Source organism: Canis aureus, chromosome 11, assembly GCF_053574225.1.
Source record: "Canis aureus isolate CA01 chromosome 11, VMU_Caureus_v.1.0, whole genome shotgun sequence".
NCBI lineage: Eukaryota > Metazoa > Chordata > Mammalia > Carnivora > Canidae > Canis > Canis aureus.
Window position 1 is genome coordinate 14,179,900 of NC_135621.1, and position 51,491 is coordinate 14,231,390.

Sequence of the window (51,491 nt, forward strand, 5' to 3'; positions counted from 1 at the left end):
AGCAAAGGTCCTGAAGGAAGATCACAGCATATTTATAAAAAATGGCAAGAAAAACATATGAGCAGAGATCTCTTGGGGAAGAATAGTAGAGAGGAAGTTGGTAAGTAAATAGAATATCATATTAAAAATTTAGATTCTATTCAGTTTATGGGCAGCCTTGGAGACTTCTGTCTACAAAGGAATTCTTCAATGGTAATACGGAAGAGTCGTTTTATCTTTTCAAGGATATGTTCATAGTGATATTTTCCTTTAATTATTTTTTTTCCTTTAAGACACTCATGGTAAGGGATCAGCAGCTTCCTTAAGAGTGACTTTGTTGGGACGCCTGGGTGGCTCACTGGTTGAGGCCTTCACTCAGGGCGTGATCCCAGAGTCCTGGGATAGAGTCCTGCATCAGGCTTTGTGCATAGAGCCTGCTTCTCCCTCTGCCTGTGTCTCTGCCTCTCTCTCTCTCTCTCTCTGTGTCTCTCATGAATAAACAAACAACAAAAAGTCATTAAAAAAAATAGTGACTTTGTTATTCCTTGGGTAGCAAATTTTCTGTGACTACATCAGCTGGTCAGTCCAGTTGTGTGTCTGTTAATGGAAGAAATGGAAAAACTGGATTTGAAATCTTCACATGAAACCCTTAAAAAACACATCTATCCCTCGTAGAGAATGGTCGCTGTTGGCATCGCAGCGGGGGTCATCTGGGATGGACGTGGTGGTGGTTGTGAGGACTTTGACTTCTGGCTTAGGCAACAGAGTAACAAGGACAGAAGCGAGAAGTCATAGCTGAATGGATAACCTATAAAACTTATGTTTTAGACAAAGCTTTACCTTGGCAATATTTTTGACCCATATGGGTTAAATCCAGATGTATAGAGTACCTACTGTAAGACAGATTGCAGTGCCGGGCTACACAGTCAGTCGAGCTGCATGCCTGACAATCAGTCAGGAAAACAACTGGTAGGAGCCTGCAGGCCTCAGCCGTCGGTGTGCTCACTAACAGCCAGCACATGTGGGCCCCGGTGGGATGCCAGCCTATATACTCCCACTGTCTTCATTATATCGGATAATAAACAGAAAATAATGCAATGCTAAATGAAAATACCCTCGCCTAATGAGGGCCCATGCCTGAAAGTCCCCTTCGTGCTGTCCTGAATGTTTGCCATCGGACAATTGCAAGGTCCCCCAATTATACTAGTCCCCATTATCAAGCTGCTGTGTGATAATTGTTGTAACATCAGAGACCAGAGGCAGAGATCAAAGAATAGGAAATACAGCTGTCAGCCTGCCCTTTCAAGCCCATCTCAATTTTCTCTAACCTTCCATCTCTCTTGCACATCCTATGAAAGGAACCTCAGGGATAAATATCTCCAGCATCTAGATACCCAACTGGAGGAAGCTAAGAGTTTGTGTGTGTGTGTGTGTGTAGACTTATTTTGTGAAGAAGGCTGTTATTTGTAGGTTTTATTAATCCTCCTTTATATAAAGCTCTATAGAAGATACAAGGAAAAAGAAAAGGCACTATCTTGCCTAAAGAGGTCTTGACCCCCACCCCCCGACATTTCTGTCCATCATTTGCTCTGGATTCTGCAACCACAAAGGACCCTGCCATAGCCAATAGTCCAGCCTATTTGACCAGGTTGCTCTTCTCTAAGCATTTGTTTGCAGATGAAAATGCTTCCTCGCCACAACCCTCACTCCTCAGCCCAGAGCCCCACCTAGCAAACTCCCTGTGGCTGACCCAGAGCCAACATAAATGTCTCCTTCTCTGCGACAACTTCAGAGGAGACTTCTGCCTTTGTAGGCACACCGTGTCTACCTCGGTCAGTTTGGGCTACTTTAGCACAATACCATAAACTTGATGGCTTATAGATAATAGCAATTTATTTCTCACACTCCTGGAGGCTGGTTAAGTACAAAAATCAAAGCACTAACAGATTTGGTGTCTTGGGAGAGCCCATTTCCTGGTTCATAGACAGCAGTCTTCTGTGTTTCTCATGGTGGAAGAGGTGGAGAGTTTCCCGGGGTCTCTTTTATAAGGGTACTAAGCACATTCACCAGGGCTCCCCCTTCATGACCTGATCACCTCGCCCACCTCCCAACACCATCGCATTGGCAATTAGACTTCAACATATGATTTGGTTGTAAGATACAAACATTCAGTCCATAATATGTCATAACAATTCTAAAAAATATTTGCCTCCCTTACTTGGCCATGAACATTTATTCATCTTTATAATCTGAATACCTAGTAAAATGTATGGTGTAAGATGGGTACTTAATAAATGCTTTTCTGTTTATGCCTTGCCTCCTTTCAAAGAGAATTGAATATGGCTTACATGGGACAAAAGAGAAAAGTAAAGGGAAAAAAAATGTTTGCTGACTACAGAGCTGAAAAAAATAATTTAAGAATATAAGAATGGCACATTATCCCAGTTTTAGAATCAATCCAAAAAAACCTAAAATTCAAAAAAATACCTTCCTGGCAACTTTAACCGTGTATTTTATGTGGAATATAAAAAGTCTATTTAAACTGTGAATCACTGGAAGAAATAACGGAAATTCTTTGATTGTTATAAAAGATTATTCTGTACTTGAGCCACCAATCTTCATTTTTGCTATTTGCCTCTAAGCTTTGACATTTTAATTAAATGGCTGTGCCATTGAATCCTATGTATTACCACCAAAAAGTTATCTCTACATTCATGAAAGAAACCATTGGTCAATACAGGGACAGCGCTGGCCAGGCTAGGGAAGTAGACAGGTTTGTTCTGATGCTCCCTTCTCTTCAATATCAGGGACTTTTCCAGGCCATCAATAAATAGGCACAAATAATTTTTTAGAGACAAATCAAAAAGAGAAAAAAAAAACAATTAAAAGCAAGTAACTGAAAAGGGAATAAAGAAAAAAACAGATAAGCATAATTATATAAGGAAAACAAGTCTCCGAGAGGCTACCACAATTAAATACAATATTAAGTATTAAGCTTACTGGTTGCCATGGCAAAAAAGAAAAATGTGAGGGGAAGGTTGAATAATTAAACAAAATACAAGATCATTAAAATAAACACTTTCAGAACTCTTGAGAATTTACCTCGAGTCTTCAAAATATTGGTATTTTCTAATAAGAACTTCAGAGATGCTCTTGGGCCAGTCCAATTCCTCGTTCAGTGTCACACACCTATACTCTCTGAACTTTCATATCGTTCTATATGCTATTTCCTCTGAGTTTAATGTCCTCCTCTCTTGATCTTTGCCTAGATTACTCCTCACTGATCCTAAGGTGTCAGTCACTGCAGAAAACTTTCCCCACCCATGTCCCTCACTGGTTGTTCACAGGGGTGTTGAGGTCTCTCTCCGTCTGTCTCTGTCTCTGTCTCTGTCTCACACATACACACACACACACACACACATCTTTGGTAAGTATCCCTCCTCACACTTATCATTGCACCTCGCGCATACTTCTGTCCTAACACAGATGCTAAATAGAGAAGTAGTTTATGAACGAACAGGAAAAAGTTAACTATTGCTTGTGGTATTTGGTCCTTGCAATGCTCCTTTTATCCTTAGATTCTTGATCTCTACAATGAAGAACGGATTGGGCCTGAGGATCCTTAAAGATCCCGTCCAGTTCAATCATTAGATGATAGCTTATTGTTTTGTTTAAAGGTTTCAAGCTCATTGAAGTAGCAGCAAGAAAACTAACAGAAATAATAACATCAGGACAAAAGCAGACACAAACAAAACAAGTCATGACCCATCTCCTCTCTGGCCAAAAAAGAAACAGACATCTGGCTTATCTAACAACAAGATTTCTCACTTTAAGATTAAATGAACTCTTTAAAGTGCCTAACAGCACGCTTATCAGTTCCTTATCTCTTATTCTCTGCCTGATAGGACTGGCCAATAGGTGGACTAGGATCACAGGGAAGATTTAAAGAAGCCCTGCTGGCCAGTCTATGTCTTCCTCTGTGAGATTTCTGTTGGTGTCTTTTGCCCATTTCCTGATTGGATTGTTTGTTTCTTTGGTGTTGAGTTTAATAAGTTCTTTATAGATCTTGGAAACTAGCCCTTTATCTGATATGTCATTTGCAAATCTCTTCTCCCATTCTGTAGGTTGTCTTTTAGTTTTGTTGATTGTTTCCTTTGCTGTGCAAAAGCTTCTTATCTTGATGAAGTCCCAATAGTTCATTTTTGCTTTTGTTTCTTTTGCCTTCGTGGATGTATCTTGCAAGAAGTTACTGTGGCCGAGTTCAAAAAGGGTGTTGCCTGTGTTCTCCTCTAGGATTTTGATGGAATCTTGTCTCACATTTAGATCTTTCATCCATTTTGAGTTTATCTTTGTGTCTGGTGTAAGAGAGTGGTCTAGTTTCATTCTTCTGCATGTGGATGTCCAATGTTCCCAGCACCATTTATTAAACTGCTGGTGGGAATGTGAACTGGTGCAGCCCCTCTGGAAAACCGTGTGGAGGTTCCTCAAAGAGTTAAAAATAGATCTGCCCTACGACCCAGCGATTGCACTGCTGGGGATTTACCCCAAAGATACAGATACAGTGAAACGTGGGGACACCTGCCCCCCGATGTTTATAGCAGCAATGTCCACAATAGCCACACTGTGGAAGGAGCCTCGGTGTCCATCGAAAGATGAATGGATAAAGAAGATGTGGTCTATGTATACAATGGAATATTCCTCAGCCATTAGAAACGGCGAATACCCACCATTTGCTTCTGACATGGATGGACCTGGAGGGTATTATGCTGAGTGAAGTAAGTCAATCGGAGAAGGATAAACATTATATGTTCTCATTCATTTGGGGAATATAAATAATAGTGAAAGGGAATAAAGGGGAAAGGAGACAAAATGAGTGGGAAGTATCAGAAAGGGAGACAGAACATGAGAGACTCCTAACTCTGGGAAACGAACTGGGGGTGGTGGAAGGGGAGGAGGGCGGGGGGTGGGGGTGACGGGGTGACCGGCACTGAGGGGGGCACTTGATGGGATGAGCACTGGGTGTTATGCTATATGTTGGCAAATTGAACTCCAATTTAAAAAAAAAAAATGTAAATTAAAAAAAAAAAAAAGCCCTCCTAACTTGGAGAGACACCAGAAAAGCAAGACTTAAATTTTTTTTAATTACTATTTTACATTTGCATAGCACTCTCTATCTTTCAAAGTACTTTGATAGAAATTCTGTGGTTTTAACTGTGAAATATGTGAAATATGGATATCTTTTATTAATTATTTAATTTCTGCATTGCCTAAAGAATATTAGGACATTGACTTATTGTCAAAAGATTAGTATATAGATCATATTTTATGAGGATAGTTTATATTATAGATCTGGGAGTTAATTAACATACCATGCTATGCAACCTTCTAGATGAGAGTTAGCAATGGAAAGCCAAAGAAAGAGCAGTACACCATTATTTTCTACTTTGCTAAAAACATAAAAATAGTTGGACAGTTACCAAACTTTAATTTAATCTGTTAATTGTAGAGTAAACATAGAGCAATTACAAAAACAATGATATTTATTTTCATAGTAGCAAACTTTCTCATTTATCTATCTTCTTTTCCTAAAATAAGCTTTCAGATAAAACATGTTACAGTATCTTTTCAGCTTTTGAGTTTTTTGGGTTTTTTTTTTTTTTTTACAAATACATATTTATAGCAAGCTTGAATTTTTACGTACCCAAAAATGGCAGAAATAAACTCATTTATCAAATCTATTCCAGTTGATAAAAATAGGTGGCAAAAAAAAAACAGGGGAAATATAAAGTCTTTCAAAATATAATTTTAAAAAACTAAAATAAGATATTGCATATTGGTTTTAGATAAATTTTGGTAGTAATCATAGAAGAGGGCTTGGTTCTTATCTCACAGAGTCGATGAATGAATCTTGCAGACACAGGACAAGGGGGTAAAGGGATAGAAGTTAATTAAGTAAAGATACAGAGAAGGTTCTCAGGAGTGAGATGGGTCCCGACAGGTAAAGGGATAGAAGTTAATTAAGTAAAGATACAGAGAAGGTTCTCAGGAGTGAGATGGGTCCCGACAGGGTAGTGGCTGAGAGCTTGTAGGGTTGGTCTTTTACTGAGACCCTAATCAGGGAACCTAAATCCTTTTAACAGTTCATTGACATCACCATTGAGTAAGGACTAGTGATAACATCTTTAGTGGCTTTCTTCCTTTTTAGAGTCTGATGATTTTTTTTGTTTGGTTACAGGTAGCTGTAATAACAAGACATCATCCCCGCCCACACCTCAGGGCAGGGTGCTCTGGCTTGTTCCCTTCTCTCTGGTTTCCTTACACCTCAGCCTTCTGGGGATTTTTGTGAGCCTGCCTCCGTGGTTCCCTACCTAGCTCTGCCTATCCCCATTTGTCCCTAACTCAGTAAAACTAGAGGCATATTTGCTTAGACTTAAATTGTTCTCTCTTCCATTGAGATTTATTTAAAGATACAACAATGATTAAATCTTTTGCCATTTTTAGTCTTGAAACACGTAATTTTTTATAAATTTCATTAAAGTACATGCACATCATATTAGAGGAAACAAAAAGCTAATTGTAGTACTAGATGCAATTTACTTATTAGCAAAAGACACTCAATGAGAACATCTGTCTAAACCCAGCAGAGGTTAAACAGAATATAAATATGTTTACTTTTAATGTTGAACAATATAATCTGATTTAAACTATAAAAATATAGTGTAATAAGCTTGAAAAATCTTATTTCACTTTCTTTGTTTAGCCTCCAAATTCCCTAAATCATAGCAATAATTTTATCCAAATAAAATAACATTTTGCAAATTGCACACATTTATCCTCTCCTTATGTTCTCACCTCAGGACATAGGGAAGATAGAATTCTGCTCAAGGTTGAGATGGGAGCACTGTGAGTCTTGAGAACACACTTGAGTACTTCCGGTCTTACACTGACCCTGGGATGAGGAGTTATTCATTTTATCAATCAGAACCTTTTTTGAGGATAGAGCTGAATTTTACTGTAGGTAGGGACACCATGTGAAAGGTCAATGTTCATGCTCAGTATGCTCTCCTGGGCTTCCTTCCACTTGCTGGCTTCATATGGCCAATGTGGTAAGAAAGCTAAGGCCTCATCCTTTCACCCACATATGAAAGGAGACTGGCCTTTCTTCTCTGTTCTTTCGATTACACCTGTGCGATATATTTAAAAATCTTGTTTTGATCTAAGATTAAAACTTTTCTTATTAAAAAAATTTAAAAAATAAAAAAGAATAAAATTTTATTTCTTAATTTTATTTCCTAAAATGGAATAGTCATTGTTGTGCCCAAGATTGCAAATCTGAGAAACCACCAAGGAGCCGACACCGATGCAAGTGCACGAGCGTTTATTAGCAAGCTCGAGCTTGGGTCCAAGTATACCCGACACAGTGGAGCAGGGACTTGGACTTCGAAGTGGGTTACAGCTGGTTTTTTTATAGGCTGGTCTAGAGGATTTTCAAAAGGGGTGGAGGAATTTCACAAGTTCTGTTTACATTTTGATATGGGGCTTTCAAGGGCATTGAACTCTGTTCTCATTCTAATATGGGACTTTCTACCACGGGTGTGGGCTCTGTTGTCTTTCTGATATGGGATTCTCTGCCGAGGGCAATTCTGAGCTCTGTTGTCTTTCTGATATGGGATTACCTGCCGAGGACATTGAGGACATTCTGCAGTTTTTCCCAGAAAGTTCAGTTCTTATTCACAGGGGCCTAAGATGGCTGTACTTGTGCTAATGCTAAACTTTAGGTGGGATGGCCTTAATTTTTCTCGGCCTCCACAGTCATCTATTTCTGGCTGAAAAAATATTTTAAAAACCATAAACATTAAAATATGTGCATACAAGCACTGGGGATTATATGACTGATGAATCACTGAACTCATCCTCTGAAACAAATGATACATTATATGTTAATTAATTGAATTTAAAATTTTAAAAATTAATAAATAAATAATATATGCTCATGCATTTTGCCTTATCATTTACACAAAGTGAATCTTTATGTAATAATTGAGATTAAAAAATCATAAAAACCATTGTATCAGAGACACCTGGGTGGCTCAGCAGTTTAGCTCCTGCCTTTGGCCTGGGGCATGATCCTGGAGTCCCGGGATTAAGTCCCAAATTGGGCTCCCTGCATGGAGCCTGCTTCTCCCTCTGCCTGTGTCTCTGCCTCTCTCTCTCTCATGAATAAATAAATAAAATCTTTTTTTAAAAAAACATTGTACCAGAAGACACCACATTATCTACTATTGCTTTAAAAGTCTACTGCACTATGGAAAAAGCAGATCTATATTTTTTCCAGAACATTAATATTATCTCTTATGCCATAAAATTGCTCAATTCAAGGAAAAAAGTAAATCCCACTTCACTTGTAAACAAGTATTTATTGTATTTTTGGAAAATAAAAATTTGCAGTTAACAAAGAATAATGCCATTATTACTTTAACTTCTTACTTTAACCACTACAAAAAATAGAAAAGTGATTTATTTTTTAGCTTGTTCCGTTTCCCCCTTTATGAATCCCTTAAAACCAGAAGATATATATTTCTCATTTTTTATCCCTAGTGCCAATCACAGTGTTAAAAATCACATATTAAGTGTTTTCTGGATATATGGATGGATGAATGGGACAGATGGAGTGGATGGATAGGCTAATGGAGTGGATAACAGATGGCTAAAACTGATGGATAGATGGGATGGAGGGGATAGATGGATGGAATGAGTGGCTGGGATAGATAAATAAATGTATGAAATAAATGGATAGCTGAATAGTTCAGATGTTTAGGGGTTAGATAAGTCAAAGTCCATGACAGTGCAATGTATGTGTCCGTTAATTGAACACACATTTATAACTCACTTTTAGATGCCAAATATGCGATGGGTGGTCCAGGCTCACAGTAATGTAAGGGACAGAGACAGACCAAAGTAATAATATAATAATATAACACAGTAAGTATAAGAACAGAGGTAAGTAATAAGTTCCTAGAAGAGACAGGGCTTTACTAAAAAGCATAGTAATTTATCTGGATCTGACGAAAGTGATCTTTACCAGTATGATCTGCATGAGGAAAGCACACATGCACTGTATTAGATCCTGGGAAGAGTCCACTAGATAGACAAAAGTGGTAGAGAAAAGGGAATTCTAGTAAGATGAAAACAGGATGTGCTAAGATACAGAGATATAAAACTTCATGGTATGGCCAAGAAACTGCAAGTAATGGAGTATGGCCTGAAATTATAGCAAAATAATACTTTGAGTCATTTATTTTGATGCTATAAATTCATGTATGTCTTAAGGCATAAATCAATATATTTCCAACTTATGCCTCACACAGCCTGACTTATTATTTATCTTTTATTTTTCAACTCTGTATTTTGAAAGGAATATTCTCTTGTGACCCATGCCATTGAAAAAAATAAAAATAACCTGACTTCTTAATGTGTAAACTCCAACTGATATCAATAGTCATATCTTTTCTATAGTTAAGGGTAAAAAGCCTTAATAAAAAGGCTTGGAACCATTGAGATTCTGATTAGAATTTTATTTATTTATTTTATTTAAGATTTTTATTTTATCTATTCATGAAAGACACAGAGAGAGAGAGGCAGAGACACAGGCAGAGGCAGAAGCAGTCCCCATGCAGGGAGCCCGACGTGGGACTCGATCCCAGGTCCCCAGGATCACACCCTGGGCCTAAGGCAGCGCTAAACTGCCAAGCCACCGGGGCTGCCCTGATTAGAATTTTAGAAGGAAGTAGTAGATAGTGTTATAGAATCAATATCAGAGTTCACTGTTTTCCTAAGATTTTATATTTTAATGAATCCACTCAAATTAAAATATTGAACATAAACAATAGGGTATCAAATAATGCCTAGGAAAATAAGAACTGTGGCAATAGAAATAATAATTTGCACTAACCATTAAGAGCTCCTTCCTTAATCTTGACAACTCCATTAGGTAGATGTTATTAGTAGTGTTTTATAAGGAGAAAACTAAACCTCAAAGATTGAATAATTTTCATACAGTCACACATCTAATAATTGGTAGAGTCAGGACTCAAATCCAGATCTGTCTGGTTTCAAACCTCTTGATGACAATGCCTCATTACTACTTACATTCAGAAACTCAGATTACCAGGATGCCTGGGTGGTTTAGCAGTTGTGCTCCTGCCTTTGCCCCAGGGCCTGATCCTGGGGTCCCAGGATTGAATGCCATGTCGGGTTCCCCACATGGAGCCTGCTTCTCTCTCTGCCTATGTCTCTGCCTCTCTTTTTCTGTGTGTCTCTCATGAATAAATAAGTAAAATCTTAAAAAAAAAAAAAAAAAAAACTCAGATTATCGTGTAAAGATTTATTTGAAATTTGGTTTTGATTAGGGCAAAGAATAAAGAAAAAGTCACATTATTAGGAAAAATTTATATTTGGATTTTTCAAGAGCATACTAAAGTATGTATAGGATAGTAATATATCAATAGCAAGGACACAGGGCTCAAGCCTTGTCATTTTTTTCACTCTTTGCCCCCCCCCCCATTAAAACACCTATTGTGATATGGTGCTTTATAATAAGAAATATATATTTGGTATTCATACCTATTCCTAGCACAAAGTCCTAAATCCTTGGACCTTCCTAAGGAGAAGCTAAGGGAGATAAAGGTGTCATTTATTATTCATAACAGGCCCCTTTTAACCTCACTTGAGTTTATGTTAATTAGGTGATTTTTGGAAAGCTCCTAAATGACCACAGGATAGGGGTAGTTAGTTTCCAGAGGAGCCAACCATATGGCCAGAAGATTAGCACTTTCGGTCTCACCTTTCAACCTCTGGGGAGAAGCCAGGGGCTGGAAGTTGAATTAATAACCAATAGCATATGATTTAATCAATTGTGCATATATAATGAAGCTTCCATGAAATCCCTAGGGGACCAGCTTCAGAGAGCTTCTGGGTTGGTAAACACATGGAAATGCTGGGACGGTCGTATGTCTTGTAAGGGCATGGAAGCTCCACACCCTTTCCCCAGCACCTTGCCCCATGCAGCTCTTCCATCTGCTTGCTCCTGAGTTGTATCCTTCGTAATGAACTGGTAATGTAGTAAATACGCTGTTTTCTTGAGTCCTGTCAGCGATGCTAGTAGATGATCAAATCTGATGAGGGGATTGTGGGAATCTCTGATTTATACCCAGTCAGTCAGAAGCCCAGGTGACAACCTGAACTTGTGATTGACATCTGAAATGTCGCAGCAGTCTTTTAAGATCGAGCCCTCAACTTGTGGGATCTGATGCGGTCTCCAAGTAGTGTCAGAATTGAATTGAATTGTAGGATACCCATCTTGTGTCCACAGAGAACTGGAGACTTGCTTAGCATGGGAAAACCACACGCACACTTGGAGTACAAACATATTCAGTGAGCAGTGAGTAGAGGAGGAAAACAGGAGTTTTCACATTATACCAAACTCAAGTCGTTTTCTCGGAGTTGGTTTTTGGAGGAACTCAAATAAAGATGCAAGATGCTTAAGTTCTTATTCCACATATTTTTGCATAATATTAATTTTTCACAGTGACAATATACTCATGCAGGACTTATGTCATTCAAAAAATATAAGAAAAAATATTAACTTGGCCAAATCACATCTATGAATTTGGAATGTCGTCTTAGGATTTTACATTTTGTTTTACTAAGGGAAGACCTCGTAAATGGTAACCAGTGTCTTCATGCCCATCTGAGTCTCTCAAAATTTAGAGCTAGCATCCTACAAATAGTTCCAGCTCATTCTACTCTTAACTTTTCACATTTAGATACTGATAATATAGAATCACAGGAAAAGATTTCTGAGATGCAGTTTTGTAGATTTATACATCCATAAAATTTTGCTGATTTTAAATCTGCTACCCCTTTGGGAAAAAAGCATGAATGGAATTTATTTGTGTTTCACCTTAAAATGTTTATTTTATTTTATTTTTTTTTACCTTAAAATGTTTAAAGTCCCATGTACTATACTACTATAATTAAAGAACATAGAAAACCATTAACTCTGGAGAAGATGTGAGTGTTAATCACTAAGAAGAATATTGGGTAAGTGTGCAGAGCTGGATATGTAATGCAGTGAATGACCAGGACGTAATTTCAACAACCGGTTGAGTTCAAGAAATATCATTTGTTTCTACTCTACACTGAGAACTGTTTTTCAAACAAGAAGCAGGAAGTTGAGTGCCTTGTCTAAAAGGGAACATATGTGGGCAGCCCAGGTAGCTCGGCAGTTTAAATGCCGCCTTCAGCCCAGGGTATGATCCTGGAGACCCGGGTTCAAGTCCCATGTCGGGCTCCCTGCATAGAGCCTGCTTCTCCCTCTGCCTGTCTCTCTCTCTCTCTCTCTCTCTCTCTCTCTCTTAAAATAAAATAAAAAAAAAAGAAAATAAGAAAATAAATAAAAAAATAAAAGGGAACATATGCTTAGGAACAGAAAGAGGGTGGTCTAAAAGGGATATGACACCCTGCAGAAAAGCTAGAGTTAAAAATGGAACTGGCTGAGGTATTTACATGATAAGTCTATTATTTGAGAGACTAGTATACTCCAGATAAACCAGAGAAACAAACCCCAGTGGGTCAGCAAATGGATAATGTTCACCACAGTTGATGCTGATGGGAAAGTAGAAAAGGGATATCGATTAGATGATACACAAAGTAACTGTAGAACGGTGGAATTATGAGTAGCAGAGGAAGGGTTTTCAGTAAACACTCATGTCAGAAACTGACTACTCATCAAACTTCATAGATTCTTATAAAACTACCATGGTAACAACGACAGAAAAGAAGGTGCCTAAATGCGGGTGGGGGTGGGCAGCAGGCATCCTTCTATAATTGAAGAATTATTCAGCCTGCATCTGTTCAGGAGCAAAAAGGAATAAATGCAGCCATAACCCTGGAAAAGCATAAAGACATGTCATAACCAGTGTTTTCATATCCGTCCAAATCTTAGTGGGGTGGAAGCAGTAATTAAGGCCAGAGCTGCATAGTATGTAGGACTATGCTCGATTCCTTCATTAATGTGAGCTCCATTGTTCTCAATTATATCTTTATAACATCCCAAATCAAAATTGCTCCCTTGATTAGTAATAGTAGGTACTTGACACACCAGGAATCAACAGACGATTAGTAGTCAAGATGCTAGTGCTCAGGACACTACATACCTATACTTGGTGAGTGGCACAATTTATAAAAATTTCCTAGACGGGGAATTGAGAGCATGTGCTCTCAAAGAAAGAAAGAAAAACAAAAGTTTGGAACAGTGAGGAAGGACTCTGAATCCATCTGTTCAGGTTTAGCAGTGTCATATGTCTGTTAGTTCAGAATAATAAGTGAAGAGTACCAAAAAAGTAGAATTCATCTTTCTGCTGGTAAACATACTTAAAATAATTTGAATTATTTTGAATTGATGTAACTTAAAAAAGGCCTGAAAGCTTAGTACAATGTGTTCTGGCACCTTTCAAGAGATCTCTTGAAGGAACATTCAGCCAACAACTCAGGTCAGAGCAAGATGACATGAAGCCCAGAAGAAAAATCTGGAGCCTCGCTAGTTTCCTAATGATCTATTGCTGCACAACAAACTCAATGGCTCAAAATGACGACCATTTTATTTGCTCATAATTCTGTGGCTCAGAAATTTGAGGTGGGTTCAGTGGGGTGGTTCTTCTGCTAATCGCACTCATTCTGTTGATGGTCAGTCGCTGGCGTGGTGAGGCCATTGGAGACGCGTGATCAAAGCTGGCCTTGCTCAAAAGTCTGGTAGTTGGTGATGCTTTGGATGGGCCACTTTCTCCGTGTGGTGTCTTATGCTTGAGGAGCAAGCTTGCTGGGATGTTTTTACATGGATGGCCATGTACCAAGAGGATGAGACCAGAAGATCTTGAAGGCTACGACTCACAAGCCCAACAATATCACTTCAACTGCATTCTATTGGCAAAGCACATCACAAGGCCAGCCAGATTCAAGGTTACGGAGAAAGACTTTTATCTCTTGAGAGGAGTAAGTCAGTCACTGCTGTAAAGAAACATTCGTACACAGATGGGAGGAATCAGTGCAGATGTCTTTATAAACAATTACTACAGCTAGAAAAATGCCTTTCTCCTTTAGATGCTGGGACAGAAGCCGAAAAGGCCACAAGAGGCCTCCATACAAGAGGCCACCAACCGTATATATAGTGGGATCTTAGAAGCAGAGGGGACCACTGAGTATCTAAATGGTAAAAGAGCTCAGGGAAACATTAAGACAAACTGAAGCTCTTTTTATTTAACAAAATACTGGCAATTTTAAATAGTCTAAGACATCCATATTTAACAATCAGATCATTTCCCAAATATTTACTTTGTTTATCTGGAATGCTTTCCTGCCAGTTTTGGATGGCTGACCTATTCACATTATTTGAGAATAAGCTCAAATTTGCCTCCACAGGCAAACCACCCTAATTAAATTTCATCTTCACATTTTCTCCATAGCAATATCACTATCTGAAATTACTTTAATCTTTACTTATTTATGGTCTGTCTCCCACACTCCAATGTACGCTCCATGAGATTTGAGATTCTTTTCATTTGTTTAGCATAGTAATATCAGCAACTGGTGAGTAGTGCTTGAAAAGGTAGCAAGGTGAGGACAAGATTCTGATAATTATTTCTCCACCAATATCCCAAGTCTGGCCCGAGTATGAATCACTGCTGTAAAGCACAAAGTAGATATCACCATCTCGTCATCCCTGGTCTCAGAGTTTACTAAGTTTTTCCTTACACGTATGCCTGCTTGGGGCTCCCCATTTATGTCACAGATTCTAGTCTTTAGAATGCATCTAACTGACCTCCATTTCCTTCATTCGTAAACATGAGAAACCAGTCATGTTGCTTATTATGTAAATTAAAAGAGGTTCTATTTGTAAAGTACATAATACAGTACTTGGTATAGAACAAGTACTCAATAAATGGTGGTTACAGTTATTACTATCCATGGTTCAATTGTGAATAATGGCTTGCACACGTCTCCAGCCCAATCAATATTCTGTCCATTTTGTTGTTGTTGCTTTAAGTTCCCAATTCCAGTGTTCTATTTCTGAAGGTTTCTCTAACTCTTCAGAAGTTCCTAGAAAAAAATCTGATTATTGATTTTACAATTTTTTAATGTCCAAAAAGAAATACAACACCAGAGTCAGAATAACACACAGAGTGTCAGCTAAGATGTTCTTTTACATGTGACCACTGGGGTCTAGCCTGCCTAGCCAGCAGTCTTTCCTGTTTTCTTCATCTTCTGGTATTCTCGCCAATCTCCTCCCCTTTCTCCACGAAACCCAGGAACTCCTCCATCTAGGTTTCTGTTGCTCAGCTAACTGGTGACCTCCCTATGTTCCCTCTTCCTTACAATGCCATATTACAGCAGTGAGTTACTGCTGTTAGTAATGACTTTTTTAAAGACTATCCATGCCCTGGACATTTTATTATCTTACTGTTATTAATGCTATTATAATGATTTCCAGTCACATTTTGTAGTCACAGCATGAAATCCTTCTCATTAAGCTACAATTGCATTAATGTAACAGCTGAACCATTCTGAATCTGAAAAGCCTGCTGTGTTTATCCTGGGAGGGTGTTTTCCTTAGAAATAAGGACATTGGTTTGCTCAAATAACAGGCTCCTTCTCATCCTCCTGTTAAATTCCTCTTTATTCTTCTTGGTATGTTAGGTACCATCTCGCTGGTGAGGACAGCATGTGATTATATTCTTGTCACCTTCCTTAGCACTGATTGGTCCCTTCAAAACCCCTCAAGAAAGAAAAAAAAAACCTCAAGATAGAGCATTATCTTGAACTCATTGGGCCATTTCACTGCTTGCATGTCTAATAAGGAAGATTTTTCTTTACATTTCTCAACTGTTCTCAAACAGTCCCTTTTTCTTCTTTATTCTCTCTGTAAGGGAGCAATTAATGAACAATTAGGCTCAGTCATTGCACTTGGCTGACATAAACAGCTACTGGTGGTTCTAATGACATAAACCCTGTCTTCGTGATTCTCCACACAGAGCTCAACAAACCACCCTCAGGAAGAGAGATGGGACCTTGTTGGCTATTTCAGAGGAAAGCTCTGCTAAACTAAGAAAAATGAGGTCTAGCTGTTAACAAAGTAAATTTTTATTTTTTTTCTCTTGGTAAAAAACCTGACATAGGAATTTTTATATATGATGATTGTACCGTGATGGTCGATAGGAGACCTCATCAATGATATCACAGTTTAAATTAAAATACTGAAGAAAGTATGTGACTTTGGTGCCTTAATGAAAAACATGGTCTGTTTTGAACGCTTGGAATGTTTTATACACAGTAAGAGCTATACAAAAATGGGGCGCCCGGGTGGCTCAGTTGATTAGGTGCCTGATTCTTGATTTTGACTTAGGTCATCTCAGGGTTGTGAGATCCAGCCCCAGGTGGTGCCCCATATCATGGCCAGGCAAAGAGCCCCAAGGAGTCCTGCAGAGAGCCCCTCACTGGGGCTAGAGCCTGCTTAAGATTCTCTCTTCCTATATGCTCCCCCTCCCCCAAAAAAAGAGTTATACTGAAGAGTTTTTAAAACTTAGGAGTATAAAAAACTATGTGACCTGCTTCTCACTGGAATTCTTTTTGGTACAAGAGTGAGGGGCAGCATCTAAGTTTCTCTTTAGTTCAGATAAGAATTATTTTGCCTAGTGGCCTTATCTTTTACAAGGAAAACAACATTTTTAATGATGAATTCTGAAAAAAGAAGAATAAAAAAATGACATTGGCCAGAGACTTATGTAAGCGATGCAAAAAGATTTCTAAAAAAGGCCCATTTGTTTAGTTGAGCGTTTTATTGGCTTTGCATAGGCCAAGATGTATCTCAATCTGACTTTGGCAGTAGGAGAGATACTGAGCTAAATGACTCTCCATTTAGGAGTGGGAGGAACTGAGGTTTCTTCCCTAGAATAGAGGACAGAAAAGTAAGAAGAGTAAGAAAAGTACAGGAGGCTGACATCAAGTTGAGTTGTTTTTTGTTACTGTGATATAAGAATCTCTGCATATTACCACCTTTAGCAAAGGCAGCTCTGCCTATGTGAGTATCTCGGCCTCTGTGAGTGTTTTCAGTGGCCATTGGGATGAAGACCAAAATTCACAACTGGGTTAACGTGACAGAAAAAGGCAACATGAGCAGAAAGGTGCATGAACTATAAACTAGACTAAGTAAATGGAAGTAGGAGCTCCAAACCAGAAAAGATTATGAGATCACAAGACTTCAGGGAATACATATACATCTTAATTTTGAACAGCTACCATCCAGAGGATAATGATGGAAAGTCAGGCTCATCCATGTCTTAGGTGGCACAAGAGGACAAAGATGATATCTGAGTTAACACAAGTTATGTTTCACAATTTCATTAAAGAAAAAAAAATACGGGACACCTGGGTGGCTCAGCGGTTGAGCGTCTGCCTTTGGCTCAGGGCCTGATCCTGCAGTCCCAGGATCGAGTCCCACATCGGGCTCCCTGCATGGAGCCTATGTCTCCCTCTGCCTACATCTCTGCCTCTCTCTCTCTGTCTGTCTCTCATGAATAAATAAATAACATCTGAAAGAAAGAAAGAAAGAAAGAAAGAAAGAAAGAAAGAAAGAAAGAAAGAAAGAAGGAAGGAAGGAAGGAAGGAAGGGAGAAAGAAAGAAAGAAAGAAAGAAAGAAAGAAAGAAAGAAAGAAAGAAAGAAAGAAAGAAAGAAAGAAAGAAAAAAATACTGGTTGAGCATCTGCCTTTGGCTCGGGGTTTGATTCCCCGGGGTCCTGAGATGGAGTCCTGCAGCTGGCTCCCCATGGGGAGCCTGCTTCTCCCTCTGCCTGTGTCTCTGCCTATCTCTCTGTGTCCCACATGAATAAATAAATAAAATCTTTTAAAAAAAAGAAAAAGAAAAAGAAAAAATATTAAGTATTACTTATAATCTGAATTATTCTTAAATTGAGTTCTAATATGCCCTGGCAATCCTTCTACTTGTGCTTGGCAAATTTATATTTCCATTCTTTTCGTCTGTTTCCAAATCTTCGCTGCTCTTTTCAAGCCCCCTTTTTGGTTCCCTACTATTCACCCTTACTTTTTGCAGACGATTTCACTTCCTGATTAATAAACTTGAAGCCATCGGATATTATTTCCCTAAACTCTTACCCTTCTCTGCACATATACCTGTATCTACAAAACCCTAATTTAATCTGAGAGGAAGCCTCTCACCTATTCCAGACTTATTACCTTTTCTCTTTTACTACATACCAACTTCTGTTCTCTACTAACAACGTGTTCTCAGACTAAATCAATTTCTCTTGTACTAGAAATAAACTCCTTTAACTCATATTCCCTCAAATTCTACCCCTTATCCGTTTTCCCTTCTCATGAGGACTTTAGGTAAGCACAGTCTTTTTTTTCTCACAACACACTTATTCTCAATCGAACAAATATTACCTTTAGCAACTACTATATATCAGGCACTGTGCTATGTGCAACAATTACAAAATGCCTCTCTTCTCACTATTCCACTGAAACTGTACTAGAGATCTCCATAGACCTCCTAAATGCCAAATCCAAGGGATATGTTTCTTGACCTTTCTGAAACATCTGGTAACTTTGTTCATTCTTACCTTCTCGCAATTCTTGTAGACTGTGACAGTTCATTCTCCTCTTTTACTTCCTTGACAGTTTCTTTTTTATATATTCTTGGTGGAAAAAGATACAGACAAGGGTAAAGTGAAAATTACTATGGGGGGTGATATTATTCTGCCAAATTTTTCCATTGCAAAAAGTGGTAGGACCACAACCTATGTGCTGTCTGTTAGGGGCACAAACTTAGACTCAGCAGATACACGTATTTTGAGAGCAGGGTTTTTGATGTCTTCACTACATTATTCCTAGCACTCAGAAGAGTTTCCGGCACAAAAAATACCTTTTATAACAGCACTATTGAGAAATAATTCACATAACATAAAATTCGCCCTTTTAAGGTATACAATTTGTTTTTACTATATTCACAGAGTTGTGTAACCATCTCCACTATATAATTTTATAACATTTTTATCATCTCAAAAACTTCTTCACCTATTAGCAATCCTCCCCAGGACCTCTAGAAGCTACTAATCTATTTTACATATCTATAGATCTGCCTATTCTGGACATTTATATAAAGAGAATCATATATAATGTGTAGTCATTTCTCACCTTTTTTTTTTTTTTTAACTTGGCGTAGTATTTTCAAGCTTCATCCATGTTGTAGCCCATTATCAGCACTTCATTCCTTTTTATGGCTGAATAGTGTTCCATTATATGAATACATTGTATTTTGTTTATCCATTCATCAGGTGATGAACATTTGGATTGCTTCCACTTTTTGGCTATTATAAAAATGCTGCTGTGAACAATAATATGTAAGGCTTTATGTGGACATACATACTCTCATGGGTTATGCCAAGGGGTGGAATTTCTGGGTCATATGGTAACTCTCTGTAACATATTGAAGAACTGTCAAACTATTTTTGCAAAGTGGTTGAACCATTTTACAATCCCACTAATGAATAAAAGTTCTAATTCCTCCATATCCTCACTAATGCTTATTATTACTTATTTTATGTTAGCCATGCTAGTAGGCATGAAGTAGGGTTAATCTGCATTTCTCAAGCAGTTAACGATGCTGAGCTTCTTCTCAAGTGCTTATTGACCATTTGTATAGTCACTAAATATTTTATACATGAATGTAGATAATCATAGACATCCTTGAGGCAGTCTCTCAAGGATGCCATCCAGATTCAATCTTCTATCATTACTTAATGCCCTTCCTTGTGTCTTATTACAGTCTTTGTTTTAAAGTCTATCTTGTCTAATATAAATGGAGCTACTCAGCTTTCTTTTGATTTTCATTTGCATGGAATATTTTTTTCCATCCCTTTACTTTTAGTATGTTTGCGTCCTTATATCTGAAGTGTGTCCTGATAGGCTGCATATAAACGGGTATTATTTTTTTAATCCACTCAGCCACTCTATGTCTTTTGATTGGACAATTTAGTCCATTTACATTTAAAGTTATGATCAACAGATATGTGCTTATTGCCATTCTGTCAATTGTTTTTGTAGCTGCTTTTGTAGTTCTTCTCTGTTCCTTTTTTCTCTCACTCTCTTCCTTTGTAAATTGATAACCTTCTTTAGTGGTAGGCCTGTATTCCTTTCTCTTTATCTTTTTGTGTATTTGCTATAGGTTTTTGCCTTGTGGTTACTATGAGGTTACTATAACAACTAATAAGAGTTTATTCTGAGTTGATAACTTAATTTGACTCTATTCTAGAGCTCAACATTTTTACACTCCATACATACATGCATGTTTTATGTTTATGATTTCACATTTTACATCTTGTTGTGTATCTCTTAATTAATTTGATCATAGTTATTTTGATTACTTTTGTCTTGTAATCTTTATACTATCTTTATACTATATTAGTAACTTATGTAACTAATCCACTACTTTTACTAAATGTTTACTTTTCCAGTGATATTTCTTCTTTCATATGAGCTCTTGTTACTAATTAGCACCCTTTCTTTTCAGCTGAAAGAAGTCACTTTAACATTTCTTCTAAGACTAATTTAATGGTGAACTCCTTTAGCTTTTGTTTACCTGGAAAACTCTTTATTCTCCTTTAATTCTGAATGATAACTTCTCTGAGTAGAGTTTTACTGACTGTAGGTTTTCTTTTTTTCTTTTAGCACTTTGAATATATCGTGTCACTCACCTCTGGCCTGTAAAGTTTATGCTGAAAAATCTGCTGGCACTCTTAGGGAGGTACCCTTATACATGGAAAGTTGTTTTTCTCTTACTACCTTTAGTATTCTTTCCTTGTCTTTAAATTTAGACACTTTAATTATATAGATGGTCTTGACTTACAATGGTTCAATATACAATGGTGTGAAAGTAATACACATTTCTACTGAACACACAATATGTATTTACAATGTTGTGAATCTGTACTTTAAATTTTGAATTTTGATCTTTTATCAGGCTAGTGGGAAATATGTAATACAATACTCTCTCATGATGCTGTGCAATGACAGTGAATTGTAACTCCCAGACAGCCATGCGATTGCAAGGATAAAGAACTGATACACTTATAACCATTCTATACCCAAGCAACCATTCAGTTTTTCATTTTCATTACAGTATTAAATAAATTACATGAGATATTCAACATTTTATTATAAAATAGGTTTGTTTTAGATGATTTTCCCCAACTGTAGACTAATGCAAGTGTTCTGAGCACATTTAAGGTAGGCTAAGTTAAACTATGATGTTTGGTAGGTTGGGTGTATTATATGCATTTTTGACTTACAATATTTTCCTTTTATTAAAAGACATTATTTATTTATTTATGTATTTATTTATTTATTTATTTATGAGAGACAGAAACAGAAATAGTGACAGAGATAGCAAGAGACAGCATGAGAGGGGAGGAGAGGGAAAAGCAGGGAGCCTAATGTAGGGCTCGATCCCAGGACCTGGGATCTTGACCTGAGCCGAAGGCAGACACTTAACTGACTGAGCCACCCAGGTACCCCTGACTTACAGTATTTTCAATTCACAATGGGTTTATTGGGATGTAACCCTATCATGAATTGAAGAAGACCTGAAATGTGTCTTAAATGTGGGTCTCTTTGAGTTCATCTGTTTTGGTATTTTTTATTTGTTTTGTTTTTAAGAAAGAGAGAGAGTACACACATGTGCGTAGGTGGTGGGGGGAGGGGGTTAGGAGGGAAGGGAAGAGGGAAAGGGAGAATCTTAGGCAGGCTCCACATCCAGCATAGAGCCTGACATGAGACTCAATCTCATGACCCTGAGATCATGTCCTGAGCCAAAATCAAGAGTTGAATGTTTAAATGACTGAGCCACTCAGGTGCCCTTGAGTTCATCTTATTTAGAATTCTCTGGGCTTCCTGGATCTGGGTTTCTGTTTCCTTCCCCAAGTTAGAAAAGTTTTTAGCCATTATCTCTTTGAATGAGACTCCTGCCCCTTCTCACTCTCTTCTCCTTCTGGGAGTACTAAAATGCAATTGTTAGTTTGTTCAATGTTGTGGCACAAGTCCCTTAAACTATCTTCATTTTTTTTTTCATTCTTTTTATTTTTTGCTGCTCTGATTGGGTCAGTTCCATTGCCCTGTCTTCAAGTTGACTGATCCTTTCTTCTGTTTCATCTAGTCTGCTGCTGAACCCCTCCAGTGTATGTTTTTAGTTCAGTTACTGTATTCTTCAGCTCTATGACTTCTATTTGGTATCTTCTTTTATTTTTCATCTTTCTGAAGTTCTCATTGTGTTCATTCATTCTTCTCCCCAACTCAGCAAGCACCTTTATGACCATTATTTGAACTCTTTATCAAGTAAACTACTATAGTCTTTCCAAAGACCTCACTGGTCAGGCACAATCTTTATGCTCCATAATGCCAGTCTCTTTGGGGAAAGCCTCTGGAGCCTCTTTTTTGCAGCTGATGCCCAAGGCTTGCCCCCTTTGATTTCCTGGTCTTGGTGATCAGAGGGGTTTGCACCCTTGGGTTGCACAGGATTGTAGCAATAGATGTACAGTTCTTGGCAGGCTACCACTTCCAAGGCATGGCACAGACAGCAGATAGAGGCACACTCCCCAGTCTTTCTGTGAAGAGGCCACTTTGCTTGTTCTGGGGCTTTGAAATGAGGAACAAGCTTCAGTTTTGGCACACATTTAATGGCCTACACAGCTGCTCTCAAGGAATGTAGGCTGTAGATGCCATCTTGGCACTTTTCCTCTGCCTTCCTCTAGCTTGCCAGTATCTCCCAGAAATAAGTTCATACACTCATCCAAAACCTTAAGTTTTGTGATTGCCACCCAAAGGATACTTACAGATCATCTGGCTCTGGTGGCCAGTGGGGCTTGTACTTGTGGCCTCTTGGAACAATATATAATAACATGCTTTTAAAAACTGCTATTTGGGGAACCCTGGGTGGCTCAGCGGTTTCGCACCTGCCTTTGGCCCAGGGCGCGATCCTGGAGACCCGAGATTGAGTCCCGCATCGGACTCCCGGCATGGAGCCTGCTTCTCCCTCTGCCTGTGTCTCTGCCTCTCTCTCTCTCTATGTCTATCATAAATAAATAAAAATAAATCTTTAAAAAAAATAAAATAAAAAAAATAAAAGCTGCTATCTGAGGGCCTGGCTTCCAGTCAGCCTAAATCTAGGTGCTGAGCCCTTTTCCTTAATATGCTGACAGTTAGTAGAACATCCTCAGCTACTAGGAGTTAATCAAAATATAATAGGATACTTGGACAAGCACAGAAGTTTGAGAGGTGAACAAGAGCTGGAGCAGGGCTGAAACAAAAAGTTTTATCTCCTGAACAAGGCTACTTCTTCAAGACCAGAAGTGGTTATTTCATCTGTTGTATAGAAACCAACATAGAGAGGCAAGAAAAATAAAGAAACAAAGGAATATGTTCCAAATGACTATTTTGTTTCCCAGAAAGAAGATACGTATTTAATTTTCAGTGTATGAAATATATATTTTATGGTTTAGTGTTTTGTTTTCATTTTGAGTTATTCTTTGTAATCTCTACACCCAACTTGATACCTTTTTATATGAGCTGAAACTGATATGTGAGCTCAAACTCACAGAGCCCTAAGATCAAGAGTCACATGTTCTACTGACTAAGCCAGCCAGTCACCCCAATTGAGTTACTCCTTGCAGAAAGCATAGTAAAAAGCTCAGCTGGGAAAATCTGCAGCATTCACACAGTTCATACGATCCCACTCAGTCCCACTTTTGGAATTATGTAGATTGATAAATTCAGGTCACTTCCAGGGTTCTCATCAAGTTGTGTCTCCAATCTTTTCTTATAATTAGATTCACATTGTACATTTTTGGCAGAAACACCCCAGAACTGGTATAAATGTGGAGAGTGGTATTTAAAATCAAAACCTGGGGTAGATGTACTCACTGCTATTAGCACTCTTTGCTTTCAAACACACACAGTAGAAAAGATTCCTAGAAAGAATTTTGCTTCCAGTAATAACAGAGTAGCATATATCAGACTAACCCTCCTTGAGATTGTAAGTTAAAAATCTGGACATACTATTAAAAATAAAATAGGGATGCCTGAGTGACTCAATGGTTGAGCATCTGCCTTTGGCTCAGGGCATGATTCTGGAGTCCTGTGATCGAGTCCCACGTCAGACTCTGCATGGTGCCTGCTTCTCCCTCTGCCTATGTCTCTGCCTCTCTCTCTCTCTCTTTGTGTGTGTGTCTCTATGAATAAATAAATAAATAAATAATCTTAAAAAAGAAAGTTCTTCCCTTAATTTAAAAATAAATAAATAAACAAATAAAATCCTTAAAAAATAGTAAAAATATAAAATATTTTTAAAAATAGTTGAAGGCTCTGGGAAACAATGAAGAGGAAACAAAAACTAAAGGGATGTTAATTCTTGAAATTAGGGAAATGTACTTTGTGGCTTTTGCCTGAGGGAAATTCCCAGTCTGTGGAGCATGGGGTAGCTAGAAGTCAAGTAGCCAGCTGCAGTCTTAGTGGCAGGAATCATAAGACAAAGAGTAGAGCTAACACAATGGCTGGAAGTAAAGGGAATGCTCTGAGAATAAGGGAGTCTGAAAATCTGCATAAAAATTCCATCCAAGTCTTTGGATGACCCCAGAACTACACTATGAAATAGGGAACTAAAGCACCCAGTAGAAAGCAACAGTTAAAAGGATGAGGGTATTTAGAACATATCAGCCACTGTCCATCCAAGGAAGACAGAGTTCTGAGTTTGTATCTAGGCAATTCAACTTCTGCCAAAAATCTAACATTTTTCAGAGATAATATTCAGTGTCCCTATAATGTCTAGTACATAATAAAAAAAAGTATTAACATAAAAAGAAACAGAAAAATATGGCCTATAAACATACTGAAAAAATAATCACTAGAAACCAAGCCTGACTGGACTAAATGTTGGAATTAATAGATAAGGATTTTAAAACAGCTATTAAAATTTAGTCATGATGAATTAAGTAAAAGGCAGAGTAAGTAGAGGGATGCTAACAGTCTGCTCCAAAAATGAAGACAAAAAAAAAAAAAAAAGATAATTTCAGATAAAACTGACAGAAAAAAGTTTAAGTGAAGTGAAGGAGTCAGTTAAGTGAACTTTCAATAGAAATGACCCCATCTAAACAGTAGAAAGGGGGGAAAATAAAGAACATAAGTAGACCCTTAGTAGAACTGTGAGAAGATATCAAGTGATCTAACATACATATAATTGGAGTCATGAAAAGAGGAAGAAGAGAGTAAATAGAGGACATAACAGGTGAAAACTTCCCAAGAAAGTGTGAAGTACATCATGCCAGCAGGTGGATCAGGTATCATAAATACACAGAAATCCCCAACTAGGTACATCATAGCCAAATTACTGACAAACAGAATTAAAGAGAAAATCTTAAAGCACTCAGAAACAAAAAGACATGTAACATAGAACAATGATACAAATGACAGATAATTTTTCTTTTCTTTTTTTTTTTTGACAGATAATTTCTCAAAAGAAACTATGGTAGGATAAAAAAAAGAATGTACAGAAATCTGTTACATATCTATACATTAATAATGAAGCAGCAGAAAGTGAAATTAAGAAAATAATTCCATTTACAATTGCACCAGAAAAAATATATAGTAATAAACTTAACCAAGAGGTGAAAAGACATGCACTCTGAGAACTATAAAATACTGATGAAAGAAATTCAAGACAATACAAATAAATGGAAAGACAGTCATGCTCACGGGTTGGAAGAACAAGTATTGTTAAAATGTCTATACTACAAAGGCAATCTACAGATTTAATGCAATCCCTATCAAAATACCAACAGTATTTTTCACAGAACTAAAACAAACAATTCAAAAATTTGTATGGAACCACATAAGGCCTTGAATAGACAAAGGAATCTTGAAAAAGAAAAACAAAACTAGAGGTATCACAATTCCAGATTTCAAGTTATATTACAAAGTAGAAGTAATTAAAATAGTATAGTACTGGCATTAAAATAGACACATATATCAATAGAATAGAATAGAACAGAACAGAACAGAATATCCAGAAATAAACCCATAATTACAAGGTGAATTAATCTTTGACAAAAGAGGAATGAATATACAATGAGAAAAAGACAGTATTCTCAACAAATGGTATTGGGAATATTGGATAACTACATACAAAAGAATGAAACTGGACCACTTTCTTTCATTTTTCCCAAAACCAAACTCAAGATGGATTAAAACCTAAATGTGAGACCCAAAGCCATAAAAATCCTAGAAGATACTAGGGATAGTAATTTCTTTGACATTGCCCATAGCAACATTTTTCTAGATACATCTCCTGAGGCAAGCGAAATAAAAGTAAAGACAAACTATTGGGACTACATCAAAATAAAAAATTTATGCATGCAAAGGAAACAATCAACAAAGCTAAAGGACAACCTATGGAATGGGAAAGGATATTTACAAATGACATATAAAGGGTTAGTATCCAAAATATATAAAGTATCCAAAATATTAAAGAACTTATACTACTTAACAACCAAAACACAAATAATCTAAATAAAAATGGGCAAAAGACATGAAAAGACATTTCTTCAATGAAGACATCCAGATGGCCAACAAACACATGAAAAGGTATTCAACATCACTCATCATCAGAGAAATGCAAACCAAAACTACAAGGCTACATCACTTTACACCTGTCAGAATGGTTAAAATTAAAAAACGCAAGAACAACAGGTGTTGCTGAGGATTTGGAGAAAAAGGAACCCTCTTGCACTGTTGATGGGAATGCAAAGTGGGGCAGCCACTCTGGAAGACAGGATGGAGTTTCCTCAAAAAACTAAAAATAGAAGGACTCTACACTCCAGTAATTGCACTACTGGGTATTTAACCCCCAAATACAAAAACACTAATTCAAAGGGATTCATGCACCCCCCTGTTTATTGCAGCATTATTTACAATACCCAAACTGTGGGAGCAGCCCAAGTGTCCATCAATAGATGAATGGATAAAGAAGATGTGCTAAGGGACGCCTGGGTGGCTCAGCGGTTAAGCATCTGCCTTCAGCTCAGGGCGTGATCCTGGAGTCCCAGGATCGAGTCCCACATCAGGCTCTCTGCATGGAGCCTACTTCTCCCTCTTCCTATATCTCTGCATCTCTCTCTCTCTCTGTCTGTCTGTCTCTCATGAATAAATTAATAAAATCTTAAAAAAAAAGATGTGATATAGATACATATATAACATATAGTATTACTACATATTTAGTATAGTGATGTGATATATATGTATGTTACATATATGTGCATTACTATAATGTATGTTATATATAATATTATTCAGCTATAAAAAAGAATGAAATCTTGTCATTTGCAACAATTTGAGCTAGAGAGTATAATAGTAAGAGAAATAAATCAGTCAGAGAAAGACAAATACCATATGATTTCACTCATGCAGAATTTAAGAAACAAAAGAAATAAGAAAAGGGGGGAAAGAGTGAGAGAGAGACAAATCAAGAAACTGACTTAATTATAGAGAATAAACTGATGGTTACCAGGAGGCAGGAGAATGGGGGGGGGGGGTGTGAATAGATGGGAATTAAAGAGTACACTTATGACAAAAAATAAAATAAAATATAAAATAAAATAAAATAATAAAATAAAATAAAATAAAATAAAATAAAATAGAGAAACTATGGAAACCAGAGGTTCTTCCTTACTGAGTCCCATTTCTCAAGAACACAGGTCATAATATCCCATATTTCTTCATTTGTTTTATCCCACATACATGCACATTAGTCTCAGAATAACAATACTAATACCAATTAGTATAAGTACAGTTTAAAATGTTTCTGCTGTGCCAATTTTCCCCACATTTTATATGTCTATGCTCTATGATACAATATATTATACAGTATAGATTGTTGGGCCACATAAGGTTTGCGTATTGGATTTTCTTTTCCTGTCTTTAACATTTGTTTTTTTTTTTTTTTTCTAATTTTCTTTCTCTTTTTTCATTTCTTCCTTTTCAAAATTTGCATCCTTTTTACTTCTTTTTCTGTTAAAGAAAGATTTCGTATATTTATTAATGTTTATGTTTCTTTTAAGTTACCTTTATTTCTAAAATTATATTTTCTTTTGTTTTTAATTTGTGTGTTTTTGTCACCTCATTTCTGAGTTTTTCTGATTCTGATTTATGTTGTTTTTTTCATGCTTTTATTATTTTCTTAATGTCTTTTAGCTTGTTTTGAAATAGAATATTACAGTTCTGATCTGATTTTTGTATGTGTTTTCCTTGATTTTATTGTCTACAAGGAAGTTATCTGTCCTTATTCTTCTTTGTCTAACAGTAACTTTGTAAGGGATTTGACTATGGTTCTTTTCTATTCAATTTTACATAAATTTAATTTTCTCAAACTGTAAGAAGGAAAGTTATTGCAGATAGCTTGTCTAACTACATAAAGCTCTTTTTTTTTTTTTTTTTTTAAGACTTATGTATTTGACACACAGAGAGTGAGCATGGGGGGAGGCGGTGGCATTTAGCAGAGGTAAAGGTAGAAGGAGAGTCCCAAACAGATACTGCATGAGCATGGAGCCCAAAGCGGGGCTTGATCCCAGGACCCCCAGATCACAACCCCAGCCGAAACCAAGCGTCAGACGTTTAATCAACTGCACTACCCGGGTGCCTCTACATAAAGCTCTTTCTGTTTTATCACATAGCGTTTAACAAACTGGGAGGTTTACTTCTAAAATTACCTGACTCTCTCCCCCTCCCATTATTTTCTGAATCTTGCCCTCTTGCCACTATTCTCAAAACTTAGGTTACTCTCCGAAGTTTCTCTTTCAGTGTGTGGCTCAGTATTGCAAGAGAACTCTGATACGTTAATCTTGAGAATTGGAGCTAGGCTGTTCCCACAGTCCTTACCTCATGCCTTATCATCTACTGGGCTGGGCAAAACTCTGCCCAGTTGCAGCTGCTGCTCTCAAATCAATCCACTGCAATTGCCTGGAATACCTATTGGCTGTTCAGGTATTATACTGTTCTTAGCCCTATTGCTTCCCCTAGGTTTCTTCTACCAAGGCAGTGATAACACACATACCTGGAGATACTGGTGTTTGGAGGTCTGGGAGGACATCTGATCATCTAGTTCTGTTAAAAATGCTCTCCAGGGGGATCCCTGGGTGGCTCAATGGTTTGGCTCCTGCCTTCGCCCAGGGCATGATCCTGGGGTCCCGCGATAGAGTCCCACGTCAGGGTCCCCGCAGGGAGCCTGCTTCTCCCTCTGCCTGTGTCTCTGCCTCTCTCTGTGTTTCTCATGAATAAATAAAATCTTAAAACAAAAACAACAACAACAACAAAAAACGCTCTCCAACTAGTTTTGCTCTCTAGTTGCTTGCACTACTTTTGTGTAAGGATTTGAGAAAATTCTGCAACCTTCTCTAAATTCCTGAAATTTGAATCTTGAATATACTAATTAAGGTCCTGATAGTAGTTAAAATTCACTCCCCTCAGTGGAGGTATCCTAACCAAAGTGTTGCTGATAAAATTTGCCCTATAGTTCCTTTTTTTTTAAATTTCAAGATTTTATTTAAATCCAAGTTAGTTAGCATATATGGTAAAATTGGCTCCAGGTGTAGAATTTAGTGATTCACCATTTACATATAATACCCAGTACTCCTCACAAATGCCTTCCTGAATACCCTTCACCCATTTAGCCCATCCCCCACCATCTTCCCTCCATCGACTTTCCCCATAGTTCTTACTAATTAATGGCCCAGAACTATTTTGGTTTTCAATATCCGTCTGACGAATACCTTTCTTTTAAAAAAATGTTTTGAGTGGGAGAGCACTCAAGTAGGAGAGGAGGTAGAGGCAGAGGGATAAGGAAAGAGAATCTTAAGCAGATGCCTAGCATAGAGGCAGCCTAGCATGGAACCCAGCTTGGGGCTCAATCTCATGACCCTGAGATCATGACCTGAGCTGAAATCAAGAGTTGGACACTTAACTGAGCCACCCAAGTGCCCCACAATTTTTTTTTTATGTAAGTTAGCCAATGTTTGTTTCTTTTCTTTGAAAGGAGAGTACCCAAACTACAATAAAAATGTGAACTTTTAATTCACATTTACATTCAATAGTGAAACTTGTTTTGTTTTTAGCGAGCTCTACACCCAATATGGGGCTTGAATTTATTACCCTGAGATCAAGAGTCGCATGCTCTACCCACTGAGCCAGGCAGGTGCCTCATTAGTGAAACTTTATTTTTTAAGATTTTATGTATGTATGTATGTATGTATTTCTTTATGAGACAGGGAGAGCATGCACATGTGTGAGTGAAGGGGGAAAGGAGCAGAGGGAGAAGGACAAGCAGACCTCCTGTTGAGTTCAGAGCCCAATGTGGGACTTAATCCTACCACCCTGAGATCATGACCTGGGCCAAAATCAAAAGTTGGTTAGTTTACTAACTGAGCCACCCAGGCACCCCAATAGTGAAATTTTAGCTCTGACATGTAAAGAATTTGGAAGTTGTCACTGCCATTCTTACAACAAGAAATATCTGGACAAACTGAAAAATCAATGACTTTTTTTAGGTCTACCTGAGAACTGATGCCTCATTGCAAATCAATAATCGAAATCTGGAAAGGCAGGTACCAGAGAGAAGGCACAATAAAGATCTGCCTACCTTAGGGGTGCCTGAATGGCTCAGTTGGTTAAGCTTTTGCCTTCAGCTCAGATCATGATCCCAGGGTACCAAGATAAAGGCCCACATGGGGCTCCCTACTCTGTGGGAGGTCTACTTCTCCCTCTCCTCCCTGCTGTGTTCTCTCCTTGTCTCCCTCTCAAATAAATACAGAAATAAATCTTAAAAAAAAAAAAAATCTGCCTACCTGAGGCAGGAACCACTGGAGACATAAACCGGTAGGAACACTTAAATAGCAATTCTGACAAATTGCCAAAGGTCAAGTATGAACTTGTCAAGTACAAGAGTGAAAAACCCCTAGGAACTGCAGTCTTGAGGGGCTTCTATGCTTTCATGGGTTCTCTGTCCGGGAACCCCATCAAGTGTTCATGGTGAGGATCCCACAAAAATTCCTCCTTGGATTTGGCAAGGGGTCAGTGAGGGTGGGAAAAGTAACAGTTGCAAACCATACCCAGAATCTTCTCTATAAAGAAGTCCTACTCTCCAGGAAAAAAATTGTTGCCAAAGCACAATTTTGCAAATTTATCCCAGGAGAGGAAAGGGAATTCCTCCTCACTCCAGACCCCTTTTACCTTCCTGTCTTACATGAGGGAAAAAACAAACAAAAACCTTATTCAACAGAGAACAAGGTACTAAGGAAATAGACAAAACATTGCAGTTAGAGAGTAGGGAATATGGGGTAAAAGCTATTCAACTGAAGAAGGGATAGAAAACACTTGTGAGGGCCACAATCCCCAAGACATAGGCCCAGTAAAAGACTGAGACTCAATTAGGTGATTATAAAATGCTCCTCCTCCCACACACTTTACCACCATACCAGTAATGCTCTAGTATAATAATAATAGATCATGGTTGAAAAAGTCTACACAGACTGATACCTCCTCAGAGAGAGACCAAATATAACAGTACTAGAGAATTTGAACATTAAACAGCACATCTCTTAGCCAGAGTAACATACGATCTCTCTCTAAAAACCTGTCTGCCTAAGTTGCAATTACCCAATACAACATATCTAGCTTTTAACATAAAATTACAAGGTATGCTAAAAGGCAAGACAAAGCACAGTCTGAAAAGACAAAGCAACTGTCAGAACCAGACTTACATATACCACAGATGTTTGAATTATAAGATAGGAAACTTAAAGTATATGTTAGGGACTCTAATGGAAAAGGTGGACAGCATGCAAGAATAGATGTATAACATAAAGCAGAAAAATGGGAACTTTCAGAAAGAATCACAAGAAATGATAAAAATTTTTAAAATACAGTAATAGAAATAAAGAATGCCTTCAGTGGACTCAACATGGCTAGGAAAAGAATCAATAAACTTGAAGATAGGGCCATAGAAACTTTCCAAACTGAAAAAAGCAAAGAGTAAAAAGAATAAACAAAACAGAACAGAACATCTAAGAACTGAGGACAATAGCAAAAGGTCTAACTTATCTATCATTTTAACACCAGAAAGAGAAAATAGAGCAAAAGAAATATTTGAAGCAATAATAACCAATAATTTTCCTAAATTAACGGCAGATACTAAACAACAGATCCAGTAAACTCAGAGAACACTTAAGCAGTAGTGATACAAAAATAAAAACAAACAAACAAAATCCTACACCTAGGCATTTCATATTTAAATTTCAGTTTCAATTTCAGAATATCAAAGGCAAAGAAAAAATCTTGAAAGAAGCATGGGGGTGGGAGGGTGGGGAACCTTATAGAGGAATTTTAGCAGGCTTCTTATTAGAAACTGCAAGCAAGAAGAGGGTGGAGTGGAATATTTAATGTGTTGAAAGAAAAAAATCAACCTAGAAGCAATTCTGTATCTACTGAAATTATCCTTTAAAAGTGAAAGAGAAATAAAAATGTCAGAGGTATGGCAATACGGTGGATTAGAGGTCTTAAAACCTTCCTGCCACAGAAGAGCTAAACCTGTTCTCTAAAATTAAAGATAATTCATTTAAAATTATTGAGTGAATCTGCAACGAAGTAATGGAAATCTACTGAAGACAGACTTAAGCAAGGAACACAAGATTAGGAAGATATGTGAACCTTGAAGTCATCAAATTCTTAGCCAACTATATGAGTCATGGTGGCTTAGAACTACTATGCAGAGAGTATGTAGGAGCAGTCTTGAGTAGGTCAGAGATCACACTGTATAAAATTGGAAACTTGCAAGGCCTACAATCCAGGGCAAGAATGAAAAAAAATGTTTTTAAGATTTTATTTATTTATTCAAGAGAGACACAGAGAGTGAGAGAGAGAGAGAGAGAGACAGGCAGAGGGAGAAGCAGGCTCCATGCAAGGTGCCTGATGCAGGACTTGATCCTGGGTCTCCAGAATCACGCCCTGGACTGAAGGCTGCGCTAAACCACTGAGCCACCCAGGCTGCCCAAGAATGAAATTGTTTAAGAAAGAAACCTAACCCTGCTGATAGTACAATGATTGGTTTCAGAATTCGCTCTGGGTAGTTTAAAAAAAAAAAAAAAAAAAAGTCTTTCCACAATATTGTGGCCCTTCACAGGAGTTTGGAGCCTAAATGTATTCCAATGGAATGTTGAAATTTAAGTGGAATTGGTGTGCTGTGTTTCTAGGCCCCTGGAAAAGAAAACACAAACACTCCCTGGAGGAGTAGGCTTTTTTTGCTGGCTAAAATTTCTACAGATAGAATTCTAAGTATTATTTAATAGTAATTTAAAAGTCACAAACACAAAAGGAGGCAATCCACCAGCAGTGAAAGCAAATAATATACCAGATAACCAGACCCTGACAAACTTCTTATATTGTAATTATCAGACAAAAATACAAAATAACTATACTTGATGTGTTTGTACAAATATAAAAAGGATTGAAATACATGAACAATGAGGAAAAGACAACAGGAACTAGTCAGGAAGACCTGAAAATCAACCACACTGAAATTCTAAAAGTGAAAATGTAATGAATAAAATTTAAAGCTCAACCAAAGGATTAAAAAGCATATTAGATACAGCCGATTAGAATAAATAATGAGATTATAGAACTGAAAAAATATTCAGATTTCAGCTCAGAGATACAAACAGGTGTGAAACATTAAAGAGAGTTTTGTAAACATAAACTATAGAGTGAGAAGGGCTAATTAGAATTTCTGGAAGAGGTTATTCAAATAAGGAAAAGCAACACATGAAGAAATAATGGTTAAGAATTTTCTAAAATTGATGAACGACATCAGATGTCACTTTCAGGAAGCCCAATAAATCCCAAGCTGTATAAAATTAAAAAAAAAAAAAAACCCTCATAAACACATAGAGTGAAGCTGCAGAACAACAAAGACAGGAAGAAGATCTTAAAAACAACCAGATAGAAAAAATAGATTCCCCACAAGGAAGTTAAACTGGCAGCTAATATCTTAATGATAATGGGATCCAGAAGAGAGCAAAATATATAATTGAAATGATCTTCTGAAAATAAAAATGAAATATACTATCAAAAAAAAAAAAACACAAAAAACAACATGAGAGGATTTACCACTAAAAAGACTCACATTGAGAGAACTAAAGAATGTACTTAAGAGGAAAGTAAGTGATTTCAGTAGGATGCCCTGAGATAACATGTCTCAAGAAGGACTGTTGAACCTTTACTGAAATGGGACGCTAGTGACCCTCAGGGCCATGTCCAAAGAAAACTATTTCTTCCAAGCATGGTTTTAGGTTTATATGTATTTGATTTTTGTCAACAGGTTAAAAAAATGTCATCGTTAAGAACTTGGAATGCTTGCCAGACAATATGCTTAAAAAACAAAACAGTGGTTTTCTTAAATGTTGTTAGCTGAGGTGAATTTTATATTTCTGTAGTCCAAGGGACTCACTTCTGGCTAACAAGTACATTTCTGGAACAGCTTGCTCTGTCTGAATCAGACAGCAGAGAAAAGAAGCAGTCAAATCAGCAGGAAGAACAAATGTTGCAAATGGAAGAAAACACAGACAGATGGTTGACTCTGTGTTAGATCACACTGAACCATTGTGAAGGCAAGTAAGGACATTAATCGTTTAGAGCACACATATAGTGAAATGGGGGTTAATTATTCAATAAGTGCATATAGATTTCCTGCTACTCTATACAGAAAAACCACGGATACACATGTATGCTGTTGTCCTGGAGTAAATGACAAGATTTGGCATTTCTCCCTGCAGAACCCATCTTAATTTCACATTTCCAGGGAAATTGTCTTCATTGAACTATTTATCCTTATGGTTGTTTTGTTTGATGGTTTTTCCATTGGTCCAAAGCTGGGGGATATTACAAAAATTTGGAAGGATTTGCTTACTAAAAAGTCAGGTGATAATCTTCATTACTTCAATTAGTGCCAAGTGTTCTTCAATTGCTGTCATCAAAAATGTGAGAATTTTTCCTATAAAAGACCAAATTGTGAAGAAGGCAATAGTTTCTTCCATCCACACCCTAAATTAAAAATCAACATTTCTTCTTTCATCATCTTCCTCCCTAAGAAGATTTGACCTCCAGAGCCAAAATTTCTGTTCTTGGATACATTTATGGAAGCTGAGTATTAAGAACCCAACATTAAATAACTAATTTACACTCTAATGTTTCTAATTGGTATTCCTTCCAGGGTTACATTTTTAAAAGAATTCTTAATTAGAATAAAACACTAATTGGTATACTGTGTAGCATCGTGGTTAATTTCTGAACATCAGCTATATCAAGGTGGCAAGTCAACTCACTAAGGAAGGGACATATTTTTGGAACAATTGGCTAGCTATTTGGAGGAAAAATAAAATTAGATCCCTACCTCAGGCCATAGACACCCACAGTATAAGATTCAAGATTAATTATCATAAAGTTAAAAATGAAAGCTAAAACTTCAGAATAAAATACAGCAAGAGAATTTTTTTAATTTTTTTATTTTAATTTAAGTGCAGTTAACATAGAGTGTTATATTAGTTTCAGGTGTACAATATAGTGATTCAACAATCTGTATATAACCTAGTGCTCCTCATGGACAGTGTGCTCAGTAGAAGAATATTTCTATTACTCTCTATACTAAGCCTTTCTTAGTATGAAACAAGACTGAGTAATGTTTTTTTAAATATTGAAAATGTGACTACGTAAAGATTTTAAATGTCTACACAGTGAAGGATGCCAACCACAAAGTTAAGATGACAAATGAAAAATGGAGAAGGTATTTGCAACATATATAAAAGGCAAATAAAGCCAGGATAGGTGGTATTTAAGAACACAGGCTCAGGAATGAGATTGCATAGATTCAAATACTAGCTACATCACATTCTAGTATTCTGACCTTAGGCAAGTTACTTAACCCTATTGGACCTCAAGATTCTTCATCTATAAAATTGAGATAATAAAATCTGCTTTCTTGGGTTAGCTGAGAGCTATTATTATTGCCCATAATATATAAGGGATTAATAAAATCAATTTTTAAAAGGGCAACCAATCCACTAAATGGTCAACATCAATAAAAACCTATCTACCCTTTGCATTTATTTTCAGTCAGTCCCTGGTACAGTTTCAATATATTAGTCAAACTCTTCTATATACTATAGAAAGTAAAGTAGGGAATTAGAAGGAGCTAGGTAAAAGACAACTGCTTTTCACTATAATTATTATAATTATTTTTATACAGTGATCCTCAAACTTGGCTGCTCATTGCAGTCACCTGAGGAGCCTTGAAAATTAGTGATGCCTGGATCCCATCCTCAGACGTTGTGATATAATTGATCTGGATACAGTCTGGTGTTGGTAGTTTCAACAGCTCTCCAGATCATTTTTTTAAGGTTTTATTTATTTACTCATTTGAGAGAGAGAGAGAAAGAGCATAAGCAGGGAGAGAGGCAGAGGGAGAGAAAGAAAGAGAATCTCAAGCAGACTGCATGCTGAGCATGGAGCCCAATCTCACAACCCTGAGATCACGACCTGAGCTGAAATCAAGAGTCCAACACTCAACTCACTGAGCCACCCAGGCACTCCTCTCCAAATAACTGTAATGTGTGTCTAAGATGGAGGACTACATTTTTAGTATAATGTTAACTATGTGCGTGAATTCATTTTTATTATTAAAGCAATTATCTGTATGGTGTGCATGGGAATGGGAACAATCCAAAACTAAGGATCAGAAGATATGGGATCTTGGGTATGCTCTTCCGCCATAAGTTAGCTGTGTGTTCTTGGGAAAGTCACACATTCCTTATGGGCGTTAGTTTGCCCATATGTAAAATTACGATGCTGGACTAATTATTCTCAAATGTTCTTTCCAACTTCACATTTTTTGAAGTAATAGCTGTAATTTTCAGCACTATAAAATCTGAAATTTTAAAAAGTGCATAGCACAAAAAGTTCTCCATACAATGCTGAGAGTGATTATCATTATTTATGAATATATGCCGTATTTTCATTATTTCTTTTTAGCTAATATTATTTTTCATATATACATATCACCTTTCCCCAGTTACCTATTTACTGTACTCAGTACAATAATCAATTCACCGTGAGAAAGAAAGATGAAAACAGTTGAGATGAATTTATATTTGATGGCAGAGCAGTATATCACTGTCATTTCTCCAAAACATCACTTGCTAAATTGCATCCAAGAAAATAACAAAATAGCCCATTTTTTTGCTTATTTTAAGTTATTTTCCCAAAAGTAGTGATGAGCATATCCTGATCCTTCTACAGGCTGTATACCTTTTCCTACAAGCAGCACCCACTTCTAAGATACCTCTGCTCCTGGGGCACCTGGCTGACTTAGTCAGCAGAGCACGTGACTCATGGTCTCTGAGGTATGAGTTGAAACCCCATGTTGGGAGGAGAGCTTACTTTAAAAGGAAAAGAAAGAAAGAAAAGAAAAAGATATCTGCTCCAGGCTCATTTTAAGGGGGCAACGTATGGTCATAAATTCAGGCAAAACAAAGAAATTGATTAGAGTGGTGGCTTAGCTCCCTAGTGACTCCTTACCCTGATTTTCTTAGAGGCTTAATAAATAATTGTGCTGTCAACTCTTAGTCATGAATGTTAACAAAGGGAAATTTGGGGAATGAGGATTGATATAGATAATCCAATCTATTGGACCAATTTTACAATGCATTATATAGAAAGAACTTACAAGGTCTTCATCATTAGGTTTTCTTTAGAATAATTTAAAATCGGCCTTCAATTCTTGAGTCAATAGAAATAACTGTAATTATGTATGTAGAGAGGGGAAACCTGATCTGAAACAAGAAATCAGTTGCCCGTTATTACAGATGGATTATGAAGAGAAAGTTGTTTATAAAAGTAAATATATTCATGTGCATATGTGTTTGCCCATGACTTTGACCTCTCGCCTTTTGAGGAATTTTTTTGCCCAGATGGAAATCAGAAGCTATAGTGATGTAGTGCTGAAACAAAGGTGAATTCTAAAATGAAATGAGGTCAGAGCCAAGTGCCATGATTTTGCAGGTAGTTAAAAATGAACTGAGAAGTCACCATCTGGTGGGAGGCATCTTAGGGAAGCAGCCACCTTCTGTAGGACATAAATAGAATAAAAGCTTGTTGAGCTATTTATTCTTAGATGGTTGTGATCATGTTTTGCTCTTCTGCTGAAATGTACCCATCTTACAATCTCACATTTGTGGGATGGATGCTCTTAGCTAACTCTGGGCCAGTTATTCAATTAATTCATTCTGAGAAGTTTTAGAAGACAGTCACCTCTCTCAATGCCTAAGTTCGCCTTACCTCTCCAGGTAAGGAGACATACCTCATATTTTACCTCCAGGTAAGGAGAGGTAAAATATGAATGTGTTATTAGATGTTAGTCCTTTCTTGTTGATCCTTCTAGAATCACTCATCAAGAAATTTCAGGTGAGGTAGGAGAGTAGCTCAGCACCAAGAAGAAAAACTGGGGGGGGGGGGGGGGGCTAGTGAGATCTTATACCTCCCCTGCAATCACAGCTTCTATGTGTAAGGGCTAGGAAACACATACCCACTTGTAGAAAGCAGTTTATATGCAAATGGAGATTTCAGCTCTGTTTCCTTACAGAAAAATATTGAGTATTATTCAAAATCATTTGAAACAGATTTACAAACCATATAAAAAAGTAACCTGTACAATAAACAACAATGCTAATTCATCTTTGTATAGTGTTTTATAAGCATTCTCACAAAAATGATCTTATTCCTCATAACAACCCTGTGAGGTAGGTAACGTAAGTAAAAACCCTATTTTACACATGGAGAAACTGAGATTCAGAGAGATTAAACAGAGCTCCAGCATGGTATATAGCTAGTACACGGAGGGAAGAAAGAAAGGTGAAAGTGTTTGCTTTGAAGTGACTATGATAACAACTACCATTTATTGAACACTTACCCTGTGCCAGTCATTATGTCAATCATTTTAAGGATATTATTGCATTATAAAAATATTATTGTTTCTTAAAGCCCAAAGATGAGTATCCACTAATAAGAGGAAAATGAAAAACTGACTTGCTAAAAAACTTAATTCAGCAAAACAATTTAGGGCAGATGACGATGTTGATGATAATTATCATTTGCTGAACAACTAGTATTTGCCAGACACTGTTCTAAGCACTTAATCTAACCAACGAGACAGATATTATTTATCTCATTTACACGTGAAAAATATAAGACACAGAGAGATTGACTTGCCTGTGATTATATAGTTGGTTAAATGACGGAACATTCTAGTATATGTCATGGGATACCAGATATCTGGTTAATTGAATTTTTTACTCTTTACATAATTCTTCAACTATCGTGAAAACTCACCTATTGTAGACCTAACAAGATAGCTGATATTTTATTTTATTTTATTTATTTACTTATATATATATATTTTAAAAGATTTTATTTATTTATTCATGAGTGACACAGAGAGAGAGAGAGAGAGGGGCAGAGACACAGGCTGAGGGAGAAGCAGGCTCCATGCAGGGAGCCCGACGTGGGGCTAGATCCCAGGTCTTCAGGATCACGCCCTGGGCCGAAGGCAGTGCTAAACTGCTCAGCCACCCAGGCAGCCCGATACCTGGTATTTTTTTTTTTTTAAAGATTTTATTTATTTATTCATGAGAGACACAGAGAGAGAGAGGCAGAGACACAGGCAGAGGGAGAAGCAGGCTCCATGCAAGAAGCCTGATATGGGACTCGATCCCCAGTCTCCAGGATCACAACCTGGCTGCAGGCGGCGCTAAACCGCTGTGCCACTGGGGCTGCCCCGATACCTGGTATTTTAAACACTTTGTTTCCCATTCCTCTTTTTAAGCTTTTCAATGTGAGTTGTTTTTCTCCTACCCTTCAATTAAAGCTTAGGCAGGCCCCATGTATTTTCTGGCCACCCTTAAGTAAAGTCCTATAATCATGTTAGGTCACAAATACAATCTGAGTACGTTATCATAAGTGATCAACAATAGATAATAAATCAAAATCCCAACATTGTTTTAACATTAAAATTTTTCCACTTCTCCCAACAAGGACCTGGACATACACAAGTTGGGAGTGAGAGGAGTCCTCTTTTTCTTCTCTGCTCCTCTTTCCCTAGTCTTTTTTGCTTTGTTTTGTTTTAAGATTTTATTTATTTATTCATGAGAGACACAGAGAAAGAGAGAGAGCGAGGCAGAGACACAGGCAGAGAGAGAAGCAGGCTCCCTGCAGGGAGCCCGATGTGGGACTCCACCCTGGATCTCCAGGATCACTCCCCGGGGCTGAAGACAGGCGCTAAACCGCTGAGCCATCCAGGGATCCCCTCCCTAGTGTCTTAACTATGGTTTCTGATTTCTGTTTCCAACAGGGTTGATGTTGGTATGGGACAGGGAAAAGATATGAAAAGAATGAGAAAAGTCATATATGACTATTACCGTTGTGAGGTGGCTTTGTGTTCTCTGGGACTGGAGATGTGTAACTGACTTTTTTCACACGGTCCATTTTTATTGGCTCTTTGGAAATCTCCAACCTTGTTAAAAGGCCTCCCAACTTCAGTGCCTTTGGTCTGGGTGAATAGATTTTGTTCCGGCAGTTTACTCTCTCCCAGCTCCTAGCATCCCATAGCACATCTCCACTTCCCTTCTTCCGAGGTCCTTATTACCCTTCCAAGTAGCAATATTGGATAGAATCTAGTACAGATGCCGTGCTGGCTGAGGAGTCACTTTTAAAGCTCGCTTTAACATTCACCTCTCATCCCACTTCCCTTTTGCAATGTGACTTTTCTATGCCTTCCATGAAGAAATGGGCTCAAAGAAGAAGAAGAAGGAGGAAGAGGAGGAGGAGGAGGAGAAGAAATGATCTATTTTCCTTCCTTTTTGAAACTGGGATGATCCTAATAAAATGAGGCAAAAGTGATGCTATGTGATTTCCAGGCCCAGACTTTGAGAGATCTTACAGCTTCCATTTTTACACTTCTGAAGTCTGAGTCATCATGTAAATTAGTCCAATTACTCTGCTGGAGACGGAGGCTCTGCCAGAGACCAGGTAATCCAGTCATGCCAGCTGAGGCACCAGATACCAACGTGAAGACATTTTAGATTCTCCAGCAGCACAGAGCCAGAGATTCTCCAGCCAACACCACAGAGACAAGCCAGCCCTGAGCCCTGCCCAAATTACAGAATTGTAGCAAATAAATTACTGCTTTGTTTTTTGTTTTGTTTTTTACTGCTTTCTGTTTTTAAGTTCCTATGTTTTGGGCTGGTGTTTGCACTGGGTTCTGTTTTAGCAGTAATAAATAACGGATACAGAAGTCACCTATTTACGGTAAGTACTTGTGTATTCCTTAACCTAGTCCTCTGCAGGAAGAGCAGATAACACTCGGTCATTCTAGAACTGGCTAAAGCTACTGATGCACCCAACTTGCAGATTTCCCAAGTAGAGTCAGGCAGCAATCTAGTAAAGTCAAACATATACTTGACATATTGCCCCAGAAACCCCATTTCTAGCCCAAGGAAATGAAGACATGTTCACACCAAGATCTATATTCAAATTCTTAAAACAGCCTTGTTTATAATGGCCAAAAACTGGGGAAATTCATCAACGGGTGATTAAGACAAACTCATCGATAAAACTACTGATATATGCAACAACACAAGTGAATCTCAAAAGCAATTTGATCATTGAAAGATGGCAGACACAACAAGCTACATTCTATATGATTCTATTTATATGACATTTGCAAAAAGATGAAACTATAGGGACAAAAATCAAATCGGTGTTTGTAAGTAGCTGAGAGAATACGGAAATTAGCTACAAAAGAGCAACAGAGAACCCTTGGGGGTAATGATGTCATGTTATTTATATGACTGTATACATTTGTCAGAGCTTAGAGGACTATATACCTAAAGAAGAAAGGTGTATTTTATGTATATATGTATGTATATCTCAATAAAACTGAATTAGCAGATAAAAAATAAATTCAATAAACCTACTTGTGCTTTCTCTTCATGAGAAACACATATCAAGCCAGCCAAATGGTCCCACTGAGGTCCCTTTCATTGGACTTTAAGTGTCAGATCCCCTACTCCACTCTCTTTGGATGGTAAAAATTATAATTACATAATTACAGCACAGCATTGCTATCTCTAAATTAATTATCCTTAAAAATCTTTCAACCTTCCAAAACTCCAAACCTTTTATACTTTTACCATGGGTGAATCATCTAACATAACTCTGAGCTATTTCCTTTGAAAATTTGCGTCTGGATTACCATACCCTTTGGAATATGGCCTCTATTGTATCTTGGCGTCTCCACTGAAACTTTTTGATCTATTATTCTTTCACATATATTTATATACATTAATATACACACTGTGACACTACATTGAGAAAAATTATTTTCATGTCTAGTGCTAGGAAATTGCTAGGAAATACTTATTTACCTATATATCTACCATTTGAAATGCTTTTCATTCTTTTGTAAAGATCTGAATTTCTTTGTTATCATTTTCCATCTACCTGAAGAGCTTGCTTTTGCATTTCTTGCAGTTTGTTGGCAATGAATTCTCTTGGATTTCCTTTACCTGAAAATGTGCTTATTTTGCCATCATTATTGACAGATGTTTTGCTGACTACAGAATTCTGGGTTTTCTGTTCTTTCTTTAAAGCGCCTTAAAGATATTGTTCTTCTGTTTTCTAAGCTCATTGTTACTGATGAGGCTGTTTAAATTGTTTGAATTCATTTGAACATTTGAGTTGTTCCTCTTTACACAATGTGTCATTTTGCTCAGGCTTTTTTCTCAAGATTTTCTAAACACCTTGGGTTTCACTATGATATGACTGGGTGTGGCATTTCTCCGGACTTATGCAGATTGGGGCTTTCTGAGATTCTTGAAGCTATAAATTTCTTTCCTTTACCAAATTGAGAAAATTTCAGCCATTATTTCTTCAAATATCTTGTTCTTCCCATTTTCTCTCTTCTCTCCTTCTGGGATTCCAGTTATACAATGTTAGAGCTTCTGATATTGTTCCTCAGGCCTTTGAGGCTTTTAATTTTTTTTATCTTTTCTTTCTGTTCTTTAATTTGTATAACTTCTATTGACTTATTATTAAGTTCATTAATCCCTTCTTCTATCATATGCATTCAGTGGATATTTTTGTCATACATTGTGTTTTTCAGTTCTAGAATTTTTATTTTTTGTAGTTTCTATTTCCTTATTGAGATTTCTTATCTTTTCACATGTTGTGAGCATATTTTTCTTTATTTCCTAAAGCATAGTTATAACAGCTGTTTTAACATATGTGTCTGATACGTCCAACATCTGTGTTTTCTTAGAGGCAAAGCCTCTTTATTCTTTAAAATTTTTCATGTTTTCTGTTTCTTCATCAAGCAATTACGGATTGTATTTTAGTGAGTGATATGTTGTAGAGACTCTAGATTCTGCTATATTTCTCTGAGAGGTGTCCATTGTTTTAATAAATACTTAAAATAGTGAGATTCAAGCTACCAACTCTTCTGCAATAGGTAGCAGCTTAAATCTCTGTACTGTTCTTTAGTTTTAGTTGGCTTGTTTGAGTCTGCCCCACATAGGTATGATTCAGGGTTCAGCCAGAAATTTAGGAAGAGTCTATACATGTAATTTGGAGCTGCCTCTTTCTAGAACTCTCCTTTCTTGGATTTCCTCCCTCAATTTCCAATGGCTCTAGTTGCCCTAAACTCTGTCCTGTGGTTCTTCCGTCAGTAAGACTATTGGATTTTTTGCTTCCCCATTTGGTGCAGTCCAAAAGTTATAAAAAATGAGAAATTTACCCAGTGCTCTTCTCTTCATCCAGTTACTAACTCCACTTCATTGTCTGCCTGCTTTGGGTCATTATCCAATTCCTTCAGAGAGTTGATTTCAATATTCAGTCAAGAGTTTATAATTGTTATCTATAGAAGATTTGATTCAATAGGCACTACTCTGCCAGTCACAGCTGGAAAGAGTCAGTAATATAGTGTACTAAATATAAATCCAAATTTTGGGGCCCCCTAGCAAAATATCCATATATATAATCTCTGTACAAAAAAATGTTTGAGGGAGGTGTTTATTTTCCTCATTTTATAAAAAAAAAAGATGAGGTTCAAAGAAATTAAAGAGACTTGCTTTATCAACTAGGGTCCAGGAAGAAAACAGAACTTAACTCAGTGCCTCTAAATAATAGACTACCCACAAAGAAACGGTCAAAGTTAGGGAAACCAAAAAGGACACTGAAGCACCCAGAGCTTAGCAGCAGAGGAAAGCTGTTGCTATTCCTAACACTGAAGGAGGAGTGGGAGGAAAAAGTGTAACCAGAGTCTCGGGAAAGCTGAAGTCACGTAGAAGGAACTGTCAGGCATGACCTGTAGTTATAGAGGAACCCTGGCACCACCAACAATGCTTTGCTGAGTCATGGAAGAGGCAAAGAAGAAAACCTAACCTCTCTCTCCTCTTACTGTCTACCTTCCTTCCAGGTCTGAGTTAATTCAATAAAAAGCCAACTGGGTAAGGCAGTACAGGAAATAGAGATCACAAGGAGCCAGCCTCTAGGAGGGACATAGAGGAGAAAAGGATGGATGGACTCAGCAAACCATAAATAGCCTGCACGTTGCCTAAGACAAGGTTGCCAGATTTAGCAAAAAAAAAATACAGGATACCTTGTTAAATTTGAATTTCAGATTATTTTAAAAGTAATTTTTTAGTGTTTGTCCCATGTTAATAGAATATACTTACAATTAAAAACTTATTCACAAAAACAAAACAACAAAAAAAAACTTATTCACTGTTTACTTAAAATTCAAATTTAACTCAGTGTTCTGTCTTTTATGTGGCAACTTAGTCTAGACCAGCAAGTAAGAGAAACTTATTCTGAGTCCAAGCCTAAGATCCAACCCCAGTAGTCTTCTTTCTACTATCCCACAAGTTTTTGTTTTTGTTTTTGTTTTAATATTTCCTATGTCTACCTTGTACAAGTATATCTCCTTCACCAGACTGTAAGCATCTTGGGGTGAAGGACCAAGTCTTATTCATCTGTGTATCTTATTTTTATCTCTCTCAAACTCACTCCCAGAATTTTACAATATTTTGTCTGTAATAGGTGCTTCCCAGAATTTTACAATATTTTGTCTGTAATAGGTGCTTCATACATTTTTGTTGAGCATGTTGAGCTCTTTATGGATATATCATTGAATTTGTTTTTCACTGCATATTTATTTGAGATAAATTTCTGCTAAAGTCATATATTGACTCAGATGAAAGTCCTATGTCAAGTCAATTGCCATAAGTATTCAGACCACATTTTCTACCTTTACTTTCTAAGTTAAAAGTTTTTTGTTGTTTTGTTTTAGATGGGGGGAGGGGGAGACAAGGGGAAAGGGGCAGAGGGATAGAGAGAATTTTAAGCAGGCTCTATGCCCAAAACAGCACAGGCTATCTATCTGTTTTAAGTGAATAAATATTTTTTTAATGGAACTAAAATTAATGCCGTATGTAACTCAGGCCATCATGTGCTAGTTCATTGGTTTCAGAAAAGTGATTTTGTAGTCTGTTCCTTAAAATATGAACAGACCTGGGCGCCTGCGTAGCTCAGCCAGCAGAGCCTCTGCCTGTGGCTCAGGTCACGATCCCAGGGTCTTGGGACTGAGTCCTGCATCAGGCTCCCTGCTCAACCCAGAGCCTGCTTCTCCCTCTCCCTCTGCTGCTCTCCCCAGTATGTGCTATCTCAAGGAAATAAATAAAGTTTTTAATATACATATATATTTATGAACAGATCTGTCTGAATAATATGTGATAATTGAAACTTCTCAGACCATAATAAAATTCTAATCCATGTCTTGGTAAAAGAAAAACCTTGAGTTTGGGTCTATTACTCTATAGGTTTCCATGTGACCTTTTCCAATCATACAAATACCCAAAATCTTTGCATATATATTATGCATTAAGTGCTTTACAGTCATCATTTAATTTATTCTCCTAGACGGTAAGCATTATGTGATTATGATACTTATAAGGTAAGTAATACAAGATTATTACTGTTCCACAGACAAGGACACTGAGGTATAGAGAGGTTATGCAACCTGCCTAAGATCACGTAGCTAGTAACTGTTAGAAGTAATAATCAAATCTATGTCTATCAGATTAATAAGCAAATGTTCTTAATCTTTCCTCTTCTGATTTCTTAATTTCTTTTATCTTCACCCAGCAGTAAAAAAGAAAAAAAATTAAATATGCTCTACTAGACTAACATATTATGAACCAATTGTGTGCATTGTAAAATATACAAAGATTGAAATTTTTAAAGAATAAGGAAGCATAAATATAAGCAGAAGCACCCATAGTTTTATCACATAATCCATGGATCATCTTGTAGGTGCCCTATGTGCTGAATATCCATTCTCAAGAATGTTGTTCTAAATTAGATTCTTTAGAAAATGTTTGACTTTTTTAATGAAAATATTGTTCATAGCTTTTGCCAAATCTAAATTGACTATGTCTGAATTCAAAATATCCTTGACAAGGCCATTTCAACCTGATTTAGCAGGAACAGGGAGATATAGTATAGAGTGAGAATAGTGGCTGAAAGTGATGGCTACAGAGAGAACTGGAGAAAATAAAAGGGATGGAAGGATGTTCATCGGCATTCAGATATTAACTAAGTAATCTTTGTTTATATGTAAAATCGGGCCAATTAACATTTTAAAACATAACAGTTTAGAGTCCTTTTTATAATGAGAACAAACAGTAAATATTAATGCAAGCATTTATATAAAATATAGATAAGTAATACATATTACATATGTACACATAATTATATTAAAAAAATAGAAAGCGAACCATGTTATGACACAAACCAGCCATTTCTTAAAATTGAATGCATGATTATAAATGTTACCACCAAATCAACCAATTACTGAATCTATAATTTTTGTGGATTGATTATATATTACTAAAAAGTGGATTAAGTAAAAAGCACATATTTAAACACAGAAAATCTATCAAAATTGTTTCACAAACATGTGCCTGGATTTCTTGGTTATTCATGTGATCTGGTTTTTGTAAGATGACATAAATAAAATCTATGTCTCTAATGAATGAAGACCCATAAGAAAATCATCACACATATCTGAATGAATTTTTTTTAAGATTTTATTTATTTATTCATAAGAGAGGCAGAGACATAGGCAGAAGGAGAAGCAGGCTCCCCACAGGGAACCTGTTTTGGGACTTGATCCCAGGACCCTGAGATCACGCCCTGAGCCACCCAGGCATTCTTGAATGAATTTTCTTTAATTCTTTTCACTACTAACATTATTTTGCTGTTCTTTGACTCTCAAGCATATTTTCCTTGGTCGTTTTTTGATTGTCCATGTTCTGGGAATGAGACAGGGGAGATGTGGATGTAGAAATGGTGCCTCTAACCACTTTGTGACTTTGAAATTTTCTTTAGCCTTTCTATGAGGCCTTCTCCTTCTTAGTCATCCTTAAACTACAGATTCCTACCTTTGAGGTTCTTTTTCAATTTGAAGTCAGAAAATTCACAACAAAGAGCTACTTGACATCTTTCTGCAAAGGAGATATGTTCCCATAAACATTACCATTATGCATCTGTAAAAGCAGACCTTATGAGAATTTCTTAGGAAATTCCTAAGTCATATCACGTATAAGGGGGAAAAAGATATCTCAGAGCTAAATTTCCTAATAAATACTAATTAATGTAATCACCTATTTCATTAACTAAAACCTCACCTTCAGTACCTAACTTCCAATTTCTTATGACAAGGAATAGGCTATAGAATATCTTTTCTTCAAACCTGTATTTCCTGTTCTTATTTATTAAATGTTTTCTTCTTCATAAATTAAAAAAAAAAATTTAAGCACCAGCTTTGAGGTCCTAAAAGATGCAATTTATTATTTCTGCTCTAAATTTGCAGATTCTGTTGCTATAAAATGTCCTTTCTTTGTCATTCTTTGAAAGAAATGAGCCTTTGGAAAAAGTAATTGTTGCCATAGTTTTATTTTTTAACCAAACATTATCTCTCATGCTAAAGAAGTAGCCATGCATTCACCGTTCCCAGAACATCACAATAAACATTGTTTTGATCATGAAACTGGGCACTGAAAACCACCTTGATTTTATTAAGCTTTAACTTAATTGGACCCATTGCAAAGATTCCGGGCAAAACAGCCTACTGTAAAGCTGAATTTAGAGAGGGCATGTACGGCAGACATTGTCTCTGTTTTTTCCAACGTTACAACTACATGACAGATTTTATAATGCCTAAATTACTCCTGGGAAGAAACTCTGTGCCAAGGAAACTAATTGCTTTAATTCTTCAAATCAATGAGGTATAATCTATTAAATTACTGTTAATTAATATACACACAGACTATTCCACAATTTTTTTAAAGTTTGTTCTGTGTTCCTTAATACTCCTACACATTCATATAACTTAAATTTGCAACACAAACGCCAAAACGTCATTTACAACATAAGAGTGAATGAGATATATAATTTATCTTGTATATAATTTATCATAATAGGCATAATGCTGCAGGTACTTATTTACTCATTTTTATTTATACTCTTGACTCTTTCCACAAAGGATTTAGAAGATTATGTAAAAATCTTGGTATGTACAATATAAGGACTGAGAGATAACAATGGTAAATATCAAACAAAGCTGTGTTTTGCCATGGGTGATTGTATTTTAAAATTCTACCACACTGCTAAAAAAAAAGCGACGTCAATATACTAAAGAATAGAATGTTAATATGTAATTTAATCAACACTATACATTAGGTAATAGATACACAATGAAGATGAGTCTTAGAATAATTCAGTTGTAGGAGATGTTAGATCTAAGAGGGTTAGTTTTAACATCAGCTGGAAATTTTTTTAAAGATTTTATTTACTTATTCATGAGAGACACAGAGAGAGGGAGAGACACAGGCAGAGGGAGAAGCAGGCACCATGCAGAAAGCCTGATGTGGGACTCGATCCTGGGACTCCGGGGTTATGACCTGGGCTGAAGGCAGGTGCTAAACCCCCAAGCCACCCAAGGATCCACACAGCTGGAAATATTAATTGCTACAGAAGCACCTGGGTGGCTCAGTCCGTAAGCATCTGACTCTTGATTTCTGCTCAGGTCATAATCTGAGGGTAGTAAGATGGAGCCCTGCCTCTCGGGCTCTGTGCTGTGCTGGGCATGGAGCCTGCTTAAGATTCTCTTTCCCTCTATCTCCCCCTGCCCCACCCCTGCTTCATGCTCTCATTCTCTATCTTTCTCTCTCTCAAATAAATAAATACATGGAACATTAATTGCTACATATTTGATTATGTGAAATACCATCATGGAGCCAAGTGGAGGGCTCTATGGAAAATTTAGTTCCCTCCACCCCATGCATAATTTTCATCAACCCCCAAGTCTCCCCAGAGAAACATTCAATCTTAGTAAAAAAACATTTCTTATATAAGCCTTGCTTTAGCACCTTCTTTCAACCAGCCCAAGCCCTTCCTGTGTAGAAACGTTGGAGCCGGCATCCCTGGGTGGCGCAGCAGTTTAGCGCCTGCCTTTGGCCCAGGGCGCGATCCTGAAGACCCAGGATCGAATCCCACATTGGGCTACCGGTGCATGGAGCCTGCTTCTCCCTCTGCCTGTGTCTCTGCCTCTCTCTCTCTCTCTCTCTCTCTGTGACTATCATAAATAAATAAAAAATTAAAAAAAAAAAAAAGAAACGTTGGAGCCACCACTAGCAATCTGCAAAATCATAGGTTTAAATATGATGGCCTCGGTTCAAATCTCTATTTGCTGCCAAATCTGTTTTCAAAGATCAAGGAAAAGAAGGAAAACACTTCAAAGTTTAAAAAAAAAAAATCTGTTATTAAGATATTTGATAGAGAACGTAAACGTGAAGTCTACGTAAAGAAAGACATGAACTTACTGCAGATCCAAAATCATCACTAAAATAGATCTAATATGGGGGATCCCTAGGTGGCTCAGCGGTTTAGCGCCTGCCTTTGGTCCAGGGTGTGATCCTGGAGTCCCGGGATCGAGTCCCACGTCGGGCTCCCAGCATGGAGCCTGCTTCTCCCTCTGCCTGTGTCTCTGCCTCTCTCTCTCTCTCTCTGTCTATCATAAATGAATAAATAAATCTTTAAAAATAAATACATAAATAAAATAGATCTAATATCGTGTTGTTGGTGTTTTTAAATAGCAGCCTGTGTTTATGGTTTGAGTTGTCTCAGGTTTTGAAATTGCTTTGTAGGTAAACACTTTTGTTGGAATTCCCCAAGTTTCTCTACTTGTTCTATATTTCTCCTAATTCTACTTGCTCTTCCTGTAATTTTTAATATTGTCATAATTTTAACTACACCTAAATGCTATTGACTACCAAATCTGGGTATTTAACAGAAACATCCAATTATTACACATTCACCTCCAACCATCTCCTAAAATTTCCCCTAGATATGATATAGATTTTCTCAATCTCAACTCTGCCCTAAACTGAAGTCATGGTATCTTCCTTAACCTATGCCCCCTCTTCTAATTACGTAATTGTTCGTACCCAATCCTCCTGATCAGCCACGTTAGAAACTGAATCTTTCCTATCCCTCACTTTCCCAACATTCGATCAATGATCAAGTTCTGTCAATCTTCTAAACATTTTTTGAAGCTTGCCTTCCTTCTACGGCCAAGTGCAGGTCTTCATTTTTGCTCCCCTAGAACAATGGTCTCCTAACTGGCCTCTCTGCCATCAATTTTGTCCCTCTACAATTGTCTCCTCGACTCCTGCCAGAGAGTTCTGGAATGCTACCTGTGTGTTCTAAAACACAAAACTGTCCATATCGCCCATCTATTTGAAAGCCCTTAGTGGCTCCCCCAAAGGGGTGTCCATTATTTCCCAAGGTATGCTTCTCAGAACTCTAGTCCCAAAAGATGATCTTTCCTAAGTGTTTCATAGTCAGAAACCTGTATAGTATGTCCCTGCCAAGTCACCAGTATATTAGCATATTTAAGCTTCCCACAGACTCTGTGTTACGGAAGCCTTTTTCATCCGTTATTTTCCAAACTGTTTTCCCCACAGAATTCTCCCACCAGGAACAAAATACTTCACTAAGTGACTTCTAGGGAAGCTCCTTAACATGTCACATGAAGCCTTGAATGATCTGGAGTCTCCTGACTCTTCTGCCATCATTTCCTGCCATTCCCCGCATCCTTCTCTGTTCTCCAGTACCACTGAAACATTGT

At 37.2% G+C, this 51,491-nt stretch overlaps 1 long non-coding RNA gene across 5 annotated transcripts; it reads right to left on the reverse strand.

Moving 5' to 3' along the window:
• Positions 1-13,622: 13,622 nt before the first annotated feature.
• On the reverse strand, positions 13,623-51,032 carry LOC144323404 (uncharacterized). 5 transcript variants are annotated; one of them, XR_013388840.1, is made up of 5 exons: positions 50,809-51,032; positions 35,106-35,189; positions 19,247-19,436; positions 18,673-18,747; positions 13,623-14,046 (listed from the first exon to the last, which is right to left on the reverse strand). It is a non-coding gene; the product is annotated as an uncharacterized LOC144323404 (long non-coding RNA). The 5 variants fall into 5 exon arrangements; XR_013388839.1 differs by lacking the exon at positions 35,106-35,189 and adding an exon at positions 37,917-38,022 and having other exon boundaries at positions 19,247-19,433; XR_013388837.1 differs by lacking the exon at positions 35,106-35,189 and adding an exon at positions 37,917-38,022 and having other exon boundaries at positions 50,809-51,031.
• Between the last annotated feature and the right edge of the window lie 459 nt (positions 51,033-51,491).